The sequence below is a fragment of the Mixophyes fleayi genome, chromosome 4 (genome assembly GCF_038048845.1).
Source record: "Mixophyes fleayi isolate aMixFle1 chromosome 4, aMixFle1.hap1, whole genome shotgun sequence".
Classification (NCBI taxonomy): Eukaryota; Metazoa; Chordata; class Amphibia; order Anura; family Limnodynastidae; genus Mixophyes; species Mixophyes fleayi.
The window spans coordinates 5,376,691-5,448,779 of NC_134405.1; the positions used below are offsets into that span (position 1 = coordinate 5,376,691).

The window sequence follows — 72,089 nt, forward strand, 5'->3', positions numbered from 1 at the left end:
CATTACTCTGTGCCCCCCTCTTCTTCATCACTCTGTGCCTTTTTGCCCCCTCTTCTTCATCACTCTGTGCCTCTCTGCCCCCTCTTTTTCATCACTCTGTGCCCTCCCTCTTCTTCATCACTCTGTGCCCCCCATCTTCTTCATCACTCTGTGCCTTTCCCCCCTTCTTCATCACTCCGTGCCCTTTTCCCCCTTCTTCATCACTCTGTGCCTCCTTCCTCTCTTCTTCATCACTCTGTGCCTTTCTGCCCCACTCTTCTTCATCACTCTGTGCCCCCCTTTTGTTCTTCATCACTCTGTGCCTCCCCTCCCTTCTTCATCACTCTGTGCCCCCCCCTCTTCTTCATCACTGTGCCCCCTCTTCTTCATCACTCTGTGCCTTTCTGCCCCCCATCTTCTTCATCACTCTGTGCCTTTCTGCCCCCCTCTTCTTCATCACTGTGCCTGCCCCCTCTTCTTCATCACTGTGCCTTCCCTCTTCTTCATCACGCTGTGCCTTTCTGCCCCCCCTCTTCTTTATCACTATATGCCTTTCTGCCACTCCTCTTCTTCATCACTCTGTGCCTCCCCCCTTCTTCATCACTCTGTGCCTTTCTGCCCCCTCTACTTTTTCATCACTCTGTGCCTCCCCCTCTTCTTCATCACTCTGTGCCTTTCTGCCCCTGTCTTCGTCATCATTCTGTGCCCCCCCTCTTGTTCATCACTCTGTGCCATACTGCCCCCTCTTCTTCATCACTCTGTTCCTTTCTGCCCCCTCTTCTTCATCACTATGTGCCTTTCTGCTCCCCTTCTTCATCACTATGTGACTTTCTGTCCCCTCTTCTTCATTACTTTGCCTCCCCTCCCTTTTCTTCTTCATCACTCTGTGCCCCCATCTTCTTCATCACTCTGTGCCTCCCCCCTTCTTCATCACTCTGTGCCTTTCTGCCCCCTCTACTTTTTCATCACTCTGTGCCTCCCCCCTCTTCTTCATCACTCTGTGCCTTTCTGCCCCCGTCTTCGTCATCATTCTGTGCACCCCCTCTTGTTCATCACTCTGTGCCATACTGCCCCCTCTTCTTCATCACTCTGTGCCTTTCTGCCCCCTCTTCTTCATCACTCTGTGCCTTTCTGCCCCACTCTTCTTCATCACTCTGTGCCTTTCTGCCCCTTTTTTTCATCAATCTGTGCCTCCCCTCCCTTCTTCATCACTCTGTGCCCCCATCTTCTTCATCACTGTGCCCCCTTCTTCTTCATCACTCTGTGCCTTTCTGCCCCCCTCTTCTTCATAACTCTGTGCCTTTCTGCCCCTTTTTTTCATCAATCTGTGCCTCCCCCTCTCCACTTCATCACTCTGTGCCCTCACTCTTCTTAATCACTCTGTGCCCCCCCTTTTCTCCAACACTCTGTGCCTTTCTGCCCCCCTCTTCTCCAACACTCCGTGCCTTTCTGCCCCCCTCTTCTTCATCACTGTGCCTGCCCCCTCTTCTTCATCACTGTGCCTCCCCCCTCTTCTTCATCACGCTGTGCCTTTCTGCCCCCCCCCCTCTTCTTCATCACTCTGTGCCTTTCTGCCCCCCCCTCTTCTTCATTACTCTGTGCCTCCCCCCCTTCTTCATCACTCTGTGCCTTTCTGCCCCCTTCTTTTTCATCACTCTGTGCTTCCCCCCCTCTTCTTCATCACTCTGTGCCTCCCCCCTCTTCTTCATAACTCTGTGCCATACTGCCCCCCTCTTCTTCATCACTCTGTGCCTTTCTGCCCTTCTCTTCTTCATCACTTTGTGCCTTTCTGCCCCCCCCCATTTTTCATCACTCTGTGCCCCCTCCCTTCTTCATCACTCTGTGCCTTTCTGCCCCCCTCTTCTTCATCACTCTGTGCCTTTCTGCTCCCCCTTCTTTATCACTATGTGACTTTCTGCCCCTTCTTCTTCATCACTGTTCCTCCCCTCCCTTTTCTTCTTCATCGCTCTGTGCCTCCCCCTCTCGTCTTCATCACTCTGTGCCCCCCTCTTCTTCATCACTCTGTGCCTCCCCTTCTCTTATTCTCCACTCTGTGACTCCCCCCTCTTCTCCATCACTCTTTCCTGCAGGGATCTGTGTAACCCTGTATAATCCTCACCTGTCTAGCTGAGGGTGATCTGTTGATCCTGATGTAATGTGTGTCTATGTGACCCGCTCTCCTAGAGATCTGTGTAACCCTGTATAATCCTCACCTGTCTAGCTGAGGGTGATCTGTTGATCCTGATGTAATGTGTGTCTATGTGACCCGCTCTCCTAGAGATCTGTGTAACCCTGTATAATTCTCACCTGTCTAGCTGAGGGTGATCTGCTGATCGTGATGTAATGTGTGTCTATGTAACCCGCTCTCCCAGGGATCTGTGTAACCCTGTATAATCCTCACCTGTCTAGCGGAGGGTGATCTGCTGATCCTGATGTAGTGTGTATCTATGTAACCCGCTCTCCCAGGGATCTGTGTAACCCTGTATAATCCTCACCTGTCTAGCGGAGGGTGATCTGCTGATCCTGATGTAATGTGTGTCTATGTAACCTGCTCTCCCAGGGATCTGTGTAACCCTGTATAATCCTCACCTGTCTATCTGAGGGTGATCTGCTGATCCTGATGTAATGTGTGTCTATGTAACCTGCTCTCCCAGGGATCTGTGTAACCCTGTATAATCCTCAGTGGTCTGTCTGAGAGTGATCTGCTGATCTTGCTGTAATGTGTGTCTATGTAACCCGCTCTCCCAGGGATCTGTGTAACCCTGTACAATCCTCACCTGTCTATCTGAGGGTGATCTGCTGATCCTGATGTAATGTGTGTCTATGTAACCTGCTCTCCCAGGGATCTGTGTAACCCTGTATAATCCTCAGTGGTCTGTCTGAGGGTGATCTGCTGATCCTGATGTAATGTGTGTCTATGTAACCCGCTCTCCCAGGGATCTGTGTAACCCTGTATAATCCTCACCTGTCTATCTGAGGGTGATCTGCTGATCCTGATGTAATGTGTGTCTATGTAACCATGTATAATCCTCACCTGTCTAGCTGAGAGTGATCTGCTGATCCTCATGTAATGTGTGTCTATGTAACCCGCTCTCCCAGGGATCTGTGTAACCCTGTATAATCCTCACCTGTCTATCTGAGGGTGATCTGCTGATCCTGATGTAATGTGTGTCTATGTAACCTTGTATAATCCTCACCTGTCTAGCTGACGGTGCTCTGCTGATCCTCATGTAATGTGTGTCTATGTAACCTGCTCTCCCAGGGATCTGTGTAACCCTGTATAATCCTCAGTGGTCTGTCTGAGGGTGATCTGCTGATCCTGATGTAATGTGTGTCTATGTAACCCGCTCTCCCAGGGATCTGTGTAACCCTGTATAATCCTCACCTGTCTATCTGAGGGTGATCTGCTGATCCTCATGTAATGTGTGTCTATGTAACCTGCTCTCCCAGGGAGCTGTGAATGAATCCAGTGCTCAGTCTCAGCAGCTATCAGCCAGCACACAGCATAGAGCCAGCCTCCTCCTCCTGTATAGAAAACAAAATACCTCCACAATGCAGATCTTTGCTACTCGGCAACTAGATGGGCAATTATATACATAACATTGGTGCAAAACAAGACACCGAGACCTCCAGACTACAATACATGATGGATCCGGGGGTAGTAACGGCTCAGTGCTGCACACAGTGATCAGTGCACTGGTCGTGAGTGTGTCTATGAAGACAGATCCATGTGTGTGTGTGACATCACCGGGTCATGTGGTTACAGCAGTCACATGGTACACAGTCACTGTGACATCACCGGGTCATGTGGTTACAGCGGTCACATGGTACACAGTCACTGTGACATCACCGGGTCATGTGGTTACAGCAGTCACATGGTACACAGTGCAGGAGGCACATAGTTGCCAATTCCGCTTATAACACGCGGAATTGGGCTTGTTTTATTTTTAAGTTGCGTTTTTTTTCTGCTTGCTGCGGGTTGCAAGTTTTTGGGCTTTACAAGCTCGGCACTTTTTTTTTTTTTTTTTTCTTTTTTTTTTTTATAAAAAGCTTTATTGCTTTGTTCAGTTTTGGACGCTGCTGGCCTCTTAAGTGACGTGACTCAGCTGTTACCACGTGTGTGTTAGAAGGAGCTCTTAGCTGAAGGGAGCAGTAGAACTGGGAAGAGGTGAGAGTCGGGGATTTAACAACATGTGAAATTCAGATCTCCATGTGTGGTTTAGTGGGGAACTTGTGCATGGGGTGGGTATAGCTGAGGGCCCCAGGGGGATGTACAATGGTGTCAGTACATCTGTCTGTAGTATGTATCTTGTACAGAATATTCTCTCTGTATACTGTATATTATATTTATATGTGCTCTGTCTGTATGTAGAATACACAGTCGGGGCCATTCCAGGATTTAAGATGTGACACTGTTTAAGGGTTAACATATTAACACATTAATTGCCTAAGGTTAAACTGCATGTCCTCTGACTGCAGGGAAACAGAGTATTATTCTATTTACATTCACTTTTAATCTTGTATGTGTCCCGGACTGGTCACCATTCATAGTAGATAAATAAAGTATTGGAATTATTAACTCTCATTCAATGCATTTTAATAGCAGTGAGAACACAATTGGTCAATGTTGTACTGTACCAGATACTGTGTGAAACATGGTATAGTATTTTATTGGTATTTTATCCAATGTTCTATTGAGGAAACATTGAAGACAGATTGTAGAAATCTTTATATGTATTTATTTAATAATGAACAATAAACGTTGTGGTTTTCAGTACACTAACACCCCTGTCCCCTGTAAGATGGGCTTTTTTAAGATTGTTTTGGGCATGTTTTTTATTTCAGAGTTGGCAACCCTGAGCAGACAGCTGGCAGTCACACGCAGATAATAGGTAAGAAGGGGGATGTGATGGGGACGTGTGAGTACAGCTGCTGGGCAGAGGGGTGTAATAGAAGTAGCACAATGCTGTCCTCAGTATTATTGTGTTACTGACATTAGTGACACGTGTACATGGGCAGACTGCCAGGGGACCTTTACATACTTCTCTAGGGTGTTGTCCCTGCTGACTGCACATGTCAGGAAGATAAGTTGTTGGAATGTGCCAAATAGACAATGGATTTACTTATGATTATAAATATTACCTGTGTTTGGACTTTCATTAACCATTTATATCCATGACTCTGTCACTGGGAACAGGATACATGTGTGTATGTAAAGCATGTTGTCAGAGGGACATGTGTGAGGAAAGCATGTGGACAGAGGGGACGTGTGTGTGCGTGAGGAAACCATGTGGCCAGGGAGGACGTGCGTGAGGAAACCATGTGGACAGGGGGGACGTACGTGCGTGCGTGAGGAAAGCATGTAGACAGAGGGGACGTGCGTGAGGAAAGCATGTGGACAGGGGGGACGTGCTTTTGTGTGTGAGGAAAGAATATGAACAGGGGGGACGTGCAGGCGTGAGAAAAGCATGTGGACAGGGAGGACGTGCAGGCGTGAGGAATGCATGTGGACAGAGCGGACGTGCGTGCGTAAAGCATGTGGACAGAGGGCACGTGCGTGAGGAGAGCATGTGGACAGAGGGGACATCCGTGAGGAAAGCATGTGGACAGAGTGGACGTGCGTGCAGGCCCTTCGCTCCCATTAGGCAACCTTAGGCAGTCGCCTAGGGCGCTGGGACCTGCAGGGCACCGCTGACTAGATTTTCTAATCTAGTCAGCGGTTCAGTGGCTCGGGAGAGAAGTGCAAGGGCGGTGGGGTGTTTTTCAATGTCCGTGACGTCAGTGATCATGTGATAGTCTGTCCGGCGGCACCTCTGAGGTATCACACTGTCTGTCACTGACAGTGTGAATAAAGAGGGGATCGTGCGTGAGGAAAGCATGTGAACAGAGGGGATGTGCAGACGTGAGGAAAGCATGTGGACAGAGTGGACGTGCGTGCGGAAAGCATGTGGACTGAGGGGACATGCGTGAGGAAAGCATGTGGACAGAGAGGACGTGCGTGCGTGCGTAAAGCATGTGGACAGGGGGGATCGTGCATGAGGAAAGCATGTGTACAGAGCAGACGTGCGTGCGTAAAGCATGTGGACAGGGGGGACGTGCGTGAGGAAAGCATGTGGACAGAGAGGACGTGCGTGCGTGCGTAAAGCATGTGGACAGGGGGGATCGTGCATGAGGAAAGCATGTGTACAGAGCAGACGTGCGTGCGTAAAGCATGTGGACAGGGGGGACGTGCGTGAGGAAAGCATGTGGACAGACTTGACGTGCGTGAGGAAAGCATGTGGACAGGGGGGGATCATGCGTGAGGAAAGCATGTGGACAGAGGGGACGTGTGTGAGGAAAGCATGTGGACAGTGGAGACGTGCGTAAGGAAAGCATGTGGACAGAGGGAACGTGTGTGAGGAAAGTATGTGGACAGAGGGGACGTGCGTTTGTGTGTGAGGAAAGAATATGGACACAGGGGACGTGCATGAGGAAAGCATGTGGACAGGGGGGGACATGCGTGAGGAAAGCATGTGGACAGGGGGGGACGTGCGTGCGTGAGGAAAGCATGTGGACAGGGGGGGACGTGCGTGCGTGAGGAAAGCATGTGGACAGGGGGGGGACGTGCGTGCGTGAGGAAAGCATGTGGACAGGGGGGGGACGTGCGTGCGTGTGGAAAGCATGTGGACAGGGGGGGGACGTGCGTGCGTGAGGAAAGCATGTGGACAGGGGGGACGTGCGTGAGGAAAGCATGTGGACAGGGGGGACGTGCGTGCGTGAGGAAAGCATGTGGACAGGGGGGGACGTGCGTGCGTGAGGAAAGCATGTGGACAGGGGGGGGACGTGCGTGCGTGAGGAAAGCATGTGGACAGGGGGGGGACGTGCGTGCGTGTGGAAAGCATGTGGACAGGGGGGGGGACGTGCGTGCGTGAGGAAAGCATGTGGACAGGGGGGACGTGCGTGAGGAAAGCATGTGGACAGGGGGGACGTGCGTGCGTGAGGAAAGCATGTGGACAGGGGGGACGTGCGTGCGTGAGGAAAGCATGTGGACAGGGTGGACGTGCGTGCGTGAGGAAAGCATGTGGACAGGGGGGACGTGCGTGCGGAAAGCATGTGGACAGGGGGGACATGCGTGCGTGAGGAAAGCATGTGGACAGGGGGGGACGTGAGTGCGTGAGGAAAGCATGTGGACAGGGGGGACGTGCGTGCGTGAGGTAAGCATGTGGACAGGGGGGACGTGCGTGCGTGAGGTAAGCATGTGGACAGGGGGGACGTGCGTGCGTGAGGAAAGCATGTGGACAGGGGGGGACGTGCGTGCGTGAGGAAAGCATGTGGACAGGGGGGGACGTGCGTGCGTGAGGAAAGCATGTGGACAGGGGGGACGTGCGTGCGTGAGGAAAGCATGTGGACAGGGGGGACGTGCGTGCGTGAGGAAAGCATGTGGACAGGGGGGACGTGCGTGCGTGAGGAAAGCATGTGGACAGGGGGGACGTGCGTGCGTGAGGAAAGCATGTGGACAGGGGGGACGTGCGTGCGTGCGTGAGGAAAGCATGTGGACAGGGGGGACGTGCGTGCGTGAGGAAAGCATGTGGACAGGGGGGACGTGCGTGCGTGAGGAAAGCATGTGGACAGGGGGGACGTGCGTGCGTGAGGAAAGCATGTGGACAGGGTGGACGTGCGTGCGTGAGGAAAGCATGTGGACAGGGGGGACGTGCGTGCGGAAAGCATGTGGACAGGGGGGACGTGCGTGCGTGAGGTAAGCATGTGGACAGGGGGGGACGTGAGTGCGTGAGGAAAGCATGTGGACAGGGGGACGTGCGTGCGTGAGGAAAGCATGTGGACAGGGGGGACGTGCGTGCGTGAGGAAAGCATGTGGACAGGGGGGACGTGCGTGCGTGAGGAAAGCATGTGGACAGAGGGGACGTGCAGGCGTGAGGAAAGCATGTGGACAAGGGGGACGTGCGTGCGTGCGTGAGGAAGGCATGTGGACAAGGGGGACGTGCGTGCGTGAGGAAGGCATGTGGACAGGGGGGACGTGCGTGCGTGAGGAAGGCATGTGGACAGGGGGGACGTGCGTGCGTGAGGAAGGCATGTGGACAGAGGGGACGTGTGTGAGGAAAGCATGTGGACAGTGGAGACGTGCGTAAGGAAAGCATGTGGACAGAGGGGACGTGTGTGAGGAAAGCATGTGGACAGTGGAGACGTGTGTGAGGAAAGCATGTTTACAGAGTGGACTTGCAAGAGGAAAGCATGTGGACAGAGGGGACGAGCGTTTGTGTGTGAGGAAAGAATATGGACACAGGGGACGTGCATGAGGAAAGCATGTGGACAGGGGGGGACATGCGTGCGTGAGGTAAGCATGTGGACAGGGGGGACGTGCGTGAGGAAAGCATGTGGACAGGGGGGACGTGCGTGCGTGAGGAAAGCATGTGGACAGGGGGGGACGTGCGTGCGTGAGGAAAGCATGTGGACAGGGGGGGACGTGCGTGCGTGAGGAAAGAATGTGGACAGGGGGGACGTGCGTGCGTGAGGAAAGAATGTGGACAGGGGGGACGTGCGTGCGTGAGGAAAGCATGTGGACAGGGGGGACGTGCGTGCGTGAGGAAAGAATATGGACACAGGGGACGTGCATGAGGAAAGCATGTGGACAGGGGGGGACATGCGTGCGTGAGGTAAGCATGTGGACAGGGGGGACGTGCGTGAGGAAAGCATGTGGACAGGGGGGACGTGCGTGCGTGAGGAAAGCATGTGGACAGGGGGGGACGTGCGTGCGTGAGGAAAGCATGTGGACAGGGGGGGACGTGCGTGCGTGAGGAAAGAATATGGACACAGGGGACGTGCATGAGGAAAGCATGTGGACAGGGGGGGACATGCGTGCGTGAGGTAAGCATGTGGACAGGGGGGACGTGCGTGAGGAAAGCATGTGGACAGGGGGGACGTGCGTGCGTGAGGAAAGCATGTGGACAGGGGGGGACGTGCGTGCGTGAGGAAAGCATGTGGACAGGGGGGGACGTGCGTGCGTGAGGAAAGCATGTGGACAGGGGGGACGTGCGTGCGTGAGGAAAGAATGTGGACAGGGGGGACGTGCGTGCGTGAGGAAAGCATGTGGACAGGGGGGACGTGCGTGCGTGAGGAAAGCATGTGGACAGGGGGGACGTGCGTGCGTGAGGAAAGCATGTGGACAGGGTGGACGTGCGTGCGTGAGGAAAGCATGTGGACAGGGGGGACGTGCGTGCGGAAAGCATGTGGACAGGGGGGACATGCGTGCGTGAGGTAAGCATGTGGACAGGGGGGGACGTGAGTGCGTGAGGAAAGCATGTGGACAGGGGGGACGTGCGTGCGTGAGGAAAGCATGTGGACAGGGGGGACGTGCGTGCGTGAGGAAAGCATGTGGACAGGGGGGACGTGCGTGCGTGAGGAAAGCATGTGGACAGAGGGGACGTGCAGGCGTGAGGAAAGCATGTGGACAAGGGGGACGTGCGTGCGTGAGGAAGGCATGTGGACAAGGGGGACGTGCGTGCGTGAGGAAGGCATGTGGACAGGGGGGACGTGCGTGCGTGAGGAAGGCATGTGGACAGGGGGGACGTGCGTGCGTAAGGAAGGCATGTGGTCAGGGGGGGATCGTGAGGCCATGAGGAAAGCATGTGGACAGAGGGGACGTGCGTGAGGAAAGCATGTGGACAGAGGGGACGTGCGTAAGGAAAGCATGTGGACAGAGGGGACGTGCGTGAGGAAAGCATGTGGACAGAGGGGACGTGCGTGAGGAAAGCATGTGGACAGAGGGGATGTGCGTGAGGAAAGCATGTGGACAGAGGGGACGTGCGTGAGGAAAGCATGTGGACAGAGCAGACGTGCGTGAGGAAAGCATGTGGACAGGGGGGACGTGCGTGCGTGAGGAAAGCATGTGGACAGGGGGGACGTGCGTGCGTGAGGAAAGCATGTGGACAGGGGGGACGTGCGTGCGTGAGGAAAGCATGTGGACAGAGGGGACGTGCAGGCGTGAGGAAAGCATGTGGACAAGGGGGACGTGCGTGCGTGAGGAAGGCATGTGGACAAGGGGGACGTGCGTGCGTGAGGAAGGCATGTGGACAGGGGGGACGTGCGTGCGTGAGGAAGGCATGTGGACAGGGGGGACGTGCGTGCGTAAAGAAGGCATGTGGTCAGGGGGGGATCGTGAGGCCATGAGGAAAGCATGTGGACAGAGGGGACGTGCGTGAGGAAAGCATGTGGACAGAGGGGACGTGCGTGAGGAAAGCATGTGGACAGAGGGGACGTGCGTGAGGAAAGCATGTGGACAGAGGGGACGTGCGTGAGGAAAGCATGTGGACAGAGGGGATGTGCGTGAGGAAAGCATGTGGACAGAGGGGACGTGCGTGAGGAAAGCATGTGGACAGAGCAGACGTGCAAGAGGAAAGCATGTGGACAGAGGGGACGTGCGTGCGTAAGGAAAGCGGGTGGACGTGCGTGCATGAGGAAAGTATGTGGCCAGAGGGGACCTGCAAGAGAAAAACATGTGGACAGAGCGGATGTGCGTGCGTAAAGCATGTGGACAGAGGGGACGTGCAGGAGTGCGGAAAGCATGTGGACAGAGGAGACGTGCGTGAGGAAAGCATGTGGACAGAGGGGACGTGCGGGAGGAAAGCATGTGGACAGAGGGGACCTGTGTGAGGAAAGCATGTGGACAGAGGGGACGTGCGGGAGGAAAGCATGTGGACAGAGGACCTGTGTGAGGAAAGCATGTGGACTGAGGGGACATGCGTGTGTAAGGAAAGCGGGTGAACGTGCGTGAGGAAAGCATGTGGACAGAGCGGACGTGCGTGCGTGCGTAAAGCATGTGGACAGAGGGGACGTGTGTGAGGAAAGCATGTGGACAGAACGGACGTGCATGCGTAAAGCATGTGGACAGAGGGGATGTATGTGAGGAAAGCATGTGGACAAAGTGGACGTGCGTGAGGAAAGCATGTGGACAGAGGGGACGTGCGTGAGGAAAGCATTCGGACAGAGGGGACGTGCGTGAGGAAAGCATTCGGACAGAGGGGACGTGCGTGAGGAAAGCATTCGGACAGAGGGGACGTGCGTGAGGAAAGCATTCGGACAGAGGGGACGTGCGTGAGGAAAGCATTCGGACAGAGGGGACGTGCGTGAGGAAAGCATTCGGACAGAGGGGACGTGCGTGAGGAAAGCATTCGGACAGAGGGGACGTGCGTGAGGAAAGCATTCGGACAGAGGGGACGTGCGTGAGGAAAGCATTCGGACAGAGGGGACGTGCAGGCGTGAGGAAAGCATGTGGACAAGGGGGGCGTGCGTGCGTGAGGAAGGCATGTGGACAGGGGGGACGTGCGTTCGTGAGGAAAGCATGTGGTCAGGGGGGGGATCGTGCGGCCATGAGGAAATCATGTGGAAAGGGGGGATCGTGCGTGAGGAAAGCATGTGGACAGAGGGGACGTACGTGAGGAAAGCATGTGGACTGAGGGGACGTGCGTGCGTGCGTAAAGCATGTGGACAGAGGGGACGTGCATTTGTGTGTAAGGAAAGCATGTAGACGGGATGTGCGTGAGTAGAGCATGTGAACAGGGGGGACTTGCGTGCGTTGGGAGAGCATGCGGACAGGGGGGATCGTGCGTGAGGAAAGCATGTGGACAGAGGGGACGTGCGTGAGAAAAGCATGTGGACAGAGAGGACGTGTGTGAGGAAAGCATGTGGACAGAGGGGACGTGCGGGAGGAAAGCATGTGGACAGAGGGGACCTGTGTGAGGAAAGCATGTGGACAGAGAGGACGTGCGGGAGGAAAGCATGTGGACAGAGGACCTGTGTGAGGAAAGCATGTGGACAGAGGGGACATGCAGGCATGAGGAAAGCATGTGGACAGAGTGGACGTGCAAGAGGAAAGCATGTGGACTGAGGGGACATGCGTGCGTAAGGAAAGCGGGTGGACGTGCGTGCGTGAGGAAAGCATGTGGACAGGGGGTACGTGTGTGAGGAAAGCATGTGGACAGTGGAGACGTGCGTGAGGAAAGTATGTGGACAGAGGGGACGTGCCTGAGGAAAGCATGTTTACAGAGCGGACTTGCAAGATGAAAACATGTGGACAGAACGGACGTGCGTGCGTAAAGCATGTGGACAGAGGGGACGAGCGTGTGTGTTTGAGGAAAGAATATGAACACAGGGGACGTGCATGAGGAAAGCATGTGGACAGGGGGGACGTGCGTGCTTGAGAAAAGCATGTGGACAGGGGGGACGTGCGTGCGTGAGGAAAGCATGTGGACAGGGGGGACGTGCGTGAGGAAAGCATGTGGACAGAGGGGACGTGCAGGCGTGAGGAAGGCATGTGGACAGGGGGGACGTGCGTGCTTGAGAAAAGCATGTGGACAGGGGGGACGTGCGTGCGTGAGGAAAGCATGTGGACAGAGCGGATGTGCTTGCGTAAAGCATGTGGACAGAGGGGACGTGTGTGAGGAAAGCATGTGGACAGTGGAGACATGCGTGAGGAAAGTATGTGGACAGAGGGGTCGTGCGTGAGCAAAGCATGTTTTCAGAGCGGACGTGCAAGAGGAAAGCATGTGGACAGAGCGGATTTGCGTGCGTAAAGCATGTGGACAGAGGGGACCTGTGTGAGGAAAGCATGTGGACAGAGGGGACATGCAGGCGTGAGGAAAGCATATGGACAGAGTGGACGTGCGTGCGGAAAGCATGTGGACAGTGGGGACGTGCTTTTCTGCATGAGGAAAGCATGTGGACAGAGGGGACGTGCATTCGTGAGGAAAGCATGTGGCCCGGAGGGATCATGCGTTAGAAAAGCATGTGGCCAGGGGGGTTCTTGCGTTAGGAAAGCATGTGGACAGGGGGGGATTGTGCGTGCTTGAGGAAAACATGTGGACAGGGGGGATTGTGCGTTAGAAAAGCATGTGGACAGGGGGGATCGTGCGTTAGGAAAGCATGTGGACACAGGTGACGTGCGTGAGAAAAGCATGTTTACAGGGGGATCATGCGTGAGGAAAGCATGTGGACAGAGGGGACGTGCGTGAGAAAAGCATGTGGACAGAGGGGACATGCGTGAGGAAAGCATGTGGACAGAGGGGACGTGCGTCAGGAAAGCATGTGGAAAGAGGGGACGTGCGTCAGGAAAGCATGTGGACAGAGGGGACATGCGTGCGGAAAGCATGTGGACCGACGGGACGTGCAGGCGTGAGGAAAGCATGTGGACAGAGGGGACGTGCATGCATGAGGAAAGCATGTGGACATAGAGGACGTGCGTGAGGAACGCATGTGGACAGAGAGGGCGTGCGTGAGGAAAGCATGTGGACAGAGGGGACGTGCGTGAGGAAAGCATGTGGACAGAGGGGACGTGCGTGAGGAAAGCATGTGGACAGAGGGGACGTGCATGCATGAGGAAAGCATGTGGACATAGAGGACGTGCGTGAGGAACGCATGTGGACAGAGAGGGCGTGCGTGAGGAAAGCATGTGGACAGAGGGGACGTGCGTGAGGAAAGCATGTGGACAGAGGGGACGTGCGTGAGGAAAGCATGTGGACCGAGGGGACGTGCGTGTGTGAGGAAAGCTTGTGGACAGGGGGTATCGTGCGTGCGTGAGGAAAGCATGTGTACGGGGGATCGTGCGTGCGTTAGGAAAGCATGTGGACAGGGGGGGGATTGTGCATTCGTGAAGAATGCATGTTGACAGGAGGGATCGTGCGTGTGTGAGGAAAGCATGTGGACAGGGGGGACGTGCTTGAGGAAAGCATGTGGACAGGGGGGACGTGCGTGTGTGAGGAAAGCATGTGGACAGTGGGGACCTGCGTGAGGAAAGCATGTGGACAGAGGGTACATGCAGGCATGAGGAAAACATGTGGACAGAGTGTACGTGCGTGCGGAAAGCATGTGGACAGTGGGGACGTGCGTTTGTGCGTGCGGAAAGCATGTGGACAGTGGGGACGTGCGTGCGCGAGGAAAGCATGTGGACAGAGGGGGCGTGCTTGCGTGAGTAAAGCATGTGGAGAGGACGTATGTGCGTGCGTGCTTGAGGAATGCATGTGGACAGGGGGGGATCGTGCGTGCTTGAGGAATGCATGTGGACAGCGGGGTTCGTGCGTGCGTGAGGAAAGCATGTGGACAGATCGGATGTGCGTGCGTAAAGCATGTGGACAGAGGGGATGTGCGTTTGTGTGTGAGGAAAGAATATGGACAGAGGGGACATGCGTGAGGAAAGCATGTGGACAGGGGGGACGTGGTGAGGAAAGCATGTGGACAGAGGGGACGTGCAGGCGTGCGGAAAGCATGTGGACAGAGTGGCCGCGCGTGCGGAAAGCATGTGGGCAGAGGGGACGTGCGTTTGTGCGTGAGGAAAGAATATGGACAGAGGAGACGTGCGTGAGGAAAGCATGTGGACAGAGGGGGCGTGTGTCTGTGTAAAGCTTGTGGACAAAGGGGACATTTGTGTGTGTGTAAAGCTTGTGGACAGAGAGGACGTGTGTGTAAAGCTTGTGGACAGAGAGGACGTGTGTGTAAAGCTTGTGGACAGAGAGGACGTGTGTGTAAAGCTTGTGGACAGAGAGGACGTGTGTGTAAAGCTTGTGGACAGAGAGGACGTGTGTGTAAAGCTTGTGAACAGAGGCGACGTGTGTAAAGCTTGTGGACAGAGGGGGACCCGTGTGTGTATGTGAAAAGCATGTGCACAGAGGGGACGTGTCTGGTGTGTGTAATGAATGCGGACAGAGGTTACGTGTGTGCGTAAAGCATGGTTATTGGGGTGGTCCTGATTAACAGGATGTGTGTTCCTCTCTTTCCCCAGCCGTTCTGTGATCTTGGTCTATTTCCTCCAGTCTGGACATACAGCACCTCTGTGCCAGCACCACTGTCACTCCGGAAACTGCTAAACTCCAAGGAGCAACTGTCTCACTCAGGTAAATGTACACATTGAAGTTATATACATATATACAGTGCATGACTGATGCTGGTACATACATACTGCACCCCACCACTGCCTGGCAGATCATACATACATACTGCAGCCCACCACTGCCTGGCAGATCATACATACATACTGCACCCCACCACTGCCTGGCAGATCATACATACATACTGCACCCCACCACTGCCTGCCAGATCATACATACATACTGCACCCCACCACTGCCTGCCAGATCATACATACATACTGCACCCCACCACTGCCTGCCAGATCATACATACATACTGCACCCCATCACTGACTGCTAGATCATACATACATACTGCACCCCACCACTGCCTGTCAGATCATACATACATACATACTACACCCCACCACTGCCTGTCAGATCATACATACATACTGCACCCCACCACTGCCTGCCAGATCATACATACATACTGCACCCCACCACTGACTGCTAGATCATACATATATACTGCACCCCACCACTGCCTGTCAGATCATACATACATACATACTACACCCCACCACTGCCTGTCAGATCATACATACATACTGCACCCCACCACTGCCTGCCAGATCATACATACATACTGCACCCCACCACTGCCTGCCAGATCATACATACATACTGCACCCCACCACTGACTGCTAGATCATACATATATACTGCACCTCACCACTGCCTGTCAGATCATACATACATACATACTACACCCCACCACTGCCTGTCAGATCATACATACATACTGCACCCCACCACTGCCTGCCAGATCATACATACATACTGCACCCCACCACTGACTGCTAGATCATACATATATACTGCACCCCACCACTGCCTGTCAGATCATACATACATACATACTACACCCCACCACTGCCTGTCAGATCATACATACATACTGCACCCCACCACTGCCTGCCAGATCATACATACATACTGCACCCCACAACTGCCTGCCAGATCATACATACATACTGCACCCCACCGCTGCCTGCCAGATCATACATACATACATACATACTGTACCCCACCACTGCCTGCCAGAACATTCATACGTACTGCACCCCACCGCTGCCTGCCAGATCATACATACATACTGCACCCCACCGCTGCCTGCCAGGTCATTCATACATACTGCACCCCACCGCTGCCTGCCAGATCATACATACATACTGTACCCCACCACTGCCTTCCAGATCATACATACATACATACTGCACCCCACCACTGACTGCTAGATCATACATATATACTGCACCCCACCACTGACTGCTAGATCATACATACATACTGCACCCCACCACTGCCTGTCAGATCATACATACATATATACTGCACCCCACCACTGCCTGTCAGATCATACATACATACATACTGTACCTCACCACTGCCTGCCAGAACATTCATACATACTGCACCCCACCGCTGCCTGCCAGATCATACATACATACATACTGCACCCCACGTAGAAAAAATGTATTGTAAAAGTTTATTTCATGTAGTGGTCAGCTGCCAATTTATATCATTGCAAATGTACTGATTTTTTATATTGAGTTATATTTATGTATTGGGAGTATTGATTTGATATCTGAAACAGTATACCAGGGGAGGATATATGCAAACTAGACCTTTTGGTGTGTCCAACACATCCCTTAGCCTGAAAGCACAGGATTCGGTAATTTTACTTGTTGGGCTTCCTATCTCTATAAGACAAGATACAGGCAGTCATAGCAAGTTTTAGGAACTCACAGATTGACTTTTGTAAGTTAAATGCAAGATTACAGGATTTATTGCACCTTAATGGTAATTATTGAATATAGTATATCAGACTTTGTGGAGCCACTAGCTTCTAAGTAAACAGCTGTTAAGCCCCTCCAGGTTGATTTATGTGCACGCTGCATGAAGCAGCCTGGATTGGTTAAAGGGACAAGAGGCTGGATTACCTCCTGCCAGGGTATGTGTGCAAAACTGTATGTAATGAGCTCTTTGACCATGTAATGTATCATTATTTTATATGTAGCTCTGAAAAGATTGCTAGTACCACAAACTGGTGTGTATCTGTCCCCATAAGGGCTACTTGAGCTAATAAAACATCACTGCTTCAAGATACTGCTTTGACGCCTAATTACCTGCTGTAAATTCCTGTGACCTGCAGACTAGAACACATCTAATCCGTTATCTAGTTGTTCTGAGGTTGAATTCCAGCATCCAGTACCAACGTTCTGCCTGCTATCCTGCAGCTCTGGCCAGTGTGATAGATCATCCACAGCAACCCTGATCTGAAGGCAAGATGTCAGGTGTACCAGCCAGGTGCCCAGCAAGGGGGTACTATAGCAGCGGGAGTTACACAGAAGGATGCGATTCTAGGTGCCGGTGAAGGAGCCTAGTGATGGCAGCAGCAAAAGCCCATCCTACTGCGGCTAAAGGGCGCATTTGGGAGAAATAAAGGCCTGACTGCAGAGAGTTGAGAATGAGAGGAGAGAAAGTGAGACATGCGTTTGTATACTAATCGCTAAAGTAGTTTGGAGGCAAAGAGGAGGAGAGAAATAGGGAGGTAGCTGGAGAGAGAGGATGGATCGAGATATGGTTTCTTTAGAATTGGTGAGATGAGCACATGTTTAAATGAGGATGGAAATATGCCAGTGGAGAGAGACAGGTTGAAGAGGTGAGATAGAGTTGGGCATGCAGTGGAGGAGACGGAGTGGAGAAGATGGAAGGGAATAGAGTCCAGGGGGCAGGTTGTAGGGTGAGATGATGAGACGAGTGCAGAAGCTTCATCTTCAGTTACTGGAGTGAATGAATTAAAGGTGGATTGGGGAGTGTAGGTAATGGTGGGTGGAGTGAGTGGAATTTGGCATGAGGAAATATCTTGTCGAATGGTGTCGATTTTATCTTTGAAATAGGTGGCAAAATCATGGGCTGTGATTGAGGAAGGGGGAGGAGGGGAGAGAAGTGAGTTGAAGATTGCAAAGAGGCGACGTGGGTTAGAAGACTGGGTGGCTATTAAAGATTTGAAGAATGTTTGGCAATTGAAAGGGCAGCGCTGTAAGATGAAAGGATGAAGTTATAGTGGAGGAAATCAGGATAGGAACGAGATTTCCTCCAGTGGAGGTGCAGGAGCACTTTTGCAGGTAGCTGGTCTGTTTGTTGTGCCATGGTTGGGGTTTGGATGGTCGGAGACTATATGTAGTAGCTGGAGCTGCATTGTCTACACCTGAAGTGAGTGTTTTGTTGTACAACGAGGCAGCCTGATTAGGACAGGACAATGCAGTCATTGGAGAAAATAGCTGTTTTAGTGAAAACCAGAAGTAGATTGGGTTAAGAGTACTTAGGGTTTGTTGTGTACTTGTGGATTTGAGTGCAGGGGGGGGGGGGGCATGAGGTTGAGGTAAGGTGAGACTGAAGGAAAGGAGGTTGTGGTCAGAGAGTGGGAAGGCTAAGTTGGAGAAACTAGAGATGGAGCAGTATCGAGGAGAAGACAAGGTCAAAGGAGTGGTCATCACAGTGTGTGGGAGATGAGGTCCATTGTGAGAGACCAAAGGAGGAAGCAAGTGAAAGAAGTTTAGTGGCAGAAGAGACAGTGAGATTATCAATGGGAATGTTGAAATCACCTAGTATGAGAGTAGGCAGGTCAAAGGATAGGAAATAAGTGAGCCATGCTGCAAAGTTGTCAAGAAATTGGGAAACTTAACCTGGGGGTAATAAATGACAGCAACACAAAGGCAAAGAGGATAAAATAGACAGATAGTGTGGACTTCAAAGGAAGAGAATAAGAGTGAGGGTTCAGAGGGTATGACTCTGAGGGTGTAGTTTGGAGAAAGTAAAGCGCCTACTCCACCGCATTGTCTGTTTCCGAGTCTGGGAGTGTGGCTAAAGAAGAGTCTGCCATAGGAGAGAGCAGCAGGGAATATAGTGTCAATGGAGGGGAGTCAAGATTCTGTAATGGCAAGGAGGTTGAGGGATTTAGAAATGAATAGATCATGGCGTTACAAACAGATCTGGCATTCCATAGTGCACAGGAGAAGGTAAGAGAGGGTATTGGAGATATGTGGATTGGTTGGCTGGATTGCAAGTACAGGGTGGATGGAAAGGCTTAGGGTGGAGCAAGAAGCGTGAGCAGATAATGGAGATTTTACGGGGCACAGGGTTAGGTGAGGTTTCACCATCAGCCATGAGAAGACGCAGGGCGCGTAAGAGGACATGTGAGGATGTTTTGTGGGTGTGAGGTTTATTTCTGTTTATATAGGCTGGTGAGTGTGGTGGGTGCAGGAGATAAAACAGTACATATGTACAGAATAGCGAGGAGGGAAGTAGTGAAGCGGAAATCATAATCTGGGAGGGAGAAATAGGATGATGGAGAAAGAAGAGGAGTTTGGACTGACAGTAAATAGGAGAGACTGTAAATTGAGTAGGTGCATGATGCAGAGATGTGAATGAAAGTTTATTAGCTAGGGTTGGTAATGAGAAAGTGGAAAGGAACAATTGATTCAATGAAAGAGGTGAAAGGTACTTTACTGCCCCCTGGCTGAGGTTAATGGTGTAGGCAGTTTCTACCGCTCTGACACGACCAGGCTTAGTAGGATGCTGACAGTTGGGTGCAGAGGGTCCAGCAGCCAAACAGAGATGGTAACAGCAATCACAATTGAGCTCAGTGGGGAGCTGAGCAGACGTTGATCAAGTGGCTCCAGCGACACTTCATACTACACGTCGACTTCGATGTCAACCGTGGCACACCAAAGCAACACGAAATCTTCAAAAACTGTCCCGTAAAGCAGAACATCACTGGCGTAAATCTCGAAGCTCTAATGACTTCTTCACATATACTTCTGTCTACCACTCCTATCGAAATGCTCTGGACACTGCAAAACAAACATACTTTCAATCTCTTATCTATGCTCAGGCTTCTAACCCCAAACGCCTTTTCAATACATTTAATCATCTTCTCAATCCTCCCACCCCGAACCCTCCATCTACTATCAGTGCTCAGGACCTTGCTTCCTACTTCAAGGACAAGATTGACAAGATCAGACTAGAAATGGTATCCTCTTCCTCAACAAGCCATCAGCTCATTTCCTTCCCTCTACCCTCTGACACCCTTTCTTCATTTGACCCCACAAATGAAGAGGAAATTTCTACGCTCTTCTTATCTTCCTACTCTACCTCCTGTCCTCTTGATCCTATTCCCTCGCAAATTGGTAGATCCCTGTCTTCTGTGCTCATTTCACCTCTAACTCAAATCTGTAATCTCTCACTCTCTACTGGCATCTTTCCATCACTATACAAGCATGCAGTGATTACTCCTATTCTAAAAAAACAAAACTCCGACCCAAACTCTCTCTCAAATTACCGTCCCATCTCTCAGCTCCCTTGCCCCTCCAAGCTTCTAGAGAGACTTGCCTACACTCGCCTCACACGCTTTCTTTCCGCAAACAACCTGTTGGATCCTCTTCAGTCTGGCTTTCGTTCTCAACACTCCACAGAGACTGCGCTGACCAAGGTTGTTAATGATCTGATCACTGCTAAGACTGAACGCCATTACTCTCTCCTAATTCTCCTTGATCTCTCGGCTGCATTTGACACCGTTGACCACTCTCTTCTCATACAAACGCTGCAATCCCTAGGTCTTCAAGACACAGTTCTATCCTGGTTCTCATCTTACCTCTCTAATCGCTCTTTCACTGTTAATTTCTCTGGAGCCACCTCTGCTCCGCTTCCCCTATCAGTTGGAGTACCACAAGGCTCGGTGCTAGGTCCTCTGCTGTTCTCTATCTATACCGCTTCTCTTGGAAATCTAATAAGTTCCTTTGGCTTTCAGTATCATCTCTATGCGGATGATACCCAAATCTATCTATCCTCTCCTGATATCTCGACATCTGTGTTGTCCCGTGTAACTGACTGTCTTTCTGCCATTTCATCTTGGATGTCCTCTCGTCAACTCAAACTTAATCTTTCTAAAACAGAGTTAATAATATTCCCACCCGCCAACAAGAGCATACCTGACATTTCTATCTCTGTTGATAACATGACCATAAATCCCACCCCACAAGCTCGCTGCCTAGGTGTAATCCTTGATTCACGCCTATCCTTTGTTCCCCACATTGACTCTATATCTAAATCATGTTACATACATCTAAAGAACATTTCCAGAATCCGCACATATCTCACACAAGACACTGCTAAAACCTTAATTCATGCACTAATCATCTCCCGCATTGACTATTGCAATTCCCTCCTTACTGGTCTTCCCAAAAACAGACTCAAACCCCTAAAATCTATTTTGCATGCTTCGGCAAGACTGATTTTCCTTGCAAATAGCTATTCCTCTGTTGAATCACTCTGTATGTCTCTACACTGGCTGCCTGTCTTCTACCGAATCCAATATAAAATACTTTTACTAACCTACAAGGCCATCAACAAAGCTGCACCAACATACATCTCCTCTCTTGTCTCAAAATATCTCCCAACTCGGCAACTCCGTTCTGCAAAAGATCTGCGTCTCTCATCCACCCTCATTACATGCTCCCATTCCCGGTTACAGGACTTTTTTCGGGCTGCACCCACTCTATGGAACTCTCTCCCTCGCACAATAAGACTCTCCTCTGGTCTACAAACTTTCAAGCGTTCTCTGAAAACCTACCTATTCAGACAAGCTTATAATATTCCTCAACCACCATCTTAACCTCACTACCTTTAGCCTGTTACTCAATTTCACACAAGACAACTACCCCCGGACCAACATTGTTGTGTGACAGGATCATTTAGCTTATGAGTCACCCTACCTTTGCAGTCTGGCTGGGCCAAGATGCAAAATGTATACTTAACCTCATGTGTCAATCTCCCATTGTCCCATAGATTGTAAGCTTGCGAGCAGGGCCTTCTCACCTCTTTGTCTGTTTTACCCAGTTTGTTTATTAGTTTATTACGTTTGTCCCCAATTGTAAAGCGCTACGGAATATGTTGGCGCTATATAAATAAATGATGATGATGATGATGATAATGACGGTTGAGCTCTGTGGGCCCCACAGCTGAACGAAGATGGTAGTTCAGTAGATCCTAAAGCAGCCTTGTTTTTCGGTTTGAAGTCGATCATCAGTGCTGCTGTGACGTTTTCCAACAGTATTCAGAAATATCCAAAGCCTCATATTTGTGAGAATATGGAAAAGTGGGAGCTTGGGCAAAGAGCTGAGCCAGTGTACAACTTACTCCAGCTGCCGTCAGTGGCGGATCCAGGGGCGGGCGATCGTGGCGATCGCCCCCCCTCCTAGCAGGGGCTTGCTGCCGACAGCTACACACTGTGCAGGTCTGTTCAGCAGTGACAGTGTGCTGCCCGGCTGCTCTGATTGTGTTTTAAACACAATCAGAGCAGCTCTGATTGTGTTTTAAACACAATCATTGCAGCGGGACAGCACACTGTCATTGCTGAACGGACCTGCACATACTGTGCAGCCGCCGGCAGCCTTAGAAGTCGGAAAGGGGGCGGGTCCTAAATCGCCCCCCCATCGCCCGGGGTATAATAATTTCCTAGATCCGCCCCTGGCTGCCGTCCGCATGCCACAATGATGAATACTCTGGCAATGTATTGTATGCCTGATCTTTGAATTTTTGTAGTATGGGTGCAGAACACCTTCGTCTCACTGCATCCTTATTTATTTATATAGCGACAGAATTGAATATATTGAAAAAAAGATTAGAATATAAGAATATGTAGCCTTTTTTTGGGGTGTGCAACTGCTGCTGAATCTCACACGCTAACACCCAGTTTTTTTACAAATTAAAAAATCTTTCAGTTTTGATAGAAATCTGTTTGTTCTTTGGATTCTCCTGCCAATAGTCTGGCAGCAAAAGCATATACTAGTTAGTTCACAATGATATCTATCTAGTCTGTATATACTGCCTAGTACTAATATATATGTATTAGTATTATTTTTCACAAATTCTGCTGCCTCAGTTTTTATGATCACAATTTGCATATGCTCCAGAATGTCATGAAGAGTGATCAGATGAATTGCAATTAATTTCATAGTCCCTCTTTGCCATGACAATGAACTTTATCCCAAAAAACATTTCCACTGCATTTCAGCCCTGCCACAAAAGGACCAGCTGACATCAGGTCAGTGATTCTCTGGTATTAACGAGGACAAGACTGGAGTTAACTCTGTCAAACTGATTGAGTTAGAATAACAGACTGGAAGCTTTAAAAGGAGGGTAGTGCTTGAAATCATTGTTCTTCCTCTGTTAACCATGGTTGTCTGCAAGGAAACACGTGCAGTCATCATTGCTTTGCACAAAAAGGGCTTCACAGGCAAGGATATTGCTGCTAGTAAGATTGCACCTAAATCAACCATTTATCGGATCATCAAGAACTTTAAGGAGAGAGGTTCAATAGTTGTGACAAAGGCTTCAGGGCAACGAAGAACGTCCAACAAGCGCCAGGACCGTCTCCTAAAGTTGATTCAGCTGAGGGATCGGGGGAACCACCAGTGCAGAGCTTGCTCAGGAATAGCAGCTGGCAGGTGTGAGTGCATCTGCACGCACAGTGAGGCAAAGTCTTTTGGAGGATGGCCTGGTGTCAAGAAGGGGCAGCAAAGAAACCACTTCTCTATAGGAAAAACATCAGGGACAGACTGATATTCTGCAAAAGGTACATGGAATGGACTGCTGAGGACTGAGTTAAAGTCATTTTCTCTGATGAATCATCTTTCAGATTGATATTGGCAGATATTGTGTGACATTCTGCAGAAAGATGTTGGCGTGCAAAGGTTACAAAACAGTTATACCCCTTGTGACTGGATCACTATTAAATAACTTTTGGTAAAAATGTATTTAAATCTAATAGCACGGGGCACTTATTTATGTATGGCAATGCCAGTATTTTTAATATTGCGTATATTGTGATATAGGAAATTGTTATTTCTGAGACCAGGCTAGAAACTGTGTTTTCCTGTTTTCACCTTACTAAAGGATATGCCTTATTTCTGATAGATATATCTGATACAATAGGCCTTTGTGAATGGAGGTTTTGTGTGTATTGGGATGTATTTAGTATGGAAGTGTCATTGTTTAGGATTTGTAAGGTTGCTAGTGGAAACCTCCATTTAGGCATATGTGCAAGGAAGTCTGATAGCAGAAAGTGCTAATGAAGTTTTGTGATGAAGTGTCATGTCTGCTCTGGCCAAAGGCCCAGCAGGGGGTCGTTACTGTGTGGCCTTTTGCCCAGAGTGAATTTCATAGATAAGTGTAAATTTTGCTAGCCTTGAAAAGTATGTAAATCTATGTTTTGGGAAACAGGGTACATCCTGTTTCTAAAAATAGACTATTTCTGAACTGTATAAAAGAAGAGCTCTGTGAGCATATAGTGTTCTTCTGAATTGTCATCTGACCTGATCACACTGGGACCTTCCACCAGTGTGTGTGAGCAAATAAACCATCTTGCTTCAAAGACCTGCTTGGAATCATTTTCAATATTGCTGTTTTCCTGTGATCTACAGATTAGACCCTAAAATCTAATCCGTTCTCCGGCTGTCTCTGCGGTTTGGACCCAAGCTATTCCAGTACCAACGCTTTGCTGGTAACCCATGCAGCCCTGGTCCATGTGATAGGCCAGGGGGGATCCATTCACAGCAACCCGGATCCATTGTAAGAGGTCCGGAGTTACCATACCAGCCAGGTACACCAGCAACGAGATACGCTAGCAGCGTCAGTGACACAGCAGGAATGTGGTTCTGAGTGCCATAGAAGGAGCTCAGTGGTGGCAGCAGGCCCCTCCCACTGCGTAAGGAGGGGCGTATTCGTGATAACGAAAGGGAACGGTGGCAAAGTAAGCCCAGCCGGTTCCCAGCAACAACAGACAGGGTGGCATAGGTGGTCCATCCTGTTACAGATATACCACATCATGTGTGGCTTTTCTGCTCTATTCAAAAACGACCCAGGACTACGTTATGGATAAGAGATACTGTCAGGATGAGAGAATAAATCTGATATGCTGAAATAGAATATTGAATGTCAGGGCCCAAATAAAAGCACACCAGGGTTGTGAATGACAGGTATGGGTGTGTCCGTGAACAGCTGAAATCACATATCTTTGTAAAACGTATGTCACATTGTCAAAGGTCATCGTGTGTGGTATCAAAAGATGGACAGAGTCATAAGGGATTTATAAATGATAAAATGGGATTGATGTCACGCTCTACAAAAAAGTTATATCACATAGTAGAATTGGTTAGTAAATCAGGCAACATGCAAGTGGTGGTTGAAAAAGTGTTACGGGCGACAACTCCCTATTGGCATTAAACACTCCCCCTGTGTAGACCATCCCATTTCATGTTGCTTAAAAACCTGTGTTCTGAAGGAACAAACTGTCAGCTTCTTGGGGTTCAATCTAATTGAAGGACTGTCCATCTTCTCTGCCTGCCCCAGGCATACAGATTATAAGTGAGGTATGCTCTGTACTGTTATCCCTTTTGTTTTATAACTGTTTGCCATTTTTTATTTGTATGTCAAATCTTTATCTAATTGTTTTTATTACCTGGAAGCATTGTACTTTTTGTATATTAAATCTAAAATTTAATAGTTCTGTCCTTATTGCTCTAAACTAATCCATTGCCTGTTTAGAAGAGAGAGATTGCTTGGCTGGATTAATTCTTTAGATACCAGAGTGAGAAGAGTTAACTATTTAGCTCCCAGAGCACAAAGTGTGCGCAATTGGGTGATTAAGTCATATTTTTGCTATGGGCTTTATTCGTAGCTGGTGGCAGTTGCTGAGAGGTGTGAAGCCTGCGTTTGTGTTGGGACGGGACCAGCGAAATCTGTAGCCTTAGAGAAAGAGGTGAGTGTGAGATTTGGGTTGGAATCCTGTGTTCTCTTACAGTAAGCTTCAAAGTCACAAGTGCGCAGAGGGCGGTTTGTGACCGATAAAGGGGTTCAGGAGCGGTTTCCTGACAGAATAGAGGTGATATATTGTATGACGGTGGAATATATGATAACATATCTGATCAGGGAGTAGCTAGAGGGGCTTATTTTTGACAGATACAGATAATCGATTTCCATTATATTATATTTCTGGCACGCACAAAAACACAAGGTGTGTGTGTGTGTGATGGTGTGTTGGGAATCACCCTTTTGTATGATACTACACCATTGTGTATTTTGTCTGTTTCTTCCTCATGAGATGAAAGGGGACCGAGGAGGGATCTCAATGGGAGTTTTGTGACTGATTGTCTGCTACATCCTTAATATCTATATGTGTTGCTTGTTTGTTTGTAGACGAATAGCTTTGACATCCCTAAACCCATTGGGATTAAACCAACGCGAGTTGGACCAATTGGATGCTGGGCAGGTTTTGAGGGGGTTAGGATCCCTGTCGGACCTCCCCCGTTGGTGTAAACTTTGATCTGGGGAGCCTGTTCTAAGCCTTCCACTGGATGGATTTGAACATAAACTTCACAGACTAGTAACATTTAGATCTCAGAAGACATATTAGGGGGTTGAGGTTCCAGTCGGACGTCCTGGAAGCTATTTCTGGGCTTTTCATTGGAGGAATTTGGATGACATTAAATCTAAAAACAAAAACGACACTGGGCAGCCACCTCATGTGCTAAGGTCCTAGTCGGACCTCCTGTTGGTGGAGCCTGTTCTGGGCCTTCCACTGGATGGATTTGATTTGTTTGTCGGTCCTGTTATACATTCGGACAACGCTGCACAGATTGGGATGAAAACAATGCAAGGTGGATCCTGGGCAGGTTTTACTCCCGTTAGTGTATACTGGCCAGAACTTTGATCCAGGGAGCCTGTACTAGGCCTTCTTCTGGATGGATTTGGACCAAAACTTCACAGACTGGTAACACCTGATCCCAGAAGACATATTAGCGGCTTAAGGTTCCAGTCGGACCTCCCATTGCTGTTTGCCGGCCAGAGCTTTGACCTGGGGAGCCTGTTCTGGGCCTTCCACTGGATGGATTTGGATAACATTTAATATAAAAATAAAAACGACACTGGGCAGCCACCTCATGGGTGTGTTGGAAGAGCTGCTAGTTTGTTTCAAAATGTTGACAGTTACATCCAATTTATTGTTAACTTAATAACTTTAAGGTTTAAATACGGGCAACACCGAGTACTTTAGCTAGTAAAAAATATTAGTAGATTAAATAAATAGATTTAATTGTTTTAAATGAACTTCTACAATATCTATCATTCTGGCTTAATTGAGATAAATATTAATAATCTGCATTTACAAATCATTTTATGCAGATTTCTATATTATTTAAACTATTGATACATTTGTACACAATGTACCTGCAACTTTTGTCTCAACACATCCTGGTTGTATGACTTTGTATAACTCTGTTAACACTTTGTATCTTGTTCCCATAACCATCACTCATCATTCCCTATTCCAACACATACAGATCATCTATCTCTTTGGTGATTGCAGCACTTGAGCAATATCTTATTCACATTAATATATTCTTATGGTTTATTTTTAACAATGAATCATAGTGAAATCAGAGTTACTGCTGATACATAGATCAGGGGGTAAATGTATGAACGTGCGGGTTCTTCAACACCCGCGTGTTCGGCGATTAAATTTCAAGCGGCGCTGCATTGTAAAGGGAAGTTTACATTTACCCCCAGGTCTTTCTTCTCACACTCTGCCTAGACAATAGGTGAATCCTAAACAAAAGGTCCATTTGTTGACATAAAAGAATGTCAGAGACTGTGATGATCTAATTAGAAGATTTTACCAGATGCCCAGATCTGATTACAATGTTCCCATGTAGTAAGTGGCCTTAGGAATGTTTATACCTCATTTACAAGTCAGTGAGATTTACATGAGAGACCTGGAGACAAACAGTCTGAGAACCTTCTGGTCATCCCGGGAACTATTGAAGAGAGATGGGGAGGAATGACTATAAATAGGCAGTATCAGCCCAGTGTTAGTGAGTTGGTGGCTGGAGAGCTGGAAGGATGGAACAGTAAGAATGATCAGGAGGGAAAGAGATAGAAGGAGAAATCTTCACAGTAAGGTAATTCTGTTATGCATGAGAAGATACTAATACACAAATGTGTGGAGATATGTTGTAGATAATGTAGTGTTATAAATTATGTTTTTGTCTTAATGTTTATATAGTTAGTATTGCAATCAAGCAGAATTACAGTTATTAGCATTCACTTCTGTACTGTTAAGTGCGTATTGTCGCTAACCAATAACGATTGTCGAATCTCGATTTGTGTTTCCAACGCACAAAGATTTATTTTCTAAAAGTAGCAGTAGATATTCAAGCGAAAATTATAATAAATACAGCCGTTACTTATCGCAGGCGCTCTGGATCTGGTGTACAGTCATTCAATCCTGAAGTCTGGGGACAAGATGTCTGAACACTAGATGAGGAGCTGCTGCTTATATACACACAGAAATACAGTAATACTATGAAGATGGTATAGCTTGTTTCTATTGGTCCAGGTTTCAGGAAGGTCCAAGGGGTTGTCAATCATTGGCTAGTTTAAGCTCAGGAATCCAAAGGAGGGGGTCATCTCTCCAGGGGATGTGCTCTGATCTTCCCGCCAAGATTACTCAGTCATAATAGTCCATAATTCCTTAACATTAATTACTTGCGTATGCACTCTGCGATTCCTTCGCAGAGTGAACCGGACAGTCGCAAATGCGAAGGGGATAAGTATGATACCACACATGACTAGATTCCTTCAACGTGTACCATATGTTTTACTGATATGCATATAACTTATAATATTATAATAAATACTACTATATTTCGACATAAATGACTATCTGTTGCAACTACCATTAATGTGTACTATTTTACAAGTGTGCGTGTTTGTGCGAATGTATGTAAAAGACTAAATACTGTTGTTGCCACGTGTTGTAGCTGCGTACGCCCTTTTACGCCGTAGTGTGCCCTTTTACGCCGTAGCGTGCCGTACGCATCTTTTCAGACAAAGACAACCAAGTTTGCTCGATTTTAATTGCAATGACTTTATCCAATATGCTGACTTCGACAGCTCCACCCTTTTGATAGTGTACTAAACTATCACCTAATCACCGTTTCAAGTTCAGGTTTATACAACACCTCTTCACAGACCATGATCTCGGTATCTGGTACCACCCTTTCAGTTTCAATTTCAGTATTTCTCCTAGGAGACCATTTTCCACACTTCAACACAGTAGGAACACATTTGACAAATAAACCAATTGCTAAGATGACACCCAGTATAAGGAGAAGGAGCTTACCTACACTAGCAACCATTTCCTGTACCCCCTCCCCCAAACCAGAGAACCATTTCACAGGGTTCAACCATAAGAACCAACCTGCCACCTTTTCCCCAACCTCATATAATGAAGAATTATGATTCCTTCGAAATTCCCATTTCAGTTGCAGAATTTCATCCATCTTCTGGTCTATAGCCTCCTTAGGGTCATCCGTATTATTGGTGATGTACGTGCAACATTTTACACCGAACTGGGTGGCCAGTGTCACACAGTACCCACCAGTAATAGAGGTGAGATAATTTAGTACCAGTCTATGTTGCACCAACTCCTTCTTGTACGCTTGTAGCTCCCTTCCAGTATACCTGAAAGTGTCATCATACATCTCGGTGATATTATCTATTAATTTAGCTAGGTCTTGTATATATTTAAAGTTTAATGTTCCCCGAGCGGTCCTGGTGAGATCTAGAGCCACCATAACTTGAAACCCAGCGGTTTCACTAATCAATTTTGTAGCTATGGGCTCCTCACCAGGAATCATATTTCTCTTGCCACGGTGTTCATACTGTGTGTGTATGTATGGTGGTGGTGATGTCTTGTGAATACCAACCATTTCTTCATGAGTAATAGTCATGATTTCAGGAACCAGTTTAGCGAAGAAACACAAGCCCTTGGAACTCGGAGTCACCCAGGAATAAGCTTTTCTTCCACAAACAAAGTACACATCATCAGGGAGTACATAAGGAACAGTATGCCCATTAATTATATCGCACAGAGTTTTGACGAAACTACCCATGCCTAGTGTCTCCATTTGCTCAAGACACGTGTCAGCATGGATGACATTCTCACAATTATCTATAGAGACTTTACCAATGGACATTTTCTTATGTTTGGTTATACGCCCTAATTTATAACTTCCATCAACATTCCTGCCTATTGGTGACCTTGTGAGTCTCCCTCTAAAATGAGTGTTGCGAGCCATTGTCTGATCTGATGGGTCAGCTTCCCAATTCTCCAGACGTTTTGCATGAGAGATATTCAAGCACAGCAAAGATCGGTCTACAGAATATTGTCGAAGCGTTAGACTAGGGGACCTAGTGTTATCGTACCTCCCCTCTATGGGCCTCCAACCCCTCAATTCGAGTACTTCGGAGATGTTTAAAGGGAATGGCACTAGTCCTATGTTATGCTGCCCCTGTGGCACATGAGAGCACACCCAGCACTCGGTTTGGTTTAGCACCTTACCCACCAGGGAGTGATAATCCTCCAAAGGATGTCTGCCCACATTCAGATTACCGGTGGACTGACATGGCTGGATGCATCTCTCTTCAACGAGGGAGCCGCAGAACTTGCAGATACAATACTCATCAGACAATAGCCCCTCACACTGCTTCCGAGTTTCTGAGCTAGCAGACCTTTTCATAACCCCCGGACCAAGCTTGATAATGGGCTGTTCTGAGTATTCTAGTAACTTTTCCTCGACCTCCGTTTCATCCGTATCACTGCCAGAACCTTCCTCTGTCCTCCATCCTCCTTCACAAAAATAGAATGTCCTGGAAAAAGTAAAAACCAGGAAGATCCTGGAACAAAAGAAAAACAAAAACCGCCACTTCATCGCTGGAAAGATAGTTCTGGGGCAACGTCTCTGGTTCAGGTGTCTCGACTACAGGCTTTAGGTCTCCCGGAACAGACTCACAAGTGACAGATCTATGTCGTTGGTCTCAGTTTTATCTTGCACTTTCTCCGGATTACGGACTCTCCTGCAGTGGGTGGAATGGACCCAAGTGTCTCTCTCTGCAACCTTCAGTGATGTAGTACTGGTCAGCAGCACTTGGTACGGGCCTTCCCAACGGTCTGTTAAACAACCTGAACGTAAGAAATTGCGGATCATAACATAGTCTCAAAGGGGGACAGATTAAGAGGAGGTCTAGGAGTGGTTCGAATGCTGTGGAGGACTAGTGGCAAAGCTTCAGGCCATGCTAACCCAGTTTCAGCCATTACCTTACCAAGCTTGTTCTTTATAGTACCATTTACTCTCTCCACCTTACCACTGACTTGTGGTCGGTAAGGGGTGTGAAGTCTGCTACCGATTCCCATGAGTTTACACATATTTTGGAAGATATCACCAGTAAAGTGGGTACCCCTATCACTTTCAATGATTCTAGGGATACCAAACCTACATAAAAAATCTTGTACAATTTTCTTTGCAGTGAACACAGCAGTATTAGTGGCTGCCGGATATGCTTCTACCCAACCGGAAAACACATCAATACACACTAACACATACTTTAGATTCCTGCACGGTGGTAATTGGATATAGTCAATTTGTATTACCTGAAAAGGTCCGTCTGTAGGAGGGATGTGGGATGGCTCAGTTGGAATAGTTTTCCCGACATTTTTCCTCAAACAAGTAAGATATGACATTGCTTTCTTACCAGCCTGAGAGGAAAATCCAGGAGCACACCAGTATGCTCTCACCAGTTTGCACATACCTTCTTTACCCAGGTGAGTCAGGCCGTGTGCTGCTTCAGCCAGGCTTGGATAGTATGTTCGGGGAGCTACAGGCTTACCTTGTCCATCCCTCCAGAGTCCTGAGGACTCTTGACCACATCCCTTCGCCTTCCAGACCGCCTTTTCCTGCAGGGAACACAAATCTTGCATTTCAATTAATTTCTGCATGTCTAATGTCTGAAAAACCATCATAGTCTCGGTCGATACAGTCATAGGTTGCCCTGCTGCCCATTTAGCTTCTTCTGCCCTGTTGTTGCCCAATGACACTGGGTCTTCAAAGGTATGGGCTTTGCACTTTATAACGGCTACCGTTCTGGGTAATTGTATCGCTGTCAGAAGTCCTTTTATGTGTTGTGAGTGTGCCACTGGCGTACCTGCTGCTGTCGTAAAGTTTCTAAGATGCCAAAGGGCCCCAAAGTCATGCACTACCCCGAAGGCGTACCTGGAGTCAGTATATATATTAGCTGATTTTCCTTTTGCCAACTCACAAGCTCTCCTTAATGCTACTAGTTCCGCCACCTGGGCTGAGTGAGGTGGGCCAAGGGGTTCAGCTTCTACCACATCCTGATCGTCTACAACAGCGTAACCAGTACATAGCTCTCCCGTCTCTGTCTGTCTATGACAACTCCCGTCTGTATAAAACGTAAAATCTACATTTTCTAAGGGGGTGTCACGTATGTCGGGCCTTGCAGTAAAGCTCTGGTTCAGGTGTTCCATACAATCATGCGTGTGAGTACTCTTGCCTAACTCATCATCGACCAGGGTCTCCTCACCTCCCACCCTTTGTGTCTCTAGAGACACATATGGAAGGTATGTAGCTGGATTTAAGGTGCTACATCGTTTGATGGTGATGTTTGAGGGTGCCATCAGGGCTAGTTCCCACTTTGTGAATCTAGCTGAAGAAACATGTCTGGTTTGGGCTGAATTTAACAGAGCTGATACAGCATGGGGTGTATAGATGGTTGAATTATGTCCTAATACTACATCCTCGCTCTTTCTTACTAGAAGGGCCGTTGCTGCTACACTTCTGAGACATGTTGGGAGTGACCTTGCCACAGTGTCTAATTGTGCACTGTAGTATGCTACCGGTCTGCTAGCGTCACCATGTTTCTGTGTGAGGACACCTGCTGCACAACCATCAGCTTCCATACAGTATAGCTCAAAAGGCTTTTTGTAATCTGGTATTCCCAATGCAGGTGCTCTTTTCAGACTATCTTTAAGGTTAAAGAATGCTTGCTCTGACTCCTCTGTGTGTACAACACGTTCTGGTTTTGAGGAAGAGACTAGCTCCTGCAATGGTAATGTCAGAATAGAAAAACCTGGGATCCAGGATCTACAGTATCCACACATCCCCAGGAAGGTACGAATCTGCTTCTGGCTCTGCGGCAGAGTCATGTGTTGTATGGCCTCAATTCTGTCGGTTGTCAGGTGTCTTAGCCCCTTTGTGAGGCAGTGTCCTAAGTATTTGACCTTAGTCTGACATGGCTGTAATTTATCCTTTGCCACCTTGTGCCCTGTTTGTGAGAGATGAAGCAACAACAATTAAGTATCATTTAAACATGACATAAAAGAATCAGAGCACAGCAACAAATCGTCCACATATTTAATTAGAACAGACCCATTGCGGGGTTGAAAGGATTGCAAACAGTCATGTAAGGCTTGGGAGAAAATACCGGGGCTGTCAATGAACCCCTGGGGTAGTCTGGTCCATGTGTATTGCACTCCCCGGTAGGAGAATGCAAAAAGGTATTGGCAGTCAGGGTGAAGAGGGACTGAGAAGAAGGCAGAACATAGATCAATGACAGTAAAATGACTAGCAGACAGTGGTATCTGCATGAGGATGACAGCTGGATTCGGCACTACGGGGAATTGGCTCTCAACAACTTTATTAATTCCCCTTAAGTCCTAGACTAATCTATAGCCCCTCCTCCCACTCTTCTTCACAGGGAAAATGGGAGTATTTGCTGTGCTCGATGTACGAATTAAAATCCCTTGTTGCAACAGCCTTTCAATAACAGGATATACCCCTAGTTCCACCTCTGGTTTTAATGGATACTGTGGGATTTTTGGAGCTATCCTACCACTTTTTAGATTTACCATGACAGGGGCTACGTTTGCCATCAGTCCAGTGTCCTGTCCATCTCTGGTCCATAGTGAACCTGGTATTTCCAGCAACATCCCCTTTACTTGAGATGAACTTGGTTCTGTAACAGTAGAGTGTAACATTAACCTTTGAGGGGTGTCCAATATGTCCTGTACCTCATGAGCGACCTTCTCGGGTATATCTAGGAACACACCATCTGAAGTACAGTATATGACACATCCCATTTTACATAACAAATCTCTCCCTAGCAAGATAGTAGGAGCCGCTGCAGCCAAGAGAAACGAATGCTTAGTATGCAGAGGCCCGATAGTTACTTCAGCGGGTTTAGTTAGCGGATAATGTAACACTTTTCCCGTTGCCCCCATAGCTGGAATAGTTTGACTGGTCACTTGTAGATTAAAAGGAGAGGTTATCACAGATCTGGCCGCCCCTGTATCTACAAGAAAAGTTTGTTTCCTACCAGCTATGTCAACTATCATTGTTGGTTCTTCTCTCTGACTCTCAGTTAACCTCACTGGCTGTAGACTACAGGTATGACCTGACCCCTAGCGCTGACTATCGCTTTTCCGCGCAGCATTTGCTGCTATAATATGTGCGGGTAGATGTGAGTCTTCTAATCCATGTGAATTCCTCCTTGGAGAATATCTACGTGACCCACCCCTCTGTGCATTGAATCTTTCCTTTTTACAATCTCTCATTTAATGTCCTTCCTCATTACAGTTGAAACACCTGATCACTTTAGGTTTCTTTCTTTTCTTGTTATATGGGTTGTATGCTGGTGGTCGTGTATGCATCCCCTCTAGAGCCTGTATACTTACCGTCATTAACCTATCACTTTTCTCTTCCTTTTTTCTAAAAAGGTTTTTGTCATGCTCCAGAGCAGACTCCCTAAGAGAATCTACTGTGATGCCTCTCCAATTAGGTAATGTGGTTTGTACTCTCGTCTTTAAATTTTCTCCATTTCATCCATTAATACTCCTACAGCTACCTCTCTGTGATGTGGGTCCTCACCTATGTTGGATATCCCAGTAAACCGTGTTACCGCTGCTATAGCTCTAGCAAAGTAATCTGAGGCTGTTTCACTATCCTTTTGTTTTATGGTGAAAATCTTACTCCAACTACTGGAAAATAGATGGCTAAGTGTTTGACAATTTGTTCTATATTTTCTTGGTTAATCTCATCAGTCAAGGTGTCATCTTCATCCAACAAACAATCTTTAATAAATTTTTGTATGTCAGTATTGGGAGGAAGACACGCCCTCAACACTACACGCCAATCCTTATTGGTTGGTTCGTGTGCATTTCCTAAGTCTTTAACAAATTTCTGACACTTTGCCAACTCTTTTCTAGGGTCTGGGAATTCAGTCATAATGGAACGTAATTCTGATCTAGTCCAGGGACAATGCATTGTAACATTCTTTAAAGGGACTACACCATCCTTATCCGCTTTCCCATTGGGAACTGATATTGTGCGGACTGGGTACGCACCCACTGGTTCACTGGCTCCAGAAGTCACTACCGGATCTGCTGTTTCAAGACTTAGAACGCTATCACTCCTAGTGATCACACTACTCTCACCTATCTCAGCCATTGCTCCTTTCCCATTCTTACGCTGAACCTCTAGCATATTAACAGCATGAGCAGTGGCCGAAATCACAGTGGGTTCATCTTCATCTTCTGATACACTTGTTTTAAACTGGCTTAAAACAGGATATAACTTAGCAATTTCTCTTTTTTCAGTTTTAATAACGGCTGTACTTACCCTTCCCACCACATAAGGTGGCGGGGGCGCGCTTGCGCTGAGTTCGCCACGCTTCTCAACGGCTACTTCCGCCGTGCGCGCGCTTTTCGCCACGCTTACTTCCGCTGTGCATTCGCTGCTCTGCCACATGTTGCCTTCCATTTGCCACAATTTTAAACAATCATTATGTCTATTTCTCTTTTTCGTTGACTTAATCAACCATACTTTATCTTTTACAGTATTTAGTACCTCTGCATTAAAACTCCCTATTGTTGGGAAAGGCCTATCACAATCTTTGGTCATCTTGACCCACGTGTCCCAATACGCAGTTGCGTATGCACCATATTTCTTACACATGAGAAACCTCGCTGAACCAATAGGCCCTTCCCTAGGCAGTACACTGGCCATCTCTAGCGTATGCTTAGCACCCATGTTGAACACTACCTTTTACACGGAACACAGACACACCGCAATGCTCTGTTCCTTCTTGCCAACAATACCCTTTTAGGTGGAATACAGACACACCGCAATGCTCTGTTCTTTCCACCCAACAATTTCAACCCTGTTGCTACAATCACCGCTAGAGATCTCTAATGCCTGGTGGACGTATTTCCATTAGCTGCGTCCACTCGCTTCTTTCTCGCACCAGGCGAGGACCCCTAATACAGAAATATCACTGTGGGCCCCAAGGGCTATCAGCTCCTCGATACCCTGGCTCACCACAAAATCTGCTGAGTTTATTATTGCTGGGAGCGCAAGTTGATAAAATCAACCAGCCTTTCCAGTATAATTCCTCCTAGCTGCTTCACCAATTCGCACTGACGGTTATCGTGCGGTTAGATCGCACAGCCTACTAATACTAGTTATTAGCAAACCTTGCGATCTTTTGGTAGCGCTTTGCGAAAACCCAGTTTTCGCATTCGGTATACCTGCCCTGTATACCGTCCTTCAGTTGGGCAATCCGCCTCGTCAGACAGCAACTGAGCACAATGAATAATAAACAGTGTATCTACGTTACAACATCACACACTATACACCTTTTCTGCGCAGAAAATCAAAAGTTCCGACCAATAGTAATAATGTCTCAGAGGTTTTCACAAGTAATTATACTATGCACATATAATAACTATCAATACGATTGTTTAACCACGTGGCAAATCTACCGGAAGTTCGCGTACGCACAGCAGGAAATACACATACGCTAAGCAATGTAATACAGTTAAAACGCACAATGACAGTAAAAAGAAACAGTTTTCTCTTTTGTCCCTAGGTTCTAGTTAGCGTGCCCTAGACAATGCAAAACGGACATTCGGTTTCACAACACAGAGTAAAATTCAGGTTTTGAACACATTGCGTTCTTACCCGTATATGACTCGTCTCCACCCTTTGTTGCGGAACCGAAATCATTGGTCTTGCGTATCATCGGCAACGAAACCTCCAAAGCTCACGAGCCCCCAAATTGTTAAGTGCGTATTGTCGCTAACCAATAACGATTGTCGAATCTTGATTTGTGTTTCCAACGCACAAAGATTTATTCTCTAAAAGTAGCAGTAGATATTCAAGCGAAAATTATAATAAGTACAGCCGTTACTTATCGCAGGTGCTCTGGATCCAGTGTACAGTCATTCAATCCTGAAGTCTGGGGACAAGATGTCTGAACACTAGATGAGGAGCTGCTTCTTATATGCACACAGAAATACAGTAAAACAATGCAGATGGTATAGCTTGCTTCTATTGGTCCAGGTTTCAGGAAGGTCCAAGGGGTTGTCAATCATTGGCTAGTTTAAGCTCAGGAATCCAAAGGAGGGGGTCATCTCTCCAGGGGATGAGCTCTGATCTTCCCGCCAAGATTACTCAGTCATAATAGTCCATAATTCCTTAACATTAATAACTTGCGTATGCACTCTGCGATTCCTTTGCAGAGTGAACCGGACAGTCGCAAATGCGAAGGGGATAAGTATGATACCACACATGACTAGATTCCTTCAACGTGTACCATATGTTTTACTGATATGCATATAACTTATAATATTATATATAAATACTACTATATTTCGACATAAATGACTATGTGTTGCAACTACCATTAATGTGTACTATTTTACAAGTGTGCGTGTTTGTGCGAATGTATGTAAAAAACTAAATACTGTTGTTGCCACGTGTTGTAGCTGCGTACGCCCTTTTATGCCATAGCGTGCCCTTTTACGCCGTAGCGTACCGTACGCATCTTTTCAGACAAAGACAACCAAGTTTGCTCGATTTTAATTGAAATGACTTTATCCAATATGCTGACTTCGACAGTACATTGTATATTCTGTACTTTTATTATCTGTTAGTAAATATTGTATTGCAAAACAAAGCTGGGTTTACCTGTGTTAAACTTTAAATATCCTGATAATACATTGTATATTATATGTATCTACTTTCTCAGATGGTTGGCAGTGTAGTAAGATATTCATGTACAATTATAATTATAAACTTATTTACTATAATAAATTTGACTATAACACGTCACTAATAGTGAATAGGTGGCTTGTCCATTATCTCCTGTGCAGATATATCACAGCTTTTTGTCTTTTGTGTGGGTGTAAATATAAATCTCAACAGTATTGAAGGTATGCAAAAATAAGAACAATGGTCAATGTCTGTCATATTTGTGTAGAAACATTTCTGTGTTAATTACACAATATAACACTACAACTGTTAAAATAGATTCATTATTGTATTGATTAGGCTTCTAAATATAAACATACTTTTTTTTCTCACAGGTGAATTGATGAGCAGGATTCCCACTAACAACAGAAGACCTCTCGGAAAGGATCTTGTCATCTGAACACCTGAGTATTCCAATAAGTACTCACCTACAAGTCCTATAGACTACAGACATAAATACTTCTTATTCTCTAGAGGAGTCACACAAGCTAATTTCAATTTGTGAATAGGAGAAACATTCTACAAATAAGTTGGTACTCATCAAACACATGATGAATCTCACAGGAGAGAAACCCTATCTATGCTCTGAATGTGATAAACGTTTTGCATATAAATCACGACTTATCACACATCAGAGGATTCACACAGGAGAGAAACCATTTAAATGCTCTGAATGTAGCAAGTGTTTTATACAGATTTCATGTCTTGTTTCACATCACAAGATTCACACAGGAGTTAACCTATATAAATGCTCTGAATGTAGCAAGTGTTTTACCCAAAAGTCAAATCTAGTAAATCATCAAAGGATTCACACAGGGGAGAAACCTTTTAAATGCTCTGAATGTAGCAAGTGTTTTACCCAAAAGATAGATCTTATAAATCATCAAAGGATTCACACAGGGGAGAAACCATTTAAATGCTCTGAATGTAGCAAGTGTTTTACCATCAAGGCAGATCTTGTAAATCATCGAAGGATTCACACAGGGGAGAAACCATTTAAATGCTCTGAATGTAGCAAGTGTTTTTCCCAACAGTCACATCTTGTTCGACATCAGAGGATTCACACAGGAGAGACACCATTTAAATGTTCTGAATGTAGCAAGTGTTTTACTCGAAAGTCAAATCTAGTTAAACATCATAGGATTCACACAGGGGAGGAACAATTTAAATGTTCTGAATGTAGCAGGTGTTTTATGCAGAAATCACATCTTGTTTCACATCAGATGATTCACACAGGGGAGAAACCATTTAAATGCTCTGAATGTAGCAAGTGTTTTATTCAAAAGTCAGATCTTGTAAAACATCAAAGAATACACACAGGAGATAAACCATTTAAATGTTCTGAATGTAGCACGTGTTTTATACAGAATTCACATCTTGTCTCACATGAGAGGATTCACACAGGAGAGAAACCATTTGAATGCTCTGAATGTAGCAAGGGTTTTACCCAAAAGTCATATCTTGTAAAACATCAGAAGATTCACACAGGAGAGAAACCATTTGAATGCTCTGAATGTAGTAAGTGTTTTATCCAAAAGTCAGATCTTGTAAGACATCAGAAGATTCATGTTCCAGTAATACCCAGCAATACCCTGGAGGGAAAATTTGCAAATCTTTCATAGTATAACAGCTACGTCCGTTATGAACAAGTTAATTTTACATCTGTTAAATTCCATATTATTGCAAGAAAAAAATAATAATCACATACTGTATTTATTATACTTAAACTTCTATTAAGAATATATATTCAAAATAGATCTCACTGAAAGAATAAAATACAATGTATAATATATTATGAGACCACATATATAGATATTAGAAAACATTACTACAAAACACACACAACCTCCTAATGGCGCACAGTAAGCCTCAAAATATATAAAATATATGTTTAGATAATATAGACAGCATACCCCATAGCTATACAAGGGGAATATTAATTCCCAAATTACATAGATAAGAGATAAGTACAGCTCTGAGGGTTGTCTTCAGTACCAAATATAATCACAACTCAAAAAACATATATAATAAAGTTAATACATTTATTAATACATTAAACCTGATATCAGAATAGTAAATTTAAAAATCATATATAAAAGTTATTGATGCTGTACAGGAGCCAACAAATATTCACTCTTCAGGAGCAAATATATGTGTAAATATCACCATGCTGCATGTGATACATATATGTATATAATGAGATGATACATCTGTATATCTCCATGCTTTGTCAGGAGATATATAAAGTGATATTGAAGTGATCCACACTAGCTGTATCCATTAGTTGTTTTATAATTCATAAGAAGTAATAAACTACCTCCCAGAGGAGATCACAATTGAAAAAATAAAAAACCATCCACATATGATAAATGTCACCTGTTTAGCTAGTTAAAGCCATTTTATTTGTCTGTGCCAATAACAAACAGATTTGTGGTATATCTCTACCAGGAATTAGTGACCATAGACAGATGGAACAATGTAACGTACTATACCAGTCAGGGAAGTATCATACACTGCTATCCAAGTTCACGCAGACTGCAAGTATCCATCCACTCACGTCAAGATTTCCAGATAGGTTTCCCAATCCTTCCACTTTAATAACCTGGTTACGATATTATAATGAAGATATCACTGTCATCCACTGGATAATAGCTCAGTTCTAACTGATATATTTAGGAACAATAGTGCCAAACAGGCTCCTTCCCATAAGGGAATAAAGTTATCATCCAGGCAATCAGAAATATGTAGATAGGCTAACGCGTTTCTTCCCCCTAATTGGTGATTTCTTCAGCAGTAACAATCAGATGAGTCAATACCCAGCAAACAGCAATAACTGACACCTGTTGCCCCGATTATATTGAGTCACCAGGTGTCAGTTGATAAAGTGAATGTTCAGATATCGCTGAAGCATTGGCCATTTATTGCAATAGAGACATCCATCAATATAGATGGCACACCCGAACTTAGCAGATCTGAGTACCAAGCCGAGCCGGCTCGGTACTTTCGTGCGCCCTCGGAATTAAAAACGAAGCACAACGTCATTGTTACGCCGTCGGATCTCTGATCTCGCGAGTTTTGGATTCTATAAGTACCGCCCTCCATGGTGATCCAGCGCCATTTCACAGAGGGACACAAAAGGGGTAGCACAGTTCTTGGCAGTCTCTAGTGCAGTTGGGCAACGTCATAGGTAGAAAAGAAAGAGGAGGGGTAGCAGTGTTCTTCAAAGTCTCCAGTGACATTCAGGAGAGCTCCATTGCTAATTGAAATAGATATAATAGGGTTGCCAGTGTTGTTCTTAGTCTGCAGTCACATTGTATTGTGTTATCAAAATGGATTCACAGCAGTACAAAGAGGACCGGGAGCACCAAGCAGCTGCTGCCACCAGTCATGATGATAGTAATCCCTCTACGTCATCTGCTAAGGCCTATGTTAAAGTGCATAGTGTTTTTAAGTCAGAGAAACAAAAATGTAAAAAATCACCTTTTACCTTGGTCAAGAAGAAAAGACCTATAATCCAGACAAAGTTATCTGCAGAAAAAATAAAATTGGCAACATGCCATTCTACACACGCAGTGGCAAGGAAAGAATGAGGCCTTCGCCTTTCTCTATGAGTGCTAGTTCTGCAACTGTCACTCAGGCATCTTATTGTAAGACCTTGTCATTCGGACTCCAAAAGTGGTGTCCAAATACTTTTACGTGTAAAAGCTGAGCTGGAAGAAAACAGTAAGGCATTAGAAGAAAATGTATGTACAGATTCAGAAATGACACAAATCCCTGAGGAGAGTCTATCCCTGATTCTATGTGTAATCCCGATCTGTCTAATAGTGTACCCATAAAGAAGGCCCCTTTCAGCATTTCTGCAGATGTGTACATGAACAGCCCAAGTGTAGCTGGTTATACACAAATTGAGGATGCCACTTTGGAGTTGCAGCATGCTGAAGGGGATATTTGTGTAGCTGACGAGGACGCTAATGAGGATGGTGATGAGGATGATATGGTTTGTGTAAATCCTGCATCAGTGGAAACATTTCTTGCGCGTGATAAAAAGAAGGCCATTGTCATGCCTGGGCATAAGACCAAAAAATCCACCTCCTATGTGTGGAATTATTTTTACCCAAATCCTGACATCAGTTGTCTAGCCATTTGCAACGTTTGTAAAGCCACAGTAATTTAAGCATGGATGTCTAAATAGACGTGTATATGTATTTCCTTCCACTTTGCTGCTGTTTCATCAGTATTGCACAAAGTGTTTGTAATCTGCACTTTACGTCAAAGGTACCTAACTATATTATAATTTTGTGTGAATTGGGGCTGATTCGAAGCTCAGTAATAAACTTGCTTTTTGCTGTGAATTACAATGGCTCTTTTTAGTGCATTGTCTGGTACCCTGGATTGGTCTGGGTCTGATAAAATCACGCATCCCGGGGGGGTCAGCGCTCGTCACCATGTATTAGCTGTAGAATTACCACAGTTATCCAAAGAATGGGTGGAGCGATCAAATGAACCATAAACCATGAACCATGGTTTCATGATCCAAGGACAATTCCATCTTGCACCACTTTTCTTTTCTGCCACTGCTGTGTGGCAATGTTTCCTAGATGTGCTATGAACTGCTGTGTGTTTGAGTCATTGCTCTGTTGCTTAGCATCCAGCCAGATCGCTGCAATATTTGTTTGAAAGTGTATGAAAATAATATTGTGACCTGTGAGGTGGTCAAAATTGACTGCAAATAACATGAAATTAGTGTTAATGAGGTAAATAATAATGCTGGGGGGGAAAGCAAAATTACTTGATTTTTAGTAAAAAAAAATAGGGATTTTAGAAGAAAGTAGGAAACCGAAACACGCAAGGGAGGTTTTGCCAAAACTCAACACCAAAACACGAAGTTATTCCAGATCCAAAACCAGACCACAGGGGTCAGTGAACATCTCTAATCTAAAGCCTGTGATCGAGTACACTAAGATTAGTAGCAAAGCAGTATTTTCATTTATTTACGAGATATCAAGGCTAGTGTTTCATAATACATCTTATACACTATATACAAATAGTGACTCTATAAACAAATTCAGACTCTTTCCTGAAAAGATCTGCAGTAAGTTCATCTATTCAGCTAAGAAACAGAAGGTGTCTATCTAAATAGACCTAATAGTATCTATATATGGTCACATTACGATATAATATTTGTATTTTATTCTTGCAGTGAGACCTATTATAAATGTATGTTATTAATACATGTTCTTTATGTACCCATTGAGCGCAGTCACTTTTCTTGTTATTTTGTGAGATGTTTAAGGAGTTTGCAGTCTCCTTGGACATCTGCTTAATCAGGTGTGGTCATTGTGAGCACCAAGAGGTTTATGTATTTATATGTTATAGTTATATCCCATATAACTATGTGCTAACTCCAGTAACAAAAACACAACTTTACATTGTTTACAAGCAAAGACTCATGGAAAATGAATATCACAATGTTATAGGTCTAAGCCACAGTCATATATATTACATGTATACTACCACATTATATGTATCTATAGCCATAATCCCTATAGTGTTAGTAATGAAAAATAACTAAGTAAAGCAGATTCAGCACTGGAGTGAGATTACTGTCACTGACACAATGGTGGAGCTGCTAATTAACAGATCTGTGTGATCACAGAATACACACATGTAGTCTATACAACTGATGGTCTGAGCAGCTGTGTAGCACAAATTATAGTCCCCATATCCATCCCACTCAGTCCTCATTTATGGATGGTAATTTATTTGACTGTGTGTGCAAATTTGGAGCTACATACTAGAGCCTGGTTTGTGAATGTACCGGTATTGGCAGAACAAAACCCCATATTGAGGATTTAGATTTACTAGTGCATAACTGAAGTTTGAGCATCAGTATTCTGCTTCAGTAACTTAAGATTTAATAAACTGGTTGGTTAAATTTGCAATAAAACCAAGGGGCAAAACGTTTGGTAAACATTTTACTTTTACCAAACGTGGGCTAGTTTTGGTTCCTTAATTTTCTCTGAGCATTTATAACATCTGCGTTTATCTGTATTTGCTGATATGAGTACTCATTGCGCTAGTTTTAAATACTTTGTATTACTTTGTGTTTCCAATTATTTTGCATGTTATTTTTCCTGTATCAATAAATTGTCTGATATGCTACTTATTAATATAGTATAGTTTTTGTTTTACTTTTAACATATTGTAATTTATGTATATATCACTTGCATTGTGCTCTCTGTGCATTTGGTGTTGACTGCAGATTACTAATAAAAGGCTTCCCCATTCGTCCTGTCATGTTGGTTTTATGTATTCTTGAATTGATGTTCAAAGTCAGTTTAGGCTTTGTAAGAGAATGTAGTGATAAACATTGCTCACTGAAAACCAAACTAAGCAGATACTTCTACACAAATTACATTTATTTTAAATATATTATTTTATAGTCCCTTTCTAGTCCACTAAGGCCCTAAACTACGGTCAACCTAATCTAACAAAATGTAATGGTACAAGCATTTGAGCAGTGAGAGGATGTACATGGGCATGAGATAAAACTCTGTATTGATGAGATAATCCATTCTGAAGTTCAGGTACTTTTTTGTGAATGAATTAAACAAATGTATGGTTGTTAAATTATTGAGAGCAATCTCACTCCATACTCCATGATAGTGCTGAATCTGCAGCTAACCACAGGATATGATGGTAAACCATATCTGTATTGCGCAAGGAACACGTCATACATCTATAAGGGCCCAGGAATTAGTCTTCACTTCTTGTCCAGGTACCACCCCTAGTTGAACAGACAGATAGAGGTATCAAACAAACCTCACTTCAAAGATAAAAATCATACTCTTGCCATATTAACCCCCTTGATGTGAGATGTTATTGTACTATACGTGATCTGAGGGTACATCCTCAGTAACAATATGACCTGTGCAAATAAGATGTGTGAGGATACCACCCTTAGCTGGCATGGCAGTTACCCTCTGCGAGATTCAACTCACTCAGACCAGAATATATCCAAAATAAGACTTTATTATGACAGCACAATACCACAAGACGTTCACAAGTTACAGGGTAAATGGTAGTATGTATCCCCCAGAAGCCTCTTGCAGTCAGCACCCCAAAATAATAATCTCAGTATCCATCAGAGTCTTATCCTCCCGCAATATTACCACTACCGATTAGCAAAACAGTTATGGCGTCTTACAGCCTGGGTTACTGGCTCACACAGAAAGTGTCCTGGTAGGGTTTCCTCCAGCGGCACCACGATGCCTGGCCCAGAGTCCATTTTCGATGATATCTTGTACACCCGGATCCTCCAAGCTAGAGTAACTCCCCTGACATTCTGCTCTCCCTATAGTCTTCGCTGTATACACAGGGAGTAGGGTCAAATGTCTCAAACCTCCCCCTAACAGCAGGAACACTTTAGCTGCTAGACATACTGTCCCTGTTACCTTGATTATACAATGGAATGGCTTAACTCAATTAGCTATTTTGGCTGGATACACTAAACATGGGGTTACAATATTACAGCAGGGAATGACACTGCATGCTTACATGAAACAATAAGACTTTTAACACATTGTATCAGCAGTGTTACGTCATCTGAATCTGTGATACATTTAGATACCATAACATTTATATTGATACATATTGATATATTTCTCAATGCTATTTCACCCACTATATTACTGTGGAGGCACATTGCTATAATTTAGAAGTTTTAACCTAATTACCTCTCAGATTACCTGTTGACCTAGCTATACTACATACAATATTGCAGGTAATAGCAAGGGCAAAATGTACCTAATAATATGAAATAATAATACACATAATACACCGATATTCTGGTGTATATACTTAGACTGGGCCAAGGATTACAAAGTTTATTAAACCGCACAGGGTGGAGGAAAGGAAAATAACTATACAGGTAATTCTGCCAAAGATAATCTGATCGTCATCCAGAAAAGACAGCTCTGAATTAGCCTGAAATTGTCTATTTATATGAAGTCTACTCAATATTATGGACTTAAAAAACACATTAAAAATGTAACCATTATTATTAAATATTATAAAATTCAATTGTAAAAAGCAAATGATTAAAATCATTGAAAAACACCAGGCTGACAGTTTGAATGAACGAGACTATAATGTATTTATAGTTAAATATGGGTATATTTATCAGATATATATTAAATCTGTTCCACCACCTATATTTCATAATATTCTAAGCACTCTGGATAGTGTATCATCTCCAGGGGGTAATTAATATAAATAGGAGAGTCTACTTCTCAGATTATGTTCTGAAAATGATTTTATATACTCTTGTCTTCTAATAAATTCTCAGAAAATTGAGTATATTAGTGTTGGTCCAAACTACATCCTTTCAGATGTCCGAAATATAATTATGTAGTATTCCAAAATGTATCACTTCAATCTGAGCTAGTTATCAAGTTATCTCATCCACATTCTATGTATTTGTATCAGTGATTCCATCCCCATATCAGCCATAAGGGGCCTCGAGTGCGACCAAATTAATAGACTGAGCAAGAAAAGTGTTTTGTTTTCACTTTATAGAAAAGTGTTTTGTGCTGTATTAAAAATCGTTATCTTAGTGCTAATTATATATGAATTATGTAATTAATGGAAATCATTCTACTTACTATAGTAGAAGCTGTCAGATGGATATAAAGAAGTGACCTGAACCTACAATTATATAAGTGATTATTGCTGGGAGACACTGCACCACTAAGGTAAATGTAATACAACATTCTGGAAGAGATTTAGATCACACTAATTAGGTAATGATCACCTAAGGGGGGACGTCTTTTCCCCTGTTTTACATTCTCACACATTTCTTCTATTACTACTGATCACACTGTTATTATAATATCAATATGTTGTTTGGGAAAATAACAGTCTGACATAAAATGTAAGCTTTAAATAGATATAAATAAAGATTTGGTTTTAAATGACTTTTCTTGTCACAACATTAATGAGGATTAATGGAGCCTCCAATACAGAATTATTATCTCTTTACGTCCTGTAATAGTAACACTTTGTTCTGGGAGAGCTCCCCATAGAGAAACATATAAACTAAGATATAACTATGAGATAAACTGGGATAATCCACTGGTATCATACCTACGTCATTTATTTATCTGGTGTGGATAATACATTTTTTTCTTTAAATTGAATAATAATAGTAACAGACAGATATATCTGCTTATACTAGGAAACACTTTTAAATTATCCCAATAAAGAAATATAAAGGACAATGGTTAATTTAACTGGACAAATTATTATAGGGCCATCATATGGTGATGGGGACAAAGAACTTCAGCTTTGCCTTCATACTGAACCACACACACAATTCTCTTTATACTATGATATGTTTATTAATACAGATGATTATGTAATGTAAAGTCCAAAGTGTATATTGAGGATTTACTCCACATTATTAGTATTACATCTTTACATTGTAAAACACATGAACACTTTTCATGTTAGTTTTATATTTCACTGCTGGGGTTACAGTGACAAAACATATAGTTTTATGTTGGTATACAACAAAGATTAATATTTTAAACACTTTTTTAGTGTATTTATTGTCTATCTTGTTCACGGAAGAACCACCGACAACTAAATCTGTATATTGCTTCATTAATAGTGAGTCCCTTGTCTGCTGTGCGGATATATCACAGCTTTGTCCACATATATATATATATATATATATATATATATATATATATATATATATATATTCATGTGTGTATGCATGTATGTATGTATATATATATATATATATATATATATGTGTGTGTGTACATATATGTATATGTATATATATATATATATATATATATATGTGTGTGTGTATATATATATATATATATATATATATATATATATATGTGTGTGTATATATATATATATATATATATATATATATATAGTGTAATGGTTTATTTTTAACAATGAATACTATTGAAATCAGAGTTACTGCTGATACATAGAACAGGTCTTTCTACTCATATTCTGTCTAGACAATAGGTGATTGCTAAATAAAGGTCTATTTGTTGACATAACAGGATGTCAGAGACTGTGATGATCTAATTAGAATGTGAGATTTTACCACCTGCTGAGGTCTAATTAGAATTTCCCTTTGTGTTCAGTGACCTTAGGAATGTTTATATCTCATTTACAAGTCAGTGAGATTTACATGAGAGACCTGGAGACAAACAGTCTGAGAACCTTCTGGTCATCCCGGGAACTATTGAAGAGAGATGGGGAGGAATGACTATAAATAGGCAGTATCAGCCCAGTGTTAGTGAGTTGGTGGCTGGAGAGCTGGAAGGAGGGAACAGTAAGAATGATCAGGAGGGAAAGAGATAGAAGGAGAAATCTTAAGAGTAAGGTAATTATATTATGCCCAATAATATACTGAGACATACACAAACATTTATAGGTATTGTATTGTATAAATTGTATTGTACATATGGGATGTGTTTTGTCTTAACAATGTTTATATAGTTTTTATTGCAATATAACAGCATTATAATTATTAGGGTGCACATTGTATATTCTGTACATTGTATTATCTATTAGTAAATATTGTATTGCAAAAACGAAGTTGGGTTACATGTGTTGAACTTTATATATCCTGATAACACACTGTACATGATATGTATCCGCTTTCAGTGTAGTTAGATATTCATCAACCATTACAAATATTAATGTACATTTGTAATATATGTGTAAATATATTTATTGACATTTCTAGATTTTCACCTAAACTGTATGAGTCATATACGTAAGGACAGGAATAATTTAGATCTCCCATAATCATAAAAGCCATCTTTTGTTGCACAATTACTTAAGATTAATAAACATAGAGACTTAGGGGTATATTTACTATACTGCAGGTTTGAAAAAGAGGAGATGTTGCCTATAGCAACCAATCAGATTCTAGTTGTCATTTTGTAGAATGTACTAAGTAAATGACAGCTAGAATCTGATTGGTTGCTATAGGCAACATCTCCTCTTTTTCAAACCCGGTTTAGTAAATCTAGCCCATAGAATGTGACGGCAGATAAGAACCACTTGGCCCATCTAGTCTGCCCAATGTTTTATTAACCTATGGTAACCTCAAACCCTATTTGATCCCTTATTCTTTATAAGGATATCCTTATGTCTATTCCAAGCATGTTTAAACTCCTCTACTGTATTATCCTCTACCACCTCTGATGGGAGTCTATTCCACTTATCCACTACCCTTTCTGTGATGTAGTTTTTCCTCAAATCTCCTCTGAACCTCATGTCCTAGTACTTCTCTTCCTTTGAAGAGTGTTTCCCTACTGTACCTTGTAATAACCCTTGATTTATATGAAAGTTTCTATCATGTCCCCCCGTTCCCTTCTCCGCTCCAAACTATACACATTAAGATCTTTTAGTCTTTCCGGGTAAATTTTGTGCTGTAGACCATGCACCATTTTAGTTGTCCTTCTTGGTACAGTCTGTAATGTATTTATATCCTTCTGGAGATATGGCCTCCAGAACTGAACACAGTATTCTAGATGAGGCCGTACCAATGACCTATACAGTGGTATTATTACTTCTTTCTTTCTGCTACTGATTCCTCTCCCTATACAACCAAGCATCTGACTTACCTTCCTCATTGCTTTGTTACATCACTAATCTGCCTGTAAGTCATCTGAAATAGTGACTCCTAGATCCCTTTTCTCCTCAGTAGTTTCCATTATAGTGCCGTTAATGCTGTATTTGGCCTTTGGGTTTTTGAGACCCAAGTGCATGACTTTGCATTTTTTGGCATTAAACTGTAGTTGCCACTTTCTTGACCATTCCTCTAGTCCACCTAGATCATCAATCATTTGTTTTACCCCTCCTGGTGTCTACCCTGTTGCATATCTTTGTGTTATCTGCAAAAAGCCATACTTTCCCTCCAATACCATTTTCAATGTCTCCAATAAAGATATTAAAAAGCACTGGTCCAAGTACAGATCCTTGGGGTACTCCACTGGTAACCTATCCCTCCTGTGAATGTACTAAATTTACTATAACTCTCTGTTTTCTATCCTGCAAACAAGATCTTCTATATTTCACCATCTTTAAATTCAATCCCAAGCTTTCAAATTAATTTAACAGTCTGCATTGTGGGACAGTGTCAAAAGCCTTACTAACATCTAGATAAGCTATATCTACAGCCCTTCCTTGATCTATTTCTTTAGTCATCCAGTCATACAAGTCAATAAGATTTGTTTGACATGATCTCCCCCCAGTAAATCCATGCTGTTTGGGATCCTGTTACTGGATTTGAGATATTCTATAACTCTTCCTTTTAAGAGTGTTTCCATCAATTTCCCTAGTACTGATGTAAGGCTCACTGGTCTGTAGTTGCCTCTTCCTTGCTTCCACTTTTGTGCAGTGGGACTACATTCACACTTTTCCAGTCCTCTGGAATTACTACTGTAGTTAGTGACTAATTGAATAATTCTGTTAATGATGTTACCAAAACCCTTTTAAGCTCTTTTAGAATCCTTGGATGTATCCCATCTGGCCCCATTGATTTATTCACTTTCAGTTTTGAGAGCTCTGTTAGGACCTTCTCCTGATACAAGTAACTGTACTTGTATCTGCCTCATTTTTATGAGTATTCTTTTAACTTAACTGTGGTCTCTTCCCCGCTCTTTCTGCAGTGAAAACAAAGCAAAAATAATTCTTTATTACCTATTACCTTGTCTCTGTTACGAGCCGCGGCGGTGCCCAGCCGCCGCGACTCACTCACCCGCGTCCCGGCCGTCGCCATGACGACCGGGACGTCATTTCCGGCCATAACCCGGCCGTTGCCGGGGCAACCAGTAGACGCTTCAGAGCTGCGTCCCGGCAATAGGAGGAGGCCGGGGCGCAGCGTTCTACAGCCTGTGGGCTAATTAATATGGGCAGATTATAGGAGGCAATTACAGGCATTAGCCTGAAACTGTGCAGGCCAGGGGCAAGCCCTGATTGGCTCTGTTAGTGACTGCTTTATTAACCTGCAGGAGTGTGTTCAACCTGTGATTGGTTCAGCTGGGTATTTAAGGCAATGAGGTCTGCTGCCTCATTGCCGGTTATAGCTCCTGTGTTCCAGTCTGCTAACCTGCTAGTTCCTGTCCTGTATCCTGATATCTCTAATTGACTCCCCGTGTATGACCCTTGGCTTTGATTTGGACCTTGCTCGTGTTTCCTGTGACCCTGATCTTTGGCCTGTTTACCCGTTCTGCTATTTGCCTGTGACCCTTGACCTCTGCGTGGACCTGACTCCTCTTGCCTGGGTTCTCCCCAGCTGGTACGCACTTCACAACCCTCTGTCAGTCTGCGGCCCAGTCTGTCCCCACCATCAGGGGCTCCAGTGAACACCTGACTGGCAGAGTAGATTCCGGGTTGTGTTGTGCCGGCTGGAGGGGTTCCTAACAGTCTCCCTCAACAAGACTCTCACTCTGTCTTTAGTCTTATTATTCCTCCTTTTGTTTTTCTCCTTTCACTAATATACCTAAAATAAATTTCGTCCCCTTTACCTACTGACTAGGCCATATTTTCTTCAGCTTGTGCCTTTGCACATCTGATTACCTTCTTAGCCTCCTTCTGTCTAACAAGATACATCTCTTTGTCTTCATTATTCTGAGTCTGCTTATATTTCCTAAAGGACATCTTTTTTGCTTTCACAATACTCGCTACTTCTTTTGCAAACCACACTGGTTCCTTTTCCTTGTACCTTTCTTAACCCTTTTGATACAAAGGTCTGTTGCTTTAAGTATTGCAGTTTTTAATTTTTCCCATCTCTCCTGCACTCCTGTCCAGTTCTTCCACTCTGCCCAAGGGTCACTTACACATTTTCCCATCTCTACAAAGTCAGCCTTCCTAAAATCTAACACCTTTGTGTTTGTGTGGTATGAGTCGGTCTCTGTCTTTATACTAAACCTTACTGCTTGATGGTCACTGGATCCTAGGTTCTCACCCACATTTACATCAGATATTCTGTCACCGTTTGTAAGAATTAAGTCTAATATTGCGTCTTTACGAGTGGCCTCCCTCACCATTTGCTTGAGGGATGGTCCGTACAAGGACTCCAGAATGTCTTCTAGTGGAACTAGCAGAAGACCCCTCCTAGGTCACATCTGGTAGATTAAAGTCTCCCATGAGTATTACCTCTTCTTTTAATGCCATTTATTGATGTCCTGCAGTAAGTTCCTGTCCAGTTCTTCTTCCTGACCTGGTGGTCTATAGATCACCCCAGTATGAAGAATAGCCTTGTCCCCAGTTTCTATGGTCACCCAATGAGCCTCAGTTTTTTCTTCAATACTTTGTATTAAAGTAGTATTTATGCTTTATAGCACACACATTGCTACTCCTCCTCCAATTCTTTCCACTCTGTCCTTCCTAAATATAGTATATCCTGGTATAGCTACATAACAGTCATGATTTTCATTGCACCATGACTCTAATAGCCACAATATCCAGATCAGCCCTCGTCATTAAAGCAGTTAGTTCTGGAATTTTATTTCCTAAGCTCCAAACATGAGCACACATAGCTCTAAGGGGGGAATTCAATTTGCTGTGTTACTGTAAAAAGTAACACGGCCTGCGCACCATTACCGTTATTACAGTAATAGTGCGCTTAAATACTGTTATTACGGTAGTTTCAATGCGACTATTCGAAGGACCTTACCCGATCGTGATACGCCACCGGCTACATCACGCCCCATGCCGCCACGTACCCCAGCTGCGCACTCTAGTGTGCCCAGACCTTGTTGTCCAGAAGTATCCGACCCTAGGAGGTGCTACACTTGCCAACAACCGGGATATACACAAAGAAATTGCCCACAGGGAGGAAGACCATTCTCTGGATTGAGTCCAGCTGTGCCCCGAGTGTCAGTGTGCCAAGGAACATCAATTGAGGGTGGGGAGGGGTACTACGATCCTGATGAGCCAGTGGTGGAGCAAAAAGCCGGGTTAATGTTACCGTAATAATGGTAATACGTTTTACACGGTGGTACTTTGGAGGGAATTGTACTCCCCCTAAGAGTTTTGTTTGTGTGTCTTCTGTTCCTATCTTCTATGTTTATCTCTCTCTCTATATTTATTTTGTTTTGATCTGCATTGTGTTCTATTGTTGTGGATAGGTTTTCAGCCTGCTGAAACGATACCTCTTGGTTGGGATTAAGACCCAAATTGTTTCCTGAGCCAACCATCGTATACAATGAATTTCGTGTGTCAATAATTCTATAACTAAACACATACAATATATGTTTGTGTATATGTAGATAGATTGATAGATAGATTTATTACTCATTGGCCATTTTATTGGGTAAATAAAGAGAATTTATAACACAGGGCTAAGGAATCAATTAACCCAAGCCGTACAACGATGACTTCATGAAAAGAAATATCAATTAGTTTCTTTATTAAAAATCACCTAAACAAATTAATAATAAATTGCACACTAAATGTTTTGCAAGTGTGACAAGTATTGTGCAATTTATTATTAATTAATTTAAGTACTTTTTAAATAAATTATTTTATTATTATTATTAATTTTTATTTATAGGGCGCCACTAGGTGTCCGTGGCGCCGTACAGGGACAAACAAAATTACAATACGGGGTGAGACAGCACAGTACAGTAAACAATAAGCACAGTAACTCAATGAGCTCAACGCTAGGGTAGGGGGAGGGGAGAGTCCGCATACGACGGAGCCCAGGAGGGAGGGCACGGGTGACAGGAAAACTCCCAGAGGGAGAGGAGGGAGCGAGAGGGGACGGGGGGGAAGAGGGTCCTCGAGGAGGAGGGCTGGTAGCTGTAGAGCAGAGTTAAAAGTGGTGAAGACAGGAGGAGAGATGACCCTGCTCAAAGGAGCGTACAATCTAAGGGATTAAAGTAATTAGTTTATATTTGTTTCCATAAACTCATCATTGTACGGCTTGGGTTAATTTATTCATTAGCCCTGTGTTATAAATTCTCATTCAATACGTTTTTCTAAGGAGCACACAGACTCTCACACAGCAGTAGAACAATTGATTTTCAATCCATTAGTAATATATTTATTATATACCTATTATTCTAAGCACCAGAGGACAAAAATCAGATTAAGTCTGGGACAGGTAGTGAAAGGGATGGTAGAAATCAGCGAGAAGAAGGCCAAGCTTAAGAAAACAGGGAAAACAGGGCGAGCAAAGCAGGCCAAGAGGTACAGAGGGTGAAGGAACAGTAGAAGGAGCACACAAGTAGAGAGGGCCCTGCTCAAGAGAGCTTACATCCTAAAGGGAAGGGGGAGACACAAAAAGGGTGGTACTAATTGGTAGAGAGAGCCAGGACAAGGAAGTTAGGAGGACTGATAGACATGAATAAAGAAATGAGTCTTAAGGGCATGCTTGAAGCCTTTGAGAGTAGATGCTAACCTGATGGAACGTGGAAGATCGTTCCACAGCAGGGGAGCAGCCCGGGCAAAGTCCTGAAGACGAGAGTGAGAGGAGGTGATCAGTGAAGAAGTGAGGCGGCGGTCAGAGGCAGAGCGGAGGGGGCGGGTAGGAGTGTAGGTAGAAATGAGATTGGAGATGTAGGGAGGGGAAGATTGACTTAGAGCTTTAAAGGTGAGGGTGAGGAGTTTAAATTTAATTCTGTAGGGTATGGGGAGCCAATGTAGTGACTGTTGGAGGGGGACAGCAGATACAGAGCGGCGGTGGTGGGTAGGGCCGCCATTAAGTGGCTGTCGTCTGGCTGATTAGATATGTGCATTACTCCCCAGGGATTCATTTTACATTTTTCTTTGTTAGTGAACTCATTGTCTATTTTGTTCATGGGAGCACCACCTACAACTAAATATGTAAATTGCTTCTTTAATAGTAAGTGGAATGTTCATGATGTCCTGTGGGGGGATATATCACAGCTTTGTGTCTAGTCCAAATATTTACAGAATCAATTCTAGAACATGTTCATTATCTAAATAAGTATTGGTATCTGCTGCAGAAGGATAGAGGACTCTGTAGTGCACATTTGACTGACAATGGGGTCACAGTAATATGGCAACAGACACAAAAATAAAAAAAATGGTCAATGACTGGGTCATATTTGTTAGTGTATAAAATATTATTTGTGTTCTTTACATAAACACAATAATTTACATAATTTAACACTACATTAATTAAAATGGATTGACTATGGCAATCATTAAGCTTCTAAATAGTAACATCATTTTAATTACATGTAAATGAATGACCTGGATTCCCACTACAAACAGAACACATCTTGGAGAGGACCTTGTTCTCTGAGCATCTGAGTGTTCCAAACAAAAGCAACTCACCTACAAGTCACACAGACTCCAGATTTAGTTTCTTCTTAAGTGAGAAACTTTGTATAAGTCATGATGAATCTCACAGGAGAGAAACCCTATCTCTGCTCTGACTGTGACAAAGGTTTTACATATAAATTACAACTGATTATACATCAGAGGATTCACACGGAAGAGAAAACCTTTAAATGCTCTGAATGTAGCAAGAATTTTACCCAAAAGTCAACTCTTGTTGAACATCAGAAGATTCACACAGGAGAGAAACCATTTTCATGTTCTGAATGTAGCAAATCTTTTAAACACAAGTCACACCTTGTTAGGCATCATAGGACTCACACAGGAGAGAAACCATTTAAATGTCCTGAATGCAGCAAACGTTTTACAGGGAAGTCAGCTCTTGTTGCTCATCAGAGAATTCACACAGGAGAGAAACCATTGAAATGCTCTGAATGCAGTAAGTGTTTTAATGAAAGGACAAGTTTTGCTAGACATCAGAGGATTCACACAGGAGGGAAACCATTTTCATGTTCTGAATGTAACAGATGTTTTAAACTAAAGTCACACCTTGTTAGGCATCATGGGATCCACACAGAAGAGAAAACCTTTAAATGTTCTGAATGTAGCAAGTATTTTACCCGCAAGTCAACTCTTATTGAACATCAGAGGATTCACATAGGAGAGAAACCATTTAAATGCTCTGAATGTATAAAATGTTTTACCAGGAAATCAAATCTTGTTGCACACCAGAGGAGTCACACAGGAGAGAAACCATTTAAATGTTCTGAATGTAGCAAATGTTTTACCCAGAAATCAGATCTTGTGGTCCATCACAGGATCCACACAGGAGAGAAACCATTTAAATGCTCTGAATGCAGCAAGTGTTTCACCCAAATCTCAAATCTTGTAAAGCACCGGAGGATTCACAAAGTGTAGAAACCATTGAAATGCTGTAAATGCATCAAGTGTTTTACTGATGAAAAGTAAACATGAGGATCTGAATGTAGCATATGTATCACAAGCAAATGACCTTGTTGTATCACCATAATATCCATACAGAAGAGATGGATTTTTTATTTTCTCAATGCAACAAGTGTTATTTATCACATGAAAGTCTTGTTAAATGTCAGAGAAGACTCTGTCTGGTAAGGTGACAGACAATGGCGATGGGGCAGCCCTTGCTGAGCTCTGTAATATATCGCTGTGGCTGTTCTGCCCATGCTGGAACTAGTAGATGAAAGAGCTTTCTATCTAGTATAGAGTTCCAGCAGCTCCTCTCAGTACTGGGGTTCCTTCTAGGACAAGCAGAGATATGAGTACTGAATATATCTACAGGAACACTGCACACTGCCATATTTCATGCTACATGTGCTCCTATTGGTCTCTGATATATCTCCTTATTCTTTTCTTCATACCTTTCTATTGCTGTCTTACCTCCCCTGTTATGAGAACTATGGGTTACTTAGTAAATGATGCAACTAAATCGCTGGTTGCTGTATCTCATAGCAACCAAACAGATCATCATATTTGTTGGTATCAATACCCCAGGCTGCTAATAGCTGATACTTGGTTGCTATGGGTAACAGCACATCCTTGTTCTTCACACTGTGTTCTTAAATAAGTCCCAAGGAGGACACATTGATTCCCAGGCTATTTGAAATGTCTTGTGTATTTCTATTATACCCCATAGTGACCCAAATTGGACATCACTGATCTGTATATAGACTGAAGGACTATGATCACACAATATCTGTAATTACCATGTATGTCACTGGCAGCTGTTTCTATAACACTTGATGTTGAATAAAAACTGATATTGATAAATATGGAGATTCTGTATTTGATTGTAGAACTAATATCTTTTATGAGTAGTAATGAGTATTGTACACTCTTCTGCATTCTACAGAAGACGGAACCATGGGGTCATGTGATGCTGACAATATGACAGCCAATAATATAAATACTGCAAAGACCAGTTATCATTATTATCATACAACAAATGTATCTGCTGTGTCTTTTGTGCCTGTACTGAATATAAACACAGTGGGCCTGATTCATTACGGAAAGCAAAACAAACATAATGACATTTTTTTTTTTTTTAAAACGCTCATCTTTCGGGCATACACCCGTCTGTATTCAAGGGCGAGAGTATATAGGCAAAACACTCCTTGATGAATACGGCAGTAACCCAGTTATGTGACGTAGTATCTAACGCACGCAGCAATGCGTTTTTATTTGCTCTATGTGATTTGCGAGCACAGGAACCTTAGGGCACTGCATACTGCCTTATTACTCCTGATTGACAAGCAATTCCTTCATCACCCTCGTTCACCTTATAATTCCAAAAATGTTTCATGACAATTACTGTGTATTAACCCTTGTTAAGCATTACCACATCAATCTGCTTACATCCCTTTACTGAGCAGTACTGCTTTAAATTAGGGATGTGCACCGGCGACTTTTGAGGTCTCGTGTTTTGTGTTTTGGATCCGGATTTTCGTTATTTTTGGGGTTCGGATTTGTCTCGCAAAACACTTGACGAAAGGTCTCGGTTCGGATTTAAGGTTTTGGATTCGGATTTTTTTTGAAAAAAACATAAAAAGTTTAAAAATCAAGTTTTTGGGCTTATTTTCACTCCTAGGCTATTATTAACCTCAATAACATTCAATAACAAGCATTTCCACTAATTTACAGTGTATTCTGAACACCTCACAATATAGTTATTAGTCCAAAACGTTGCAACAAGGTATCTTTCTGGACTGCGTAGAGGAGTGGGTCACCACAATATATTAAAAACCCTGAACTTTTATGATTCGCACCAATAAATGTACCTGGACTGCGTAGAGGAGTGGGTCACCACAATATATTAAAAACCCTGAACTTTTATGAATCGCACCAATAAATGTACCTGGACTGCGTAGAGGAGTGGGTCACCACAATATATATTAAAAACCCTGAACTTTTATGAATCGCACCAATAAATGTACCTGGACTGCGTAGAGGAGTGGGTCACCACAATATATATTAAAAACCCTGAACTTTTATGATTCGCACCAATAAATGTACCTGGACTGCGTAGAGGAGTGGGTCACCACAATATCTTAAAAACCCTGAACTTTTATGAATCGCACCAATAAATGTACCTGGACTGCGTAGAGGAGTGGGTCACCACAATATATATTAAAAACCCTGAACTTTTATGAATCGCACCAATAAATATACCTGGACTGCGTAGAGGAGTGGGTCACCACAATATATATTAAAAACCCTGAACTTTTATGATTCGCACCAATAAATGTACCTGGACTGCGTAGAGGAGTGGGTCACCACAATATCTTAAAAACCCTGAACTTTTATGAATCGCACCAATAAATGTACCTGGACTGCGTAGAGGAGTGGGTCACCACAATATATATTAAAAACCCTGAACTTTTATGAATCGCACCAATAAATGTACCTGGACTGCGTAGAGGAGTGGGTCACCACAATATATATTAAAAACCCTGAACTTTTATGATTCGCACCAATAAATGTACCTGGACTGCGTAGAGGAGTGGGTCACCACAATATCTTAAAAACCCTGAACTTTTATGAATCGCACCAATAAATGTACCTGGACTGCGTAGAGGAGTGGGTCACCACAAGATATATTAAAAACCCTGAACTTTTATGATTCGCACCAATAAATGTACCTGGACTGCGTAGAGGAGTGGGTCACCACAATATCTTAAAAACCCTGAACTTTTATGAATCGCACCAATAAATGTAACTGGACTGCGTAGAGGAGTGGGTCACCACAATATATATTAAAAACCCTGAACTTTTATGATTCGCACCAATAAATGTACCTGGACTGCGTAGAGGAGTGGGTCACCACAATATCTTAAAAACCCTGAACTTTTATGAATTGCACCAATAAATGTACCTGGACTGCGTAGAGGAGTGGGTCACCACAAGATATATTAAAAACCCTGAACTTTTATGATTCGCACCAATAAATGTACCTGGACTGCGTAGAGGAGTGGGTCACCACAATATCTTAAAAACCCTGAACTTTTATGAATCGCACCAATAAATGTACCTGGACTGCGTAGAGGAGTGGGTCACCACAATATATATTAAAAACCCTGAACTTTTATGATTCGCACCAATAAATGTACCTGGACTGCGTAGAGGAGTGGGTCACCACAATATCTTAAAAACCCTGAACTTTTATGAATCGCACCAATAAATGTACCTGGACTGCGTAGAGGAGTGGGTCACCACAAGATATATTAAAAACCCTGAACTTTTATGATTCGCACCAATAAATGTACCTGGACTGCGTAGAGGAGTGGGTCACCACAATATCTTAAAAACCCTGAACTTTTATGAATCGCACCAATAAATGTACCTGGACTGCGTAGAGGAGTGGGTCACCACAATATATATTAAAAACCCTGAACTTTTATGAATCGCACCAATAAATGTACCTGGACTGCGTAGAGGAGTGGGTCACCACAATATATATTAAAAACCCTGAACTTTTATGATTCGCACCAATAAATGTACCTGGACTGCGTAGAGGAGTGGGTCACCACAATATCTTAAAAACCCAGAACTTTTATGAATCGCACCAATAAATGTACCTGGACTGCGTAGAGGAGTGGGTCACCACAAGATATATTAAAAACCCTGAACTTTTATGATTCGCACCAATAAATGTACCTGGACTGCGTAGAGGAGTGGGTCACCACAATATCTTAAAAACCCTGAACTTTTATGAATCGCACCAATAAATGTACCTGGACTGCGTAGAGGAGTGGGTCACCACAAGATATATTAAAAACCCTGAACTTTTATGATTCGCACCAATAAATGTACCTGGACTGCGTAGAGGAGTGGGTCACCACAATATCTTAAAAACCCTGAACTTTTATGAATCGCACCAATAAATGTACCTGGACTGCGTAGAGGAGTGGGTCACCACAATATATATTAAAACCCCTGAACTTTTATGAATCGCACCAATAAATGTACCTGGACTGCGTAGAGGAGTGGGTCACCACAATATATATTAAAAACCCTGAACTTTTATGATTCGCACCAATAAATGTACCTGGACTGCGTAGAGGAGTGGGTCACCACAATATCTTAAAAACCCAGAACTTTTATGAATCGCACCAATAAATGTACCTGGACTGCGTAGAGGAGTGGGTCACCACAAGATATATTAAAAACCCTGAACTTCTATGATTCGCACCAATAAATGTACCTGGACTGCGTAGAGGAGTGGGTCACCACAATATCTTAAAAACCCTGAACTTTTATGAATCGCACCAATAAATGTACCTGGACTGCGTAGAGGAGTGGGTCACCACAAGATATATTAAAAACCCTGAACTTTTATGATTCGCACCAATAAATGTACCTGGACTGCGTAGAGGAGTGGGTCACCACAATATCTTAAAAACCCTGAACTTTTATGAATCGCACCAATAAATGTACCTGGACTGCGTAGAGGAGTGGGTCACCACAATATATATTAAAAACCCTGAACTTTTATGAATCGCACCAATAAATGTACCTGGACTGCGTAGAGGAGTGGGTCACCACAATATATATTAAAAACCCTGAACTTTTATGATTCGCACCAATAAATGTACCTGGACTGCCTAGAGGAGTGGGCACTGGGCACCACAATAAAATATATAAAAAACCTTCAACAGGTCTGCATTACACTACACATACGGCTGCTCCTCCATCCTCTCCATCATATACATGTTGGAGTTTTAGCGTGTGACAACCTCTTGTTTTTGATAATGTCAGTGCATTTTGAATATTTTTCAATTTGCCCCACACCACTGAATGTACTTTATCTATGATACGCATCTATCTATCTTGACTGCGTAGTGTGGTGGCCCCGGTACACAATTTGGTACCGAGGCCACAATATAATTAAAAAACCCTCCACGTGTCAGAATTCCACCAAAAAAGGGTATGGACTGCGTAGTGTGGTGGCCCCGGTACACAATTTGGTACCGAGGCCACAATATAATTAAAAAATTGGGCATCAACAGTCAACGTTGTTTAATATCTGATACACCTCTATCTGGACTGCATAGTGGAGTGGCCCCGGTACCCAATTTGGTACCGGGGCCACAATACCTCCTCCAAACATGGTACAGACAATTCGTCATTGAGATCCCATCAAGTATGTTAAAGACAGACAGGGTCGAAGTGTTATTGGTTGACTTTGTAAACCCAAAAACTGTCCCTGTTGCACATAGTCGTGCAATGAAGACTGACTTTTTCATTTAAAGGCACCATCTTTCAAGTGTAGTGTTTGTAAGTCTAAGTCATATTATACTTTTGGTAAAATTGGTTTATTTTGTTCCTCTTTATGGTAACTACTAATAGAATTAAAGTATTAAATAGAAGCGGCAGTTCCTCTTTATGGTAATTAGTAATAGAATTAAAGTATGAAATAGAATTAAAGTATGAAATAGAATTAAAGTATGAAATAGAATTAAAGTATGAAATAGAGTGGTATAGAGTTGTAGTGTGGTATAGATAGAGTGTTCCCCACAATATAATAATAAAACCCTCAACTGGTCTGAATTCCACCAAACAAGTATCTGGACTGCGTAGTGTGGTGGCCCCGGTACACAATTTGGTACCGAGGCCACAATATAATTAAAAAACCCTCCACGTGTCAGAATTCCACCAAATAAGTATCTGGACTGCATAGTGGAGTGGCCCCGGTACCCAATTTGGTACCGGGGCCACAATACCTCCTCCAAACATGGTACAGACAATTCGTCATTGAGATCCCATCAAGTATGTTAAAGACAGACAGGGTCGAAGTGTTATTGGTTGACTTTGTAAACCCAAAAACTGTCCCTGTTGCACATAGTCGTGCAATGAAGACTGACTTTTTCATTTAAAGGCACCATCTTTCAAGTGTAGTGTTTGTAAGTCTAAGTCATATTATACTTTTGGTAAAATTGGTTTATTTTGTTCCTCTTTATGGTAACTACTAATAGAATTAAAGTATTAAATAGTAGCGGCAGTTCCTCTTTATGGTAATTAGTAATAGAATTAAAGTATTAAATAGAATTAAAGTATGAAATAGAATTAAAGTATGAAATAGAATTAAAGTATGAAATAGAATTAAAGTATTAAATAGAGTGGTATAGAGTTATATAGAACTGAGATGGAAGAACCGCACAAGGTAATGTATTGCGAGCATAAAGTATGATAAATCCTAATTAGCCCGAGAAGAAAAATTCAAACCGGGGGGTGCACCCAGACACTGATATATTTAGTTTATTACAGAGAAAGAAAAGACAGTGTAAGTTGAGGCACTCCGTGAATGCTCATTAATATTTAACTTTTATTAGATTGATTAAAATGGACAAAAGTTGAGCGAAATAATTAAAAAGAATAGTTAAAAGGTGTGAATAGTGATTAAAATGCAAAAAAATTATTTTGCAAAGTCTCACCTTAATCCTATTATATATATATGAAATAACAGGCTTGAATGGCACTAATTAACAGCTATGTAACACTTATTTTTATAAGCAAGGTAATGGAATTTGGCTAAATGTATTGTTATCCAAACACCTATGGTAATAATGGTTAGGTAAGATTATTCTAACTATAATGTCACTCGATCTTGGGCTGAGGATAAACTTACAATAGCATCACAAATAAGCTTCTCCTATGGAGCTTGTAGAAGGTATTCTTACAACTTAAGAGTCTGGTGCAGACTCATAGCTTGGAAGTCTGAAAAAGACTCCTAGCGAAAGTCCCTCTCATACAGGAACTTATAGCGCTAAATTATGATAGATTTAGGCAGAGACATAGGAGGTTAATGAAGCTAAGTACAGGATTCGCGGGATTTTGTGAAATTTCCCTACCTAAAATAAACTGGGAAGCGATCCTTAAGGTACATAGCATAAAATAAAGAAAGGTGAGACACAACGCCGACGCGCGTTTCGCTCACTGGCTTTTTCAAGGCAGAATGAATCCCAGATTTGACAGCTCTTATATACCCGTTAGTATAGTCGTTAGTGGTATAGAGTTGTAGTGTGGTATAGAGAGAGTGGTCCCCACAATATAATAATAAAACCCTCAACTGGTCTGAATTCCACCAAACAAGTATCTGGACTGCGTAGTGTGGTGGCCCCGGTACACAATTTGGTACCGAGGCCACAATATAATTAAAAAATTGGGCATCAACTGTCACCGTTGTTTAATATTTGATACACCTAAATATGGACTGCACAGTGGAGTGGCCCCGGTAGTAAATTTGGTGCCGGGGCCACAATACCTCCTCCAACTTCCAAGTGTAGTGTTTATAAAGACAGACAGCGTCGAAGTGTTATTAGTTGACTTTCTTAACCCTAAAATTGTCCCTGTTGCAAATATTCGTGCAATGGACAGTTACTTTTTTATTGAAAGACTCAAGCTTTCAAGTGTAGTGTTTATAAAATATAAACAACAATACAGTAGTTTTAGAGCACGTCAATACCTCTTGTTTTAAATTATGACACGGCATTTTACTTTTGGTTTAATTTCTTGAATTTTTTTAAATTTGGTTTTACTTTTTGAACATGGCAAACGACTGTTGATTGGTCATATAATGCAAAAAAAAAAGGTCCAAGATGGAATTGTCCTTGGGCCCTCACACCCACCCTTATGTTGTTGAAATAGGAGTGGACATGCACACTTTAACAAACCAATCATTTCAGCGACAGGGCCTACCAAACAACTTTGGCTGAAATGATTGGTTTGTTTGGGCCCCCACACCAAAAAAGCTATTCATCTCTCCCTGTACAGACTAAACAGGCTCTACTGAGGCAAGATGTCGTCCTCATCCTCAACCTCTGATTCCTCTCCCCCTACAGTGTGTACTTCCTCCTCATCACACATTATCAATTCGTCCCCGCTGGACTCCACAACCACAGGTCCCTCTGTAGTATCTGGAGGGCAGTGCTGTACTTCATTGAGGAATTGATTATTCATTTTTATAAACATCATTTTTTCAACGTTGTGAGGAAGCAACCTCCTTCGCCGCTCACTGACCAGGTTCCCCGCTGCACTAAAAACTCTTTCCGAGTACACACTGGAGGGGGGACAACTCAGGTAAAATAGAGCCAGTTTGTACAGGGGCTTCCAAACTGCCTTTTTTTCCTGCCAGTAACAATATGGACTGTCTGACATGTCTACTTGGATGGTGTCAGCAAAGTAATCATCCACAATTTTTTCTATTGTGACAGCATCCAATGCAGCGAGAGTAGACATGTCTGCAATGGTTGGCAGGTCCTTCAGTCCGGACCAGATGTTATCAGCATCCCCGCCAGTGCCTCTTTTGGGAAAACTGAGCTTTTTCCTCGCAGCCATAGATGTGGAAGAAAATGAGGGTGGAGCTGTTGGCATGTCACGGTCCTCTTCAGAGGACAATCTCCTGACCAGCAGGTCTTTGCACCGCTGTAGACTTGTGTCCGCCGGAAACAGAGACACAACATACGCTTTAAACCGAGGATCGAGCACGGTGGCCAGAATGTATTCCTCTGACTTTAAAAGAGTGACCACCCTCGGATCCTGGCAAAGCGTACGAAGGGCTACATCCACAAGAGCTACATGCTTGGTGTAATCGCAATGGCTTACCAGCTCCTCCCTCACTTTCTCCAGCTGCTTCTGCAACAGCCTGATCAGGGGAATGACCTGACTCAAGCTGGCAGTGTCGGAACTGACTTCTCGTGTGGCAAGTTCAAATGGCTGCAGAACCTTGCACAACACGGAAATCAGTCTCCACTGCGCTTGACTGAGGCGCATCCCCACTCCTTTGCCTATGTCGTAGGTGGCTGTGTAGGCCTGAATGGCCTTTTGCTGCTCCTCCATCCTCTGCAGCATATAGAGGGTGGAGTTCCAGCGCGTCACAACCTCTTGTTTGAGGTGATGGCAGGGCAGGTTCATGCTTTTTTGATGTGCCTCTAGTCTGCGGTAGGCACTGGCTGAATGCCGAAAGTGTCCAGCAATTTTGCGCGCCACCGCAAGCATCTCCTGCACACCCCTGTCACTCTTGAGGTAATGCTGCACCACCAAATTAATGGTGTGGGCAAAACATGGGACGTGCTGGAAATTGCCCATATTTAATGCCCGCACAATGTTACTGGCATTGTCTGACACCACAAATCCCCATGAGAGTCTAAGTGGGGTAAGCCACTGGGAGATAATTTCCCTCATTTTCTCTAATATGTTGTCAGCGTTGTGCCTCTTATTAAAGCCTGTAATACACAATGTTGCCTGCCTTTGCACGAGCCGCCATTTTGTAGTTGCTGCTACTGATGCAGCTGTTGCTGTTGCTGCGGAAGGGGATGCATCTACCCAGTGGGCTGTCACAGTCATATAGTCCTTCGTTTGCCCAGAACCACTTGTCCACATGTCCGTGGTTAAGTGGACAGTGGGTACAACCGCATTTTTTAGAGCACTGAGGACACTTGATCGTACTTCTCTGTACATTTTTGGTATCGCCTGCCTAGTGAAGTGGAATCTCGACGGGATTTGGTACCGGGGACACAATACCTCCATCAACCCTCTAAATCCCACTCCACTGATGGCGGACACCGGGCGCACGTCTAACACCAACATTGCAGTTACAGCCGCAGTTATACGCTTTGCAATAGGGTGACTACTATCGTATTTTGTGGTCATGGCAAACGACTGTTGGACGGTCAATTGTTTTGTGAAAGACTTAGCGGTCTTACGACTTCCCCTCTGGGAAGATGACCGACTAACAGCAGCAACAGCAGCAGTGGCAGTAGTAGGCGTACCGCTGCAGGATTCCTCGGATGAATCCCGTATTGAGGAGGACTCAGTCTGGCTGCTGACTTGGGCTGCAGGAATGAATCTGATGGAGATTGTGGAGGAAGTTGACGAGGAGGGTGTTGCTGGTGTGTATCCAACTGGACCACGGGATTTAGGTGTCCCTGTACCGATGAGGGTCCTAGCCCCAGTTCCTGAACTAACCACTGAACTATGAAGGTTATTCAGGTGACGTATAAGGGAGGATGTTCCTAGGTGGGCAAGATCCTTACCCCTGCTTATTTGAGCTTTACATAAGCTACATATGGCCATACATTGGTTGTCTGGATTTGGATAAAAATAACTCCAGACCGAAGAGGTGCATTTTTTGGTCTTCTGACCAGGCATGACGATGGGCTTTTTCATCCCATGGACATCAGCTGTTTCCCCCCCTGGTGCCTCATTTACAATAACCACATCACCATCCTCATCATCAAGTTCCTCCACAGCGCCAGCTACATCATCAATAGCCTCCTCCCGAGCCACCTCTTCCCGTACAGTGATGGGAAGGTCAGGCTTGACAACCACCAACATCCTTGGACTCGCCTTGTGGATTTGTGATAATTTCTCTTTAGAAGGCAGAGTTGTTTGCTGTTTTGTTGCTGACAGCATAACTCTCTTCAATTTTTTGTAGGGGGGGGGAGGAGGAGGAGGGCTAAGATCCGTGGGTGAAGCTGAACCACTAGTCATGAACACGGGCCAGGGCCTAAGCCGTTCCTTGCCACTCCGTGTCGTAAATGGCATATTGGCAACTTTACGTTTCTCCTCAGATGATTTAAAGTTTCTCTTTTTGCTACTTTTTCTTAACTTGGGCTTTTTGGATTTTACATGCCCGGTACTACGAGATTGGGCATCGGGCTTGGAAGACGACGTTGATGGCATTTCATCGTCTATGTCATGACTAGTGGCAGCAGCTTCAGCATTAGGAGGAAGTGGGTCTTGATCTTTCCCTACTTTATCCTCCAAATTTTTGGTCTCCATTATATGTAGCACAAGATACTGCAGAATGTGTGAACTTGGTAATATTGCAGTACCAATGGACTTATACTGCTGTATTGGTTTTGCAAATTTGGTTATAATAATTATTATATATTTTTTTTTTTTTTTAATTTTTTATTTTTTTTTACTTTTTTTTTATTTTTTAAAAACTTGGGAATAATGGGGAAATAACTATGCCCTTAGAAGCACAGAGCACAGGACACAGCACCACTGGACTGAACAGGACACGGCACAGGACCCAGCAGCACTACGGAACTCAGCAGGACAGAGCACAGGACACAGCACCACTGGACTGATACTGCCGAATGTGTGAACTTTGTAATATTGCAGTACCAATGGACTTATACTGCTGGATTGGTTTTGCAAATTTGGTTATAATTATTATATATATATTTTTTTTTTTAATTTTTAATTTTTTTTTACTTTTTTTTTATTTTTTAAAAACTTGGGAATAATGGGGAAATAACTATGCCCTTAGAAGCACAGAGCACAGGACACAGCACCACTGGACTGAACAGGACACGGCACAGGACCCAGCAGCACTACGGAACTCAGCAGGACAGAGCACAGGACACAGCACCACTGGACTGATACTGCAGAATGTGTGAACTTTGTAATATTGCAGTACCAATGGACTTATACTGCTGGATTGGTTTTGCAAATTTGGTTATAATTATTATATATATATTTTTTTTTTTTAATTTTTTTTTTTTTTTTAATTTTTTTTTATTTTTTAAAAACTTGGGAATAATGGGGAAATAACTATGCCCTTAGAAGCACAGAGCACAGGACACAGCACCACTGGACTGAACAGGACACGGCACAGGACCCAACAGCACTACGGAACTCAGCAGGACAGAGCACAGGACACAGCACCACTGGACTGATACTGCAGAATGTGTAAACTTTGTAATATTGCAGTACCACTGGACTTTTACTGCTGAATGTGTGAACTTGGTAATATTGCAGTACCAATGGGCTTATACTGCAGGATTGGTTGTGCAAATTTTGTGGTAATTAAAAAAAATTAAATTAGTTTTTGGTATTTTTTTAAATAACTTTTTTTTATTTTTTTAAACACAGGGAAATATTGGGGAAATAACTATGCCCTTAGAAGCACAGAGCACAGGACACAGCACCACTGGACTGAACAGGACACAGCACTGGACCCAGCAGCACCACTGACCTCAGAAGGACAGAGCACAGCACACAGCACCACTGGACTGATACTGCAGAACACAGCACAGCACAGCACAGCACAGCACAGCACAGAACTAAACAGCACAGCACAGAACTAAACAGCACAGCACGAGATCTACCAGGACAGAGGACCACCTAACACACCCTCCCTCTACCCTGATCAATGCCCGAGTGAAGATGGCGGCGACTAGCGGGGAATTTATAGGATCCGAGTATCGCGAGATCCGACAACGGGATTATGAGTCAGAGCCTCAGTTTCAGATTTGAATTTGGCGCCAATACCCGGATCTGTCTCGGATCCGACTCGGATCGGCAACGTTCGGGTGGGCTCGGATTTCATAAATCCGAGTGCGCTCATCCCTACTTTAAATGGGCATTGCTACCACTTTACATTGTCACTGATATTTGTCCTACTGTTGGCCATTAATGAGTATTATCTGGGGCAATATCACTGCAATATTTGACTTTTCTCTCCATTGTCCCTAGCGTAATAGATTTTACTTGTGGCATGTAAGATTAGCAATGTTATTGATGTTCATTACAGAGTCTTAATGCCACACCTGGGTACTGGAATCAGACCGGAAGATCGTTATTAGTTATACTCTGTCGTCCATCTGAAAATTGCAGATTTGTGGCTTTATAACTTGGTGGAGCTGCCGATCTGGTCACATTTCTATTATCTTTATTGTTGCACTATTCCATGTTATGCAAAAACCCTTTAGAACATACTTTAATCTCATTAGTACACATTTGAAAAAAATAAAGCCCACACACAAAGGTTTTATTAAATAACTTTTTTATAATTAAATAGCAAAAAAAATTAAAAATCACTTAAACTCACAACATTATGACCTTTTGTCAACATATATTTGCTCTATGACTGTAAATTTGGGCCACATTTGTTTTGCTCGGCAGAGGTCAGAGGTGCTACAATAGTACAAATTCTCAAAACATTCATCTTTGTGTGAACACAGTACTAGCCAGAGGATTGCATTTTGGAGACACATGCAGATATACTGTGGGGAGCTGCTTTGCAGAAAACACCTTTTAAACCCATGAAGTCAGACACCTGTAGAATAGCGAACTGTGCCCAAGCCTAGGCAAAGACACATTTTAGTAATGATAGGATGTCTGAAGCCTACAGTTCTTTGCTGAAAAACATAATAATTAATATAATACTAGCTTTTAAAAATACTGTGATGAATCAGGCCCTAAATGACCTTTGTTGCACATATACAACCCCTATGTACGTCTCCTTGATTTTTCTTCCAGGGTCATATTACAAGTGTCAACTTGCATAGATTCAGTAATGTCCCTACAAGAGGGTGGTGGAAAAGAGAATGATCTTGCTGGGGATGAATCCTTCCTTGACAGCGTTTCTTATATCGTGTATCAATTTTACTAGACAAATGCATCAAGGATTCTAATGTTCCAGGACTGGATACCAAACCAGCACATCTTTAATATCGTCAGTTATGAACTGACTTATGGGATCTGGGTAATTCCATCCAGAATCTGTAGACCACCTACGAAACTCTGTGTAGTATTCTTCTGCTGATTAACGCCCTTGCCTGAGGGCTCAGAGAAGAGACGGTGCTGAGGCCTCCCTGTCAGGGTCATCATACAGGAGACTCAAGGCATTAAAGAAAACATCAACAGAGGATAGAGTTGGACTGTTAGAATCAAGTCCAAAAACCACGGTCTGCCGATCACCCTGTAATAATGATATCATAATTCCAATGCACTGCTCCTCTGAACCAGATGATGTTGGCCTGAGTCTAAAATACAACTTATAACTATTCCACTGTTCTGGAAATTTCAGAACAATTTACAGTCACCAGAGATCCTGTCTGGTAAATTCATCTTAGTCTCCCTCAGAGATGGAATGGGAATCAATACTGATTGAGCTCTAGCTTCTTATGCAGAGACATTCAAAGATAGATCCTGGACAATCTGCAAGAGAGCTTGCAACTGGCCAGGATTTGAGCAGAAGGTTGGTTCAATGAGTGTTAAGTCCAATAAAGTAGGGCTGGTGATAATATTAATAACAACTACCAGAACGGCTTCATGAGGTCTTCACCTATAGTAGCCCCTTTTCCAAGGAACTCGATGTTTACCACAGTACTCAGTCTTATGCTCATAGAAGTAATAACTGTTGATCACTATATTGCCAATGGTGTGTACAGAACAAGTAAGGAGGCGTGGCTTAGTAGCCATTATGGTTAGTTGCAATATTTTGAGCTCCTGACCACGTGGACAGACAGTCCTATTCATCGGACCTTCTGACCCCTCTAGACTGTCAACTCTGTTACCTTTTAAGGATACCCGCCATGAGTCTGGTGCTTTTTATCAGCACCTGGAGAGGCGTTATTTGACATATTGTCCAGGAGGCACTTGGGACTGATAACGAAGACTACCACGGTTGAGCTACATATCTTTAGCCCTGACTTTTTTACAACCCCAAAGTGGCCTTCAAAGATTAATCCTACCCCTATTACCCACAGCTAGCAATTAAAGCTTCTTATATACACTAGAGAATCTCAATGATCTCCAACGTCAATATTTGATGGCCGCCTGTGCTTGTGCTGCAGCATGTCTCTAGACTTACCTGTCTCTCTGTCTCCCTGTGACACCTGACTTTAGAAGCGGTTTTCCGATTCCTCCGACCGAGGCTTCTCATTTACTTATTCTCTGGCGTTGAAGGTCCCAGCTCCAGCGTAGAGGAGCTGCCAGCAAGCGGCTCTACTTATAGTGTCAGCTGATTATATCAAAACTGATACATTTCAAAAAGGATACTTATTAACTGAGTAGCTGTATGCCCAGTTCGTTTGTAAAGTGTCACTTCAACTAACAAGATACCTGGTGTTGGCTTCACCGCAGCAAACTTGTATAACTGTTGTGAGTTCAACTAGAAAAGTTTGTTAATTCTGTTTACAGCCAGGTTAATTAATGTATGATTCTGCTCATCTACAAAACCATGTTACAATGCAAGGGGTGCAAATGAGTGTTCTGCTTTGCACATAAGTTAAATACTGCCTGTTTTTTCATGTAGCACACAAATACTTGATAGCTTATTTGTACACTGAAATTTAAAGTTGATATTTGTGTGCTACATGAAAAAACAGGCAGTAAAACAGAACACCCCTTGCAATATAACATGGTTTTGTCCAGGAGACTGAAATAAGAATCCTCTTCATTTAAGATCCTTAATGAATCAGGCCCTAGATTTTCAAGTGATACTGAGTCATATAGCTCTATCTGTGTGTCTCTGCTGCCACCTTGTGGCGAAACTCAAGAAGTTCAGGCTCCACTTTTTTAAATTAGCTTATAAGCCTTTTCCAGCTAAGCTGTTTTATATTTACTTCATATTATTCTTGGTTTATAGACCTGAATGTTTAACATGTATACCATCACACTCCTCACCGAATCAACATTCCCTCCGAACCTTGCTAGTCGGAGCTCAATCTGCAGTCCAGACACATGGCTTCCTAGGCCACTTTATGGGGAATGCAATTAAAGGTAATCACATGTTACGCTCCATCCATGTAATGAACGACTATCTTTTTTTAATCTAACTACAGTATTTTGGGCAAAGATAGAAGAGGTCCTGCAAAGCGGGATTCCAAAAACCTATCAATACACCTCACCAATCTGATCTCAGACAATTTTTTAAGAGCTCCACACCTTCTGCTAGCCCAGCTGTCTCGACTACTACTTCCTCCCCTAATTCCCCAGCTTCTGACATCTCTTCATTTGTTGACATGGCTACTTCCCAATCAACCTCTCAATATGGTCACGATCTGAGTACTATTTT

At 43.8% G+C, this 72,089-nt stretch overlaps 1 protein-coding gene across 1 annotated transcript; it reads left to right on the forward strand.

Annotated features, from left to right (window-relative positions):
- Nucleotides 1-3,968: 3,968 nt before the first annotated feature.
- On the forward strand, nucleotides 3,969-56,206 carry LOC142150990 (uncharacterized). Its single transcript, XM_075206231.1, has 5 exons — nucleotides 3,969-4,147; nucleotides 4,825-4,871; nucleotides 14,747-14,858; nucleotides 38,221-39,409; nucleotides 55,353-56,206. The coding sequence occupies exons 4-5, from the start codon at nucleotides 38,434-38,436 to the stop codon at nucleotides 56,159-56,161; spliced, it is 1,785 nt and encodes a 594-aa protein (XP_075062332.1). The 5' UTR covers nucleotides 3,969-4,147; nucleotides 4,825-4,871; nucleotides 14,747-14,858; nucleotides 38,221-38,433; the 3' UTR covers nucleotides 56,162-56,206.
- The last annotated feature ends 15,883 nt before the right edge of the window (nucleotides 56,207-72,089 follow it).

Bases quoted from the DNA above. Each gene is read 5' to 3' on its own strand.
- LOC142150990 (XM_075206231.1), top strand. From the start codon at position 38,434: ATGATGAATCTCACAGGAGAGAAACCCTATCTATGCTCTGAATGTGAT. The intron at 39,410-55,352 runs GTTTTATCCAAA...ACTGTGACAAAG, and splicing joins ATGCTCTGAATGTAGTAAGT to GTTTTACATATAAATTACAA.